Source organism: Rhyacophila brunnea, unplaced genomic scaffold (genome assembly GCF_057557595.1).
Source record: "Rhyacophila brunnea isolate RB1 unplaced genomic scaffold, BYU_Rbru_1.0 scaffold_1, whole genome shotgun sequence".
Lineage (NCBI taxonomy): Eukaryota > Metazoa > Arthropoda > Insecta > Trichoptera > Rhyacophilidae > Rhyacophila > Rhyacophila brunnea.
In genome coordinates, this window is record NW_028232751.1 from 54611267 (window position 1) to 54678379 (window position 67113).

The following is a 67113-nucleotide window of genomic DNA, read 5'->3' on the forward strand; positions in this document are numbered from 1 at the left end:
TGGTAAATATTCTTCTAGTTAGATGGATAGATAGATACTGTCCAACAATAACTTCTTGGCTACGTGTTAAAACTGTAAACTAACAAGCTCCTCGAATTTTTAACCGCCCTCCATTATAAACTAACAAGCTCCTCCCATATAGTCGACGACAGCGCCTTTGGCTTGTGCCTAAATCGTCTTGTTGGACAGTACTTATAGAGTTTCCCCCTTAAGTATACCGAGTTTGACTAAATGCCATTTTTCTATGCAAAGCAATATATATATAGAATCGTTATCACTTAATTAAGAATTTGTGTAGGTAGATATATACGGCTATAAGTACATATTTATATAGTACCTACATAAGATAATTATAGTAATATATCATATTTATCAATAACTTGGTGCCTATATATATAAAATAATATACTTATGTAATATTATATATAATATATTATATAATATACATAAAAAATATGCTTATGTGGTTGGCGAATCATAAAAGTTGTAGAATAACTGCCAGTGTCAAATTAAATTCCACCTGCATAGTTACAACTTAACAGGTAGGTACCTTGATATGTTTATCGTTATCAAATGTAAAAAAAACCTTATGTTTATACCTATGTACGAGTATAATATACCTATTGGTAGGTATGTTATGTTGTTTCATATTCACTTCACGAAATGTATTATTTAGCAGTCTGTAGGTAGGTATATGTATTTTGTATAATATTCTAAGCATTTTACATAATTATTGTAGATAGTCACCAATGAGCCTATGTGTTCTTATGAATGAAATATGATGATAGGTATGCCAATATTATATTGCTTTGTTAACAAGCAAGACTTGTTAGAAGAAGCAAGAGTAAGCAAGAATTATTCTATACCTAGATAATATAATATGTATTATTTTTTTAATGTTTATCGAAAACCAGTTATTACGTATCTATTCTGTTAAGAACTAAAAGTTTTAACTTTTAAACAGATAACTAGATATATTGTAGTTAAATAATATTGAAAAACATTGGTATCTACAAAATAATTGAAGAAATTAAATAAAACGCAGTAGATACTTTTCATAAGTATATACAATTAATAAGTACTTATATGTGGGTAGCTATTCAATAATTTGACTTTCATAAAACAAAATATGTTATTTTCTTACTTACATAATTCGGAAACAGCTCAGTAAGTCAGTACTTAATGTAGTTAATAGAAAAAAACTTTTAAAAGAATATGGTGTCAGTTAAATAAAGCAAATAGTTTTTTTATATGTAATTTTATTAACGATATTATCATCAAGTATGTGTAGTACTCAGTGGCGAAAGGTGGAGGTAGGTTGTCAATATCCGTCATAAATAGTGCACACTAAACTTTGTCAGTCACACGTATTTCTTTTCATTGAACTAAGACTACAATGTGTAGATAATGTTCGATAGTTTTTAAAATTCAATTAAACCCTGCGACAACTAAGCGATAATAGATAATAGTCAAAAAGATACTCGTCTATCTACAAAATATCTAAAATTAAGCAATTACCTAAATCATACATAACTTTGAATATTTTCTATCTATTCTATCTATCTGTATAGTTTGGTTTGCAGGACTTAATGAATTTAAAAAAAATTACCAACAACATATTGTGTAATATGTATTTTCAATACAACGAAAACAAATATGTATGAATGAAAAAGTGTGCACAATTTTGTCGTATCGCCCAAAGTATATATACCAAACCTTATGGTTTGATTTAAGCAGGCTTAATTGATTTTTAAAAACTAACCAACACCATCTGTACATTGTAGTCTTAGTTCAATAAAAATAATACGTATGACTAACAAAGTTTAATGTACACTATTTATGGCAGATCTTAACATCCTACCTTCACCCTTCGCCACTGGTAGTACTTATATATAGTGTAAGTAATAGAAAGTTTCTTCTAAAAGAAAAGTCACATCTAAAGTAAATACCTACCTACTAGAACTAGATGAACCTTATAACTTATACAACGCCTTGACATATCTCGATATAACGGTGAAGAGTATCTATGTACCGGCCTATAACTATTATAAATTTTATCACAATGGTATACAAGAGTAGATAAGTAAATAAAAGTTTAGATATTGTCAGTGGATTGCCCGTACCTTGTAAAATTTTTCCACGATGCCTGGAATGTTTCACTTTAGGTAAAATTTTGTTATCCAGTTAACACAGTATTTGTTTTTACTGTCAAAAACACCACACGTTTAATAATGCATTAACAATAATATCATTAATCATTATTTGACAAGTGTTGATCAACTTTTTTATTTAACGATCGTTGTGTGACTTAGAATAAATTGCATTTTAAGCGCATTGTATTTATGAGGCCGACACGCATGGTGATAATTATTATTATTGTATTACGATTTCCGTTAACGCAACGATCTCGCGATTATCCGCTATCTTCCGTTAGATGTTTTCGCCATGTTGTATGTTGAGAGCACTGCAACGGACAGGAGGAGGGTCTAGCTGGAAATGGTGAGGGTAGAAACGCCCACTTTGTGGCGACAACCAATCGGGTCCCTTCGTGAATTGTAGCCAAAAATCATGATCAATGATTGAAAAAAATATATTTAAGATATATTACGCCGCGAGGAAAACGTCTCATTGTTCGTCATTTGCAGCCATTGTTAATCTGATGGAATATCTTATAAAATCTCTCCGGTCTTCGACAAGATACGTTATTGAGACAGAGTTCCGTATTAGGTGATTGAGATTTTTCGTTTTGAGAATTTTCTTTTCTCGAGAAATCATCGAAGAAAATTTTGAAAAATCGTCACTAGGAAAATGTAAATAAAAAAGATGTCAAAGCGAATTTGAAACGAAAAAAAACTGTCGAAAGATCTGTGGGTCTATTCTATACGTCTTATCGACTGCTAAAGTGATAAATAGGTAATTATTACTTTATCGTATTTATGGATATTATAATTGTTACAATAAATTAGCCGTCTAAACAGTCAAAACTGTCTATCTCGTTCGAAAGTAAACACATCCGAGAGAGGTGATGTTAAAACATAGCACTTATTGTAACAATTACAACTAATTTAATGCAATTGTTACAATAAGTGCTAATAGTTCGATACAAACCTACCCTATATAACTGCCGTAGAGGCCGAAAAGTAGTCTTGTGTATAGAATAGACACGCTGAAATGACTTAAATTCGCCGGAAAATTTTTTTTGGTCATGAAAAAATGTCGGACAAGAATGAGATAGAAAGAAACGAAGCAAAACGGGAAAAACGAGAAATCGCAAGCTCTACTCCGTACTCACTGAAGTTGGTACAGGGCTCGTAATGGACCGGAGCGCCGTTCCGGTTCATAAAATTTCCAAAATTATCGCTCCGTTTTGTGGAAACATTAATTTGACCGTCTGAGGTAGATAAGCCATATTACAAAAAATCTAACAAACTTATTTTTATAACAATGTAGGTAGGTACCTATGTAAATATTTTTGTAAAATTATCGAGCGATCGGTTCGTCAAAATTTCCATTTCGAGTGCTGCATTGGTAGCGTTATAGATTATTAGATAAGTAAGCAATTATTTAGCATGTAGAAAGTTCTTGGTTCATATCCGATCCAGATATACACCTACAGGGTTAGATTTACCTTACAGTTAAAGGGGCTATGGCCTGGGCCGGCAAAAGATATCGCTCTTTACCGGACTTTCGATCGGAATGGGCATTATTTATATTGTCACGAATTAAAAATTATTAACGCAAGAAAATTGGATAAAATCGAATGAGTTTACTTCCTCTAATATAAAGTCAGAACTGTTAAAAATAATAAAATTATATAATATATTAAGTGGTTTTGTAAAAAAAAAACATAAAAAGAATTTTATATTATTACAAACTACATTTTAGAAGTTGTTTTTAGCGTACCCGATATCTAGCCCACGGTCCCTTCAAGTGTAAAGACGGCCCTGTACCTACATTTTACTTCTTTAGGCCCGTTTGGGAAAACAGATCAGAGTGTATTTTTGGCATGTGACTCGCGCAAATGTAACGCATTAATTTGGCGTGGGACGTGGGACGGAAGTTTTGCCCGGGGATGCAATATAATTTATTTTGCGCGGCGACGTTCGAGTGTTCCAAATAATGTTGCAACTTTTATTATGATTATTCATTAAGATTTGAGGCTATATTTATGTACTTAAGTATTATTTATGAGTAAAATTATATATCAATAAATAAATAAATTTTGTGAATGTTGAGTTGGTAAATAATTCAAATAATGGTGTGTTGTAAATTTACAATATTTAGACACTTCATACACAAAAATACACATTTTTATGGTTTAGGATATTATTATTTGTCACATATCCCATGTCAATTTATTTATTAGCGGTTTATAATAATTGAAGACAATAATAATTATTATGTTTCAACATAAAAGCCAATAATATCACGTTTCAGTTAAACCATTAAATAGGCTATATTTTATTTTTGATTTGTAATAAATTATTACTGTTACCTAATGAAAATAGTTGTGCAGTCATCTGTTTAAGCAAAGATGGTCGAAATAACGGTTTGCTAAATTTTTTAAACACAGGTTTTGAGATTTTTTTCTTCCAAAGTATGTACATTCTGCAATAATATTATTTATTCGCATACATAATATTATTGCTGACGGTACCTATATCGATAAAATACCCTTGAGACCGAAATGAATATAATCATAATCTTCTTCTTCTTCTTCCACCCTGTCACATCCCAACATTGGGGCATAGGGCAAGCACAAGTTGGCGCCACTTCCCTCGGTCCATCGCCAACTCCTGCGTCTCCCGCCATGTCAGACCTACAGCACGTAGATCACTTTTGTAGCATCGCTGCAGGGTGAGGGAGGGCCAGCCACGGCGACGGAACCCTTGAGGCTGTGCCAGAAGGGTACGAAGTGCCGCACTCTTTGGCGGCATCCGGAATACGTGTCCCAGCCACCTAAGTCGTCTCTTCGTAATAACTTCAATCATCGAAGGCTCTTGTGTCTGCTCACGAACTTGGGTGTTTGTAACGCGGTCGTACCAATGTACCCCTAAGATTCGGCGGAGACATCGATTCTCAAAGCTCAAAAGCCGAGACTCTTGAAGCTTAGTAAGATGCCATGTCTCACAGCCATACAGGAGCACAGGTAGCACGCACGCGTTAAACAAACGACATTTGGTCCTCACAGAATACAGCCTTGACTCCAAGTTGGTTGAACGCAGAGCCCGCCACACCCATGCGGATTCCAAGCTCACTAGAAATACCAACATCATCGGCAACCGTGGCACCCAAGTATTTGAATCTGGACACCAGCTCGACGGGCAGACCGGAAACCCGCAGAGGAGTGTCGGCGTCGATGCATGCAGCACTGCACATGGATTCGGTCTTAGCCGCATTCAGATGAAGACCCACACGCTTCGAGTTCGCGGCGAGCCTGTTCACGGTTACCTACAACCTTTCGATCGTCGAGTCAAACACGACTGCGTCGTCTGCATACTCCAAGTCGCACAGTATTTCTTCGCATAGATTGATTGTGTCATCATGATGTAGGCGTATCCCACTAGCGGGGCAAACCGTCTTACGCATTATGAAATCCATCGTGATGATAAAAAGAAAAGGCGCAAGTACGCATCCTTGCTTGACTCCTAACGTGATTTCAAAGAAGTCAGAGCACTTATCACGGCGACCAGTTTCCGTGGGACACCATAGCCTAGCAGAATTTGCCACAGAGATCAGTGTCGTCCCTAGAAAAAATGCCGCCCCTGAGCAGCGCCATAATGCCGCCCCATTTTTGTATAAAATATTTTTTATCATCCGTGTTCGTGTCGTTTCTGGTCAATTATGACGTTGAAGGGAAACGGAAGTAAACTAGACATCACGAACCCGACAAAAAAATACAGCCCTGTTAAACGTTTTATGTTAATTAATGCATTTTGTTTCCATCCAGTGAACTGATTTTTTTAAATGAAAGATTTTTTCGTTATTTAGAACTCAATTTATGTAGCTATTTCTATATATCGATCATGAGAAAACAATACCTCGTATGCCACAAAACACGAGATGAAGAAAACTCTTTCTAGTCACTACCAAGGCATACAAATTCCTAATTTTTTGTATACCTATCACTATTAAGATTAATAGTAGAATACAAAAAATACGTGATAAATTTGATGGAATCATAGAGAATATAGATATTTTTTCATCTCATCCACGAAAAGTGTCATGTGGCATACGAGGTATTGCTTTCTCATGAGCGATATACTAAAAGATTCTCCTCGATTTGCCGCCCTTCGAGTAACTGCCGCCCCCTAGCGACTTTCAATCTGCCTACCCCCACGGGACGTCACTGACAGAGATTCACGATGAGGACTGTCAAATACCTTTTCATAGTCCACGAAGCAGCAGGCGACAGGTATATTCATCTCTTGGTACTGTTGCAGGAGGCATCGGAGAGTTGAAATATGCTCTGAGCAGGACTTCCCCGGGACAAATCCACTCTGCTGCGCACGCAAAACGTCCAGCATGGGACTTCTAATCCTGTACAGGAGAATCTGCGCCAACACCTTCCCGGGAACGCTGAGAAGAGTGATTCCTCTGTAATTATTACAGTCTTGTGGGTTACCCTTTTTGTGCAGAGTAACAACGGTACCATCCCTCCAGGCTTTGGGGCACTGCTCCCTATAATCATAATAGCACGCCAATAAAATGTGATTTTTTATTAATTCATCATGGGCACTTCTGAATCGATTATAACCGCTGTATGGCAAAGATGAGTTTTAGTCCAATACAATAATTATTTGTTTTGTTACCCCAAAGAAGTATAACTTCTAATGCGCGTACATACGTATACACACACCGATTTTTTTCTATATTTAACTATATGGTATAACATCGCGGAAGCAAACTATGTACCTACTCTTAAGTAAAAAAATATTATTCACTTTTCAAAACTTTATTCCAACTGGCTAGATGGAAAACGCCAAATTATAACGATTTCTTCACATATATATTATATATATATATGTACATAACGGCATATAGATAAGGGCATAAACGTTCGAAGTATGTATATCTTCGCTTCAGTGCTCGAAATGGACCGGAGCGCACCGGAGCGCCGTTCCGGTTCGTGAAATCTATAAAGTTATGACTCCGTCTCGTGGACAAAATAATTTGACCGTCTGAGCTAGATATGCAATATAATAAAAAATCTATCACACTTATGTTTATAAAATACACATAAAATTTGATAAACATGTTAATATCCTCAGAAAATTTCCGAGCGCTCCGGTTCATAAACTTTTCCATTTCGAGCGCTGCGCTTATTCATTCCTTTGTTAGCGTATAATTATGAAGATATATTAATATTATTATCTTTTCTTTTTCTTTTGACCATGTCCGACCTTAATAGGATCATATATGGGCATACATAGATTAGAGGTTTGTATTAACATTTTTTTGTTTTTACGATATAAATGGATGTTAGCCACTTTCTAAACCTATTAGGTCCATACTCTGTCTCCTGACTATTGAAAAAACAATATGTGTATTTGCCAGACACAGGATTCGATTGATAGAAATATTAATACAGTAAAAAATCGAATATGTTCCCAATGCCCATTCAAACCGTATCCGGAAACTTGTACGTATGCAGTTCGCCGTATCACACTTCACCGTGAAATGCTGTATCGGAAATATATGACCGTATATCAAAGACCGTTGAACCTCGTTGGCTCGTATAGTACTGACTAGGGATTCCAATCCCGGGATCCCGAACTATTTTCGATATCTATGAATCCCGGGATTGGTAAACAAATTCCCGAAACTTTTGGGATTGATTTTTTTATCAATTTTTATGGAAAATAAAATAAAAACTAAAATATAACAGAAAAAATACTTATTAGAAATAAACTGAGTTTAAATGAAGTATGATTTATTACCCATGTGTTGCTAATTCATTTTATTTTTCACATAAATTTCATGACAGTTTCATATTTGGCTGACTAATTAGATTTATGAAGCGGAAAGGCCATAAACCATGATTTACTGTACTATTTTAAATCTCGCGAAGTCATTCATTAAGTCTTTACTCTCAGAAACAGAAATCTCATATAATATATGTAAACACTAAACAAAATATTAATTCTACGAAGTTTTATAAATGAAAATTGTTTAGATTTATAAGTTGTTTAACATAAATTAAAAATTCCTAATTTCACTCAAAAAAAGAAAATTATTATAATATTTTCAATCAGTGTGAACTCAACTTCATGTTTTAATATTTTCAACCAGTGTCGACTCAACTTTATGGAGCCATAAAATATAAAATATAATAACATTAATAGCAAAATAACTCTTGCCAAAAAAATATCAAACATGACTGATTGATTACTGATTGATTAGTGAACTCACTGATTAGTGATTAGTGATTCGAGTGATTACACTGATTACAGTGATGTTATTAATCTCAATGTATTTGCCATACATAAAAGTTAAACTAATTAATTGACTATTCAAATAATTCAACTTAACAGTCCAACAGTAACTTCAACACTCGATTCTATTTTTTAGTTTGTCGCTTCGACCTTTACGTATTAATGCTCGATAATAGTTATACCAATTATTTTACTTAAGTAAACCTTTTTAATAGAATCCTTACAAACTATTTTTTTAGAAAACTTTAAAATACTTTTTTTTTCGCCATGACGTCAGGTCAGGTCATGTCAGGCACGTCAGAAAGTCGAAAAATATTATTTGGGAAATTTTGGCACGCGTACGTAAAAAGGTTCGCCAACCCTGGCCTAACCTAACCTAATCTAACATAACTTTTTAACTTAACCTAACAAATAATCCAGTAAAATATCGGCTATTTTCAAAATTTGTTTGTCGCTGGCTTCTTGTAAACTGACAAGAACCGTGTTTTATTTAGACATGGATTTTATCTCAGCCCATATACGCCCCAATTTCGGCCATATATTTGAAGCGCCTAGTTTCAAAAGCCCCTAAAACGATTCTAGGTAGTTCTGAGAAAAATGAAAAAAAATCATATTTATTAAATTTGTGAACTTTATGTATTTATTTTTCAACTCGTTACATTCTAAAGAGTATTTTGGCATTCCATTTTAGGGGTATTTGAAAAGCAGACCCAACCATTTTAGCGGGATTTGAAATTTACCCTAATTTTTGATCATATGTATTGACGGTTTTTGGTGTTTTTTAAAGTTCAAATTTTTGCCATCATATAGGTAACCAAAATATCCATATAAATACATATCTAACTCAAAAATGTTCAAAAACCGTTTTAGAGGCTTTTGAAACTAGGCGCTTCATTTCACGGCGAACTGCATAAGTACAAATTTCCAGACACGGATCCACACAGCATAAATAAATTCGTTTAAAAAACAGCATCGTTTTAATTGTTTTTTAGCGATCCGTATTGCTGATTATAATAATTATGATGTTGTCAACTCGGCTAGGTCACTACTTTATATTGTAAACAACCCATGCCATTAACTGAATAGATTCAGTCAATGCCAAACCTTGAGTTTCAAGCTTTTTAATACTTGCAAGTATGCGGAAAAATGAGTGCTAACCACAACTATGTATTTTTGAAGGACTTCTTTTAGCGCGTTTGGGATAACAGATCAGATATGTATTCACGTGTGAGGCGCCTTTTGAGGCGAATGCTTTTGGCGTATGACCGGCCACGATGTAACACATAATTTTTATAATTTATATTGCATTTGGGCTGCGTAATACTTTTAAATATTTATCGTTGTATGCAAATGTGTTTCTGTTAACTGTCCTAACGTTATTCAAAAAACTTTATTTATATTGGAGTGTATGTTTATTTTTCATTGTAAAGATTGTGTATCAAAATTTGAGGCTATAATTATGAGTAAAATAATATATCAATAAATAAATAAATTTTGTGAATGTTGAGTTGGTAAATAATTATTATTATGATTATATTTATTTCAGTCACAAGTCAGTGTTAGTCAAGGTCAGTGAGTGACGTGTCAAAATGAACAAAGCACAGTGTAACAAAGCAAAAACAAATAATGAATTCAACGAATAACTCACGGAGTTCAAGAATAAATATTCTTTTTATTGAAATTTGTATAATTAAAAAAAAAAGTTAATAGCTTTATATATTAGAAGAATGGGAGGAAGAAATTCTACGACAACTAATGAACTTGACTAAAGATAACGTTGTTCAGGCTTGTCTCGTATTCGTTACTCAACCAAAAAAATGGATCGACTCGACTAAATTTGTCGTTTATACATGTTTAGTTACTAAATTTCTTGACCAGTTCGAACCAGCTTTCAGTGCTCTGTGGATTCTTGTCATATGGTTCGAATATTGTGTTTTATTTCAATTACTACAATGTTTTTTCATCAAGAAATCAGGCGTCTCATAACAAAAACCGATAAGTCACACGTCATATCGATTAAAACCTAACAAAACATATTGTGCAAATTCACATTATGAACAAAATATTTAAAAACGATTTATAGAAACCAATTATTTAAAATGATATAAATAAATTTGTCATGTATTTATTGAAAAAAAGCCTTCATCAGTTAATAGAAATGGGCATACTGTCCTAGTTTGAAAATAAAAGAAAAAACTAATGTAAAAACCAATCAGTTACACTTGACGCAGAAAAACATCATTTACCACTATTATTGATCACAATAGATTTTTGAGTTTCCTCCGCATGTTCGTCCTCCTTCTTTTGCTGATGTTTTGGGCTCGTTGCAGAGCCAATTCTCAAAAGAGGAAGAAGAACACACAGTGGAGACCCAAAAATTCATTACGATAACAAACAACCGTGAATATCTGTTATTGAATTATCGGTTTTTATAATCAGACGCCAAAATTGACAGTCGATATTTAAAGAATATGTATATCAAAAGGGAAATGGAATGTGAAATAAGAAGGCAGAAAATAATTGCAAAAGTTTATTAGAGTTTTTAATATAACAACAATATAACAGATAAGGCATCATTCTAGGAATTGGTAATTGATTCGATAAATAATAAGAAAATACTTTATTAGGTCTTTGTACTTCATAAACAATGTCTACTAAAACGAGACATTCGATCACAGTAAATAAGTTCCATACTATATATTTATTTATCTACTATCGACAGTCTAGATTTTATCATATATTAAATGGCAAGGTAATTCAAAATTGACTATAAAAACTAGATATTTAATAATTATATTAATATCACACACCTAGTAGTAAATTGTAAGTATTTAAATATAATATCTTAAATTATGACAAGAACAGTATTGCTAATCAAAAAATTCTTAAAATTATAAATTCAAGTGTTTGATAACTTTCTAAACATTAACAATATAATAATAACTAAGTAGTCTTGTAAATTCTTTAAAGTCTTCATTCTCGTCTTTCATGGACTGGCAGGTTCAGGAGGGCGCATTTAGTCTGAGTCTGAGATAACTATTACTTCCACCCGATTACGCTTCACCCAGCCACGGGTTTCATATACCTGAAAAAAAAGAAATAGGAACATTAGACTTTTAGCTTTAAAACTCTAAAGAATGTATACAACAGCACAACACACAATTCATATTGATCCCTAGTTATTGATGACTAATCTCGACAACAGATCGCATTAGGAGTATTAGAGTTTAAATCATAAATATTTAAGAATAAGGATAATGCTATTTTTCCAGAGAAGGGCTCAATTATCACTCGTGTGCCACTATATTTGACAAGATAATCAGAAAAGTTGGCAAAAACATCTCCGCAAGACAATGCTGATCGAAGATTTATGCTTGTAAATTAGCTAGGTATCAAATATTTTTGTTAGACATTACAACCATGCACTTAATGATTATCAAAAAAATTAAAATAATAACTTACTCCCGTGAACTCCGGGCTTCGCCGAACCCGTCTTCTCATTGGCCTCGGCTCACCATTTGGCACTAGCCACGGCCGTCCCCTACTCTGTAACAAAGAAAAGCATGTTGTAAGTGATATTATCAAATAATTAAGAGTCAGTTTTTTAGTATAGACCGACACACACCTGCCTGTAAATAAATGCACAATGTTTAAATGCAGTTTTAATTAAATTGAGCAAAATACTGTCCAGATTATATTTAAGTCGATAGCAATGCTTGCAGTGTTTCTGCGAGTGCACTCATATAGAGGTAAAAGTATACAGACAATTATTGTATGATTTATTTACTGGAATGTGTACATCGGCCTGTGCTAGAGTTATTAAAAAATGTCGCAATATATAATAGAAAAGTATTGCAAACTACACATACGATAATAATATGGCGATGGGGCTTTAAATGTTTAAAAAACAATACTAATTTTGTTCAAAAAATTGTCCCTTTGACGAAAAAGTTTGTCAACCCCTGCTCTAAACGAACATGATGACTACCTTTGATTACCCGGCTATCGTGTGATAGATAATTTTCAACAATACCATTTACATTCGGATTTAACTTTCAAGACGGCACACCAATATTTGTTTTCGAATAAAAATATAAATTATATTAAAAATAACAGAAACAAATAATTTGAATCCGCTTAACACAACGATAAATATTTCAAAGCATTACGCAACCCGAATGCAATATAAATTATAATACAAACAAAATAAATTATGTGTTACATCAGCGTGTCACACGCCAAAAATACACTCTGACCTGTTTTCCCAAACGCGCCTAAAGAAGTATAACTTCTAAAAAAAACTACTTATATATATTTAATTTTAAAAAATTGCTTACCCTCGCCACCAATGGCTGTGGCTCTCCGGGGTGGGGTTGTACTTCCCCTTGCTGTTCCTCTATATTATCCATCAGAACTACCCATGGCTGTGGTTCTTCAGGGGGGGGGGGGGGCAGTACTTCCCTTGTAACCACCTGTGGCGATGCCGGTTGGTGTCGCATCATCAGCTCCACCACCTCTCTGGCCCCTAATCCTTCCCAATAATGGATCATACTCACCACAGGGTTCTGAAAATAAAGAAAAATACATTTTTAGCAGTGAAAAAATTATAGTACCACAATAATACGGTTTAAGTTTGAATGATATTTTACAGAAAAAAAATCACAGGCACCGTCACAAAATATAGATATTAAATTATGCCAAAAATGGAACAGAAAATGTTTAATAAACAACAATCCTAATGTTGTTAAAAAACCTACATAAATATATTAGAAAACATATATAGAAAATTGCTTACTCTATGGACCGATGGCGACTCTGCGAAGGGCTGATATGCGAGGGGCTGGTCGCGGAGGGGCTGGTCGTTGACCATCACATCCGGCTGGTCGCGGACCACGTCTCTGGCCGGCGCTCTTCCCCGTCTTTGGAGTGCGTCATTGGCACTGCTCTGAAAATAAAGAAAAATACAAATTTAGTTATGCGTGGGATTTTTTACTTAACGGGAGACAAATTTCAAATATGAATTTCACTGATTCGGTAACATAATTAAGTATTTACGCTAAGTTACGGAACACTGTTATGCTACAGAAACTGACATTCTAAATAATCTTACTAATTTACTTCTAAATGTCTTTTACAATCTTAGAAAAATACAAAATCGTCAAAAAAATACTTGTGTATTAATTAAGAATCAAAATAAATGTATGCAATTAATTATTACAAAAGTTTTTTTCGCTTACCCGTTCTAATTCAGGAAAATTCCTTGCTCTTGGCATTATTTCATCATCAGCCGGGGTCAATCCACTGCTGGATGAAGGCCTCCCCAAGCTTTCTCCAACTCTCTCGGTCCTGTGTCGTTCGCTGCCACGTATTTCCGCCGAACTTTACCGGTTGGTCAATCCAGCGGCTTTTAGGGCGACCCTGTGGCCATTTCGTACCCCTTGGGTACCACTGGATGACGGCATTTGTCCAGCGGCCGTCCTTTCGGCGAGCAATGTGCCCCGCCCATCTCCATTTCAGCTGTTTGGCAACGTCTATTACATCGCGTACTCTTGTCTGCTTCCGAACCCATTCGTTCCTCTTACGGTCCTTTCGCGTGATGCCCAACATGCACCTCTCCATGCCTCGCTGTGTGACTCTTAGCCTTTGGACATCTCTCGTGTTGAGGGTCCACGTCTCGCAGCCATACGTGAGCACGGGTAGCACACATTGGTTGAACACCCTACGCTTAAGACATAATGGTAGGTCACTCTTGAAGATAATATTCAGACGTCCGAAAGCACTCCATCCCAGCTTTGTTCTTCGAGCAATTTCATCGTGCATGCTTCCGTCTATGGACACATGCTGTCCGAGATAGACGTAGCTGCTGACTTGCTCGAGTTGGGTGTCAGAAATACAGATAATCGCAGGGTCCGAAAAACAGTTCCTCATCACTTTTGTCTTTGAGACATTTATCTTTAGACCGACCGTTTGACTGACATCCGCGAGTTCTTGCATTCTACCTTGGAGGTCTTTCGGGTCTTGTGAGAGTATAACAATATCATCTGCAAAGAGCAATGGCATTATTTAATAATATAAATCAGGTAAAAAGTATAAAGTGCACACAAATCGACCCGCCTCGACAATATCAATTGTCAAACTGACATCTGACAGTTCTTTGTTTTCATTTTTCAAGCAATAGACAATAAATAGAGCATTGTGGTAATAAACAAAAATATTTGCGAGACATCATGATAATAATAAATTATAATTTTAATATTATAATTTACCCACTATCATCACTTGTCAAATTTTCTATTTAAATATGTTTCCTTCTTCCGATAGATTTTTTTACCTCCTACCTAAAAATATTGTAAAGTTTCAGAAAACCATAGACATAGTTTTGGAATATAGGTATACTAGTCTATGATGTCCGCTTATTTTGACATTTCGACAAAACAATAACAATTAACAAAACCTTTGATTTTATTAACTCACTAAGATTTTTGGCGACTGGTCAAATGAAATGAAATCGTCAAATATTGTTTCACCTTTCGTATCATTCGGCCGAACGATTTTAATGAGGAATGTTTTACCAAGTGCATGGCCAAAACGGCAGTCAAACATCTCCAAGAAACTCGGAAAATATATTGTTCGGTAAAACGATGTCAAAATACATCTAGGAACATGGGATTACTTTCCACTTGTAAGTACTGCATAAACAGTGTGTATTCTATATTTTTATATATATATTTTCAGGCCTCCCCCAGCTCCCTCCACTCTTCCGGTTCCTTGCTTTTCTCTGCCACGTACTTCCACCAAACCTGACAAGTTCGTCAATCCAGCGGGTTTTGGGGCGTGGCCGCTTAGTGTCCCTCGAGTACCACTGAATGACTGTATTCATCCAGCAGTTGTCCGTTCGCCGTGCGATATGTCCGGCCCACCGCCATTTCATCAATTTGCTGACCTCTATCATATCTCTCACTCTTGCTTGCTTCCTTATCCATTGGTTTTTTCTGTGGTCCTTACGCATTATGCCAGACATGCACCGTTCCATGCCACGTTGAGCAACTCCATGTTTTGCAAGCATATGTTAGCACTGGTAGCACACGTTGGTTGAATATGTTACGCTTCAGGCATATTGGAAGGTTGCTCTTGAAGATATTACTTAAGCGCCTGAATGCACTCCATGCTAGCTTGGCTCTTCGAGCAATCTCGTCATCTATGCCTCCATCTACAGACATTTGCTGTCCGAGGTAGACATAGCTGTTGATCCTCTCGATTTGATTGCCGTTGATGAAGATCCCTTTTGGAGCAGCGAAGTGGTTTATCATTACTTTTGTCATTGAGACATTAATCTTTAAACCTACTTTCAAGCTTTTATTTGCGAGCTCTTGCATCATGCCCTGGAGTTCTTCTTGAGTTTCCGCAAAGACAACAATGTCGTCTGAAAAGCGCAGGTGACTGAGGTACTCTTCGTTGATGAGGATTCCTCTCTTCTCCCAGTCGATGCGTCTAAATATATCTTCTAGAGTGGATGTAAATAGTTTGGGTGAGATTGTGTCACCTTTGGCGGACATCCTTGCTAATTGGAAATCTACATGACGTCTAAATCTACAATTCTATATGGTTTGGTCTGAGATTATTTCCTTGCTTAGCTTACATTACGTTGCGTCCATGTCGCTTCACGTGACAAAATTTTAAATTTGAGTAGAATGTGGAAAAAAGATTCAGTATATTGGACAAAATATCAGTAGATTTCTGTTTCTCAATTTAGACGAGAAATATTTTGCCGCGGGCCGCAAGTTACCAGTTTTTCATGGTCGGCCTGTTTTTTTTTTTATGTGAAAAATTTCGTATTTTGCCACCGGTCGCATGTTACCAATTTTGTCAATCACCTTTTAAAATCATCACACTTCATAAAAAAGGTGACCCTCTTAGCTGCGACAATTACCGAGGCATTACGTTACTCTGTGTTACGGGAAAAATTTTGGCAAACATCCTCTTGATGAGAATAAGGGACCCAATAATGCCCGTCCTTAGGTAAAACATAGGCCGGGTTTCTACCAGGTCGAGCGTGTACACAATCCACAACCTTCGATGTCTTCTCCTGCAGAGCCATGAATTGAACAGTCCGATGGATTGCTGCTTTGTGGATTATGAGAAGGCGTTCGACAGTCCGCTCCGCCCCTCCCTCTGGAAGATACTAGGAACATACGGGATCCCTCCCAAGATCATTGCCATAATCAAATGCCTGCACGAGAATAGCGAATGCTGTGTCAGAATTAGACAAGCTATGCGACCTGAAATACGCCGATGACGCTGTCCTATTGGACAACTCAATCGAGGCCATTCAAGAGACAATTGACAGGTTGCATAACAACTCATCTCGCATTGGTTTTAAAATCAACATGAGGAAAACCAACCATTTGTGTAATAGCACCTGTCCTTATCCAGATTTCCATCTAATTAGCGATGGACAAAACATCGAGAGCGTCGACAGCTTCACGTACCTGAGGGTTCACATTATGGGAGATGGCATTTTGCAGAAAGAGCTCGCTATCCGAATGTGAATGGCCGGAGCAAGATTCAACTCGATGTGAAATGTCTGGGACTCACGATTGTACTCAGTCAAAACCAAATGCCGCTTATTTGACGCTTGCATTCTGACGGTGCTGCTTTACGGTAGCGAATCATGGCACCTTACGAAGGCTCAGAGCAACCATATACTGAGCTTCGAAAACAGATGTTTGCGACGGATACTGAGTGTGCGGTGGTTTGACTTTAGGAGCAGCGAGGAGATAAGAGAACCCACCAAGCAGCCTCACATCACACTGAGAGTGAAGAGGACACGTTGGACATAGCTCGGCCACGTGCTGCGAATGCCAGAAGAGAACCTCAACCTGGCTTGCCTGTTCTTCAAGCCGACCGGATTCCGGCGTCCTGGAAGGCCGTTAAATACTATCTATAGAGTGTATACGGCGGAGCTACAGGATGCTGGTTTGACCTGGAACGAAGCAAGAAGACTGGCAAGGGCCAGGGATTCTTGGAGGCACCGCGTGGTGTCCATATGCTCCAGTTAAGGGGCGGATATGGACAAAGAAGAAGAAGAAGAAGAGAATTTTATGGAAGGAAGCAATATCAGTAGATTTCATAAAATACCGGTAGATTCAGTATATTGTCAAAAATATCAAAAAATATCAGTAGATCTACTGAAATTTCAGTAGACATGGTAACACTGCACACAGTTTTCATTTCACTTATCATAACCTCAAATTATTCTTTGTTGTTTTTCCATCCACTGCATTTTGATGAATGACAGTTCCACTTTCCACATATTTAGCATAAGATTTAGTTTTCTTGTACCTACAAAATCCTTTATTTGATGTTTCAATATCAAATAGTACAAAATTTCATTACTTACAGGTGAATGAGCCAATTTCATTTAATTCATTCAAATTTAATTCAAAATCATTAATCCAGTTTCAAGCAACCTTTGACAAATTTCTCCTTCATTTTAAATGACAACAATGAAGATAAATATATCCATTGTAGACATGATCCGCCTATTTGTGACATACGTCGAACATCTTTTTCGAACGGAGATTTTTACATATAGGTATGTTAAATTTTTCTTAAGGGCGGACGTGCTCAGCGTGGGTCAAAATGGAGCTTTTTTTATTTTCAAAGCATGATCCTGGACATTCCTTAAACGTTGTAGATAACCTATTTATATAATTTTGAAGCCTTATTTCCTTTATATTTATTTTAAACATTTATTCTTTTAAACCTCTCGCTCTAATGTTTTAGAATATAGTCATATTTCAGTACATAAATGTGCAGTGCAGGTGTTAAGATTTTTTACATTTATTAATTTTTAAACGCATTTATAAAACCATCAGTATAATTTATATCGACATTATTATAGTGAAATATTTACGATAAAAAATTATATTGAAAATCTCTGTGATCCCAAATTTGACAAGAATTAGGCATTTTATTATTAAAAAAATGGTCAAGATTAACACATTCGAAGATAATTATAAAGATACTAATTATAAGCTATGTCTTTGACCATTCAAGTGAGATAAACATCCTACGAATAATGATTGCTTTATAATAATTATTGACCTAAGGATAAGGTAGTGTTTTTTTGAAATACGCCATTTCTTTTGGCATTCCCCAGTGGTTAAGCTACTACATACGACCGTAGCCTTAAATTGATAAACTATAATTGAAGTAGGGCGTGAGAAATGATGTTAACGCGCGTGTTTATTAGGTACAACAACCAAACATTTTTTTTCGATTTATAATAGATATAAATATAAGTATCTTATCTATATGGTTCTATAAAAATGTAACATTTTTTCTATTATTACAGCTGCGGCACTTAAAAAAAATGGAAAATGCTAAGGGATTGCTACAGCAGATACTCAAAAAAAATTAAAAATGTTAAAAGTGGTTCAGCTGCTTCAAAAGTTAAACAATATGTTTATTTTCAACAGTTGACCTTTTTGAAACTGTTATATGAGGAAAGACCACATTCGTGTGATAGTTTGGATGACATAATATCTGAATAAATTAATGACACTGCTAAGGAAAGATCAACGAGCAAAAACCACATAAATCGAAAAAAACCAAAAACTGCAGGCAGGGAGGCAGCCAGCGCTTTAATAGACAAATTATCGGAACAGATATTAGCTGCGAGCAAAAATACAAATGACTGTGAAGCGGATCCTGACAAACTATTTTTTTTATCAATATGTTTGGAATTTAAAAAAATTACGGAAGAATTCCAATTCAATGCCAAAGCAGACATACTAAATGTCCTTAAAAAATAAAAAATCCTATCTGTATGTCCCCTATTTCCGTACGAAAGACAATTTTATGGATTTTACACGGGTCCCCTAGCTGGTCCTTCAACGTTATCACAACAAACGCTCAAAATGACCACACAACCTGAAGTAAATCCTCTTCTAAAATTCTACAATGTATAATGCTGTATCTCCCGATTCAATTTCTACGCATTCTGAGGATTCTTCTGTATTCACATATATTTTTTAATAGGTTAGGTTAGGTTAAGTAACAATGATAATATAAAGTATATAAGTTAAACCAGGACTGGGCATGTAGATACTTAGACCATAGATGGACCATTAGACCATGGACCATAGAGTTAAAGGACTTTTCAGCATGCGGTCTTCAAATCAAATAATTTGTTTGATTAAAAAAGGGTCACTCGGGTGACCACACAAAAGTATGAGACCATATTTGTTAATTATTTTTCTATTGGAGGTCTAACTTTTTTATATTCATTTTAGTGTGATACACCATCGTTATGTACATATAATTAGTTGGATTGCAATAACTTGCAATGTTATTTATTTCCGTAAATACAGAAATTACATCTCCAATTATTTCGATAAACTATTCTATAATTCTATGGTAATGACGGCGTTACCTACACAACTTAAAATTACTTATTACTTAAAATTTATTTTTAACTGTTAGATTTCTTTTGAATTTATATTGCATACGTTAAATCAATTAAGTTCGTCTAGTGTGCAATTAAAAATATTGATCAGATATTCCTGCATATTAATTTTTCTGTTAAAACACTTTGTTCAAGTACCATTAAATTATCTGCAAATTTAAATAACATAAAAAGTATTTTTCTGTAGTGTTTGTATATTGAAGGTAGGTACCTACTTAAGAATGATGTACCTACATATCTTAAGAATTATGAAAAAGGTTATGAAAATAAAACAAGATTAACTGTTAGTATAATAACTGTTGGTTACCCTATTTTAAAACAATACATCTTAAAAAAAGGTCTAAAATATACATTTTTAAAACCCTAGAGTTAAGCAAGTATGTCTATTGCATTATTTTTAACACAAATACCATGCTAACAAGGCAAACAATATATTTTTTAATTGTCTTCTGTTTCACCATGACGTTTTTGCCCGGGCGTGAGTTGAGAACGACAGTTGAAAGTTTTGATTCATATTAAACAATTTCATATTCAACATTTTGTTTTGCTTACCTTAAAGTGGATGCAATCCTTTTCTCAAGTGTAATACTTTTCCCCATGTTGGTGTTTTTCTTACGTATTTTACTTTTCAAAATGTTAACCAATTCATCAAAGGACGAAGTTGACATTCTAAAATAATTGAAAAATTTATCTTCATCCTGCTGTAGTTGCATAAATAGATCCAAAATCTGCGAGTTTTTCTACGTCTTCTTTTACGTACTAAAAGCACAAGCAACAACACAGCTTCTCCTTCAACATTCATTTTGGTTATGAGTTGAGATTCGTTCGTAATCTCCAGCTCCCGCTGACACATTTGCTGCCAGCAGCAGCAACACGAAGTTGCCCGTATATTCCCGGCCTTAATGCATGCGTATGCTTCATTTGTATCATTGGGTTTGTTTATTCTTTCAGACATGACATTTCCGAGATTACATTGCGAAAATAAAACGCTCGTACTAGGGAAGAAATGCCATTTTTTGGTCAAAACCTACCTGAGGAGGACTATCCGGAGTTAACGATTAAAAGCCATATAAATTCCCATGCATCCCAGGAAATGTGAGAACATTTTGAATGACTATTGAATTGACTATCTAACGGTAGCGCATTGGATGATTACAAGTGGCGCACTATAAATACCCATTTATTTAGAATTAGCGGCTTACATGTCGGCCTATAGTGTCATAGACCCAGGTTTGAATCATGGGTCTGGCAAGAACACATTGTTTTTCATTTCTTGTAAAAACAAAAATCTATTAATACAAACCTTCCACTCTGTAGAGTCCCATATGATTTTATAAGGATTGGACATGGTCAAAAGATAGATTTGATGGTTGTTATAGATATTAACTATAACAACCTCCTGAAAAACAGTACCCCAAATGAATTGTTAGGAGATAAAGGAAACGTAAGACATAAAATATTTTCTAAATCTATATCCAGAGGTAATCTACACCCCAATATGTGTCATTCTTTTCAAGTAAAAGCGGTGTATTAATTGTTTGCCCGAATGTCTGACAAATATTTTAGCCGGTTCGCACATACCAACGCACCTCGACTGTAATATGTCGAATTTGTCATGTGATTTTGTTGGCATTCACAAAACACAATATGTATGTTCATAATATCTAACTAGTGCTAGTCAGTCTAGTACAGTAATACACATGATCGCCCCACGAGTGTCAGTGTCAGAACACGAGAGAGCATAAATTGCCAATTAATGGACGTAATAATGACATTACATTTCAAATATAGCAATAACCTTCAAATAATTGAAACCTTGCATTCATATATTTCTAACCGATAATGAATGCACCCAATGTTAACGCGGAATCGTATGGTTACCAATGCCCGCATTGGGCGAAAATTTAATTAAAAAGATCAATTTTTAAATTTTAATTACATAAATTAAAATTACTCTTTTATGATTATTCTTTTAAATGTATTTTTTTCTGATTTACAGCCCCGATCCAGATATGATATGAATGAACCGTCGACTTCAGCTCGAGTCCTGAATCGGTAAATATTTTTTTATCCAATTTGTCAGTTGTCTTAATGTATACGCCGCCGGTGGACTGAAAAGTCCATCCACCGATCCATGGCCCTAATATGAATTATAAGAAATTCAGCTTCAATATTTTGCACCGCATTAAGTCATCTAGGAATTTTTTCTGTATTCTACAGAAATATCTTAATACTTCATATTCTTCGATTTGCAGCCTAACAGATAGGCTTCGAATCTCACCCGAGATGATGATCTACCCACACCTACGACGCAGAGACAGACCTTTTAAGCAAGTACTAGATCGATTTTGAGAAATTCAAAATATCCCGCGACGTCTAGTCCGTCTTCGAATAGACCCACTGCTTACTTCAGAACGAAATCGGCATACATGATCTTTAACAATTCCAGTGATTTATGATTAATTTCCTACTACTAATTTTCATATTTCAGTATTAAGTTACTAACGTAATATTTAATTTTCAAACATGCTCGCAATGCAATGTACCTACTGTTATTTTTAATATTACCGAAAGTGTTCTATTCACTATGTTTTTTGCCAGAAGATTATGTCGTCTTTGAATGGTATTTCTAATTTCTTGGGAATTTGTCCCATTTATTATATAGTTAATGTAGGTCTCTTAAGAAAATGACTGATACATAAATTCACATAATAATTATGTTTGCTTCCATTTTCGAGATGTATTATTAAATTTAATGTACTATTTATTAAAGATATATATTTATTCGATCACAGTGCAGTTATTTTTACCACGTTTTTATTAGCTCATAATCTTGTTTGTCCAAGATTTGTATACAAATAGTGTGGATAGTATTTATCAGTCGTCCAATAAAATGGAGTTCGTTTGGGTTGATGTAAAGGCGGCAGCTTGTAACTCTTGCATCGATTGAGAATTGATGCATCAGTTGTGCATAGTCGAGTCAGGTCCAATTGGAGTGATAACTGATGAGGCTGCATGAGCTGCTTGGATACAATGAAAGGGTGCACAGATCGCTTCTGAACTAAACTAAAAAACTTAAAAAATGTAAACACATAATAACTAACTCACTCTGAAATAAAGTTAATTATACATCATGAAATACGGTGGTGTGGAGTTTGTTGATTCTGGGTGGGCGTCAGATTATCCCGCTGGCACGTACGTCGTTTACTAAGCGACTTTCTAAGGGACTTTGGCCTTCAGGGGCTGGCCCTTGTTGCGCTGCGCTTTCTAAATGACCGAACCGGCCGCATACCATTGGCTGGGGCCCTGCGTTTCGATTTGGTAATAATAGATACATATTATGCACCTCCAATCATATTATTTAGGTAGGTACAAATAAGCGTAACGTCCACAGGGTGGATTGTAGTCTCTAATGTAGGATTAATTTATCTAGCTATCAGAATCGGGTATATATTTAAATGTTTGAGTTAGTCAACTTTGGTTAAAGAATGCATTTGTAATGGACTACAAGGAATCGTCACGTCAATAATTAAAGATGGTTTAAAAGGGCTCTAAGTACAATCATCGGATGCATCACGCGGTTAAATTTAATACAATTATTGTTTAAGTGTTTAACATCATCTTCTTTCAGATTAATGTCAAAAGTACTATTCCCTATTATCTGATAATAGGGAATAAAGTTTTGAGAATGACATACCACACATTCCTGCTTGCTTCCGGAGTAGTCTGTTGGGAGAAAATGATTTCTGCATACCGCCGTTGAAGGTAGTTTATTTAGCAGTTTAATTTTTCTATTCACGATTAAATGAATCGATTGCCGTCTGGTCTGCCTTTGGTGGGATTTGACAAGGCACCTAAACCTGTCACCCAACAGCTGCAAGACATCTTAAAATTGAAAAGAATGATAATAGGATTATCATAGGTTTGAAGTAAACTTTTCTATTTTGGTATGACATAACGAACAAAAAGAAAATGATTACATTATATATTGGCCATTATGCATTAAACGACAGTTACGTATGACAACTTACTGAAAGTTTTCGATTTAGTGTCATACATTTTATTTCAGTAAATTACAAAAATAACCTTCAATTGCATGAACCAAGTAATGCTTGATTGATTTCTTAATATTAAAATAACTAACGTATCATTATCATTATGCCGATGATATAGACACAGTGGCAAGATCAGAACAAGACCTTAAAAGAGGCATTTATCGCACTGGAAAGAGCTGCCATAGAAATGGAACTGCAGGTCAATCAAGAAGAAACTAAATACATGCCTGCAAGTGAGCCTCCTTCAAGCTCACCACTCACAATTGACACGTATCAGTTCGAAAGGGTCGACGAGTTCGTATATCTGGGATCACGCATTACCCCTCAAAACGACATCAGACAAGAAGTTAGCAGAAGAATTACTCTGGCAAACAAATCTTATTACTGTTTACAGAGACACTTCAGATCAAGACTCCTCTCAAAGAAAACTAAGATAAAGTTATACAAAACCCTCATCAGACCCATATTACACCTATGGGTCGGAATGCTGGGCTTTATTCCATTAGAATTTGAAACCTATGTATTTTAAGCCACTGCGGATTAAGTCACATACGCTTAAAGATCCTATCGATCTATGCAATTCTAAATAAATTCATGAGCCATATTCCACATTTTATAAAAACTTGGTTCCAGCTTTTTCTGGTGATTTTCCAGTGGAAAGTGACATGGAAGGCAACGATTAAATTCAATGACAGTACCTATCATGAATTACGTAATTCTCAAACACTTCAGGTATAAAATATTTCTCATTGGCTCATTTGGTATTTATGTTAATGTCAGAAGGATGTAAGAGTGCCATTTTATTTTATTCAATAATTTTATCCCATTATATATAACCTTTTGTTTTTGTTAATTATAGTAAACTGTTGTTTACTCCATATAGTATATTTTATATCTAACAAAAAAGTCAATACAATTATATTGTCAAATTCATATCTTCTGGAACCTAAAAATAAATTGGTTTCTCGATTATCTCAAAACTGTGTTTTTGTAGTTACACCCTTCTGACACTAAAGCCCGAGTGGTAAGTCCCAGACGCAGTGTTGAGTTGAATATTGCTCTAGCAATTCCCTCCCATTCAGATGGCAAGCTCTCTTTGCAAATTGCCATCTCCCATGATGTGTAACCTCAGTATTTGAAGCTGTCGACAGTCTCAATGTTTTACCCATCCAAATCTGAATTAGGACAGATGCTGTTCCACAAAATGTTGGTTTTCTTCATGTTGATTTTCAAACTTACGCGATACGAATTATTGTCAAGCCAGATCCAGTAAATATTAACTAATAATAATTATTATTAATTATTTATTTATATATCACAGTAATAATTTTTTTTTTATAGTTAAATGATTTCATGATTTAATGCTGAGGTTTATACTATACTACAAATACAGTTGAGTCAATTTATCCTCTTATTTATTTTTATTGCGATGCCAGCACTTTATTTATGGCCAACGGTCCAACTGCCCTAAAGCCTGGCGTCCTAAAAATGATTTAAACGAACACAGTCTGAGTGTTTTTCATCCCTTTTCAGGAGAAGTGTAAGTGCATCCCATAAGCAGACAGCAAGCAAGCCATCCAGTCTGCCTCAAAATTTTGTGTAATTTGTTTAGGTACCTTCTGCATTAAGTTGATACGTCACTTAACACGTTGATCGCCACGGGGGTCACCGGTGACCGGCAAAAAAGACCTACCTTAGAGTTGTTCTACAGCGCCGGCGAGTACGCGCGCAGTGAATTTTTCGATACGCGGTGACCGGCATGGCCCTTCTGTATATTACTGCCACTTGGCCTGAGAATATTCCTTTAAAGTAACGAAAGATAGGCTCACTAATGTAAAGAATGTACATAATGAAAAAAAAAGTTTTCCTTTTAAATTGTAAATGTGTTCTTATTGATATAAAAATAAAAATTAAATAGATTATAAAAATGTAAGTTATAAAAATTATGTAAATAATAAAAAAATAGAAATACAAAAATGATTATAATGTATGTATACGTTGATACCAGATGAAGGTCTCCCACAGGAGACCATCTCAAAGGGCGGACCGAACCATCATCTTTCCCAAAACACCACAGCCTACGTCCACTCTTCGCGGTTCTCGCAACCCTCGGCCGAGCGGAGCCTCAAAAAAATCCGAAATTCGAATTCGTCTACGCTCCCGCCAAAACACAGACACGGTCTACCAAAAACGGCCGCTCTAAACAGCGCCGTCGGTAAAACAGGGACGTTCGCGATCGACGTGACGAACAGGACGGCGCGAATCTGTCAGTTGGATGGGCGCGAAAAGCTCTCTCTTGCCTCGGATCCCGAACAACAAGCATCTCCAGATTCTCCAGCCGAGCCGCAAGCCCTGACTCTCTTACCCCTGACGCCGAACAGCAAGCTTTGCCTCGGACGCGAAGCTAAAAGCATCTCCAACCCAGCCAGCATCTGCAATTCTCCAGCCAACAAGATCGCGTCGGCGCCAAGCAAGCATCAAGCCTCCCAAGCCACAAGATCTCAAGCTAACAGCCAGCGATGCCCCGTCTGCAACCCGCCAAACCGACATTACAATCGCCATGACCAACCCACCGCCAACGACTACCCTGTATCTACGATAAAATAAACACGCCTCGACAAAATACACCGTGCGTTTCTGTCCCCCACCCCCGCTTCTTGGCCATGACATTATCACGGTCTGCCATCTCCGCCTAAGAGCGCAAGAAGGCCGGTGATAACGTATATTTCCAGTTTATGTGTATCCAGGTATTATACTACCCAATTTGAAAACTTTTATTCCGTATTTGTGCCTTTTCTGTTTATTATACTATCTAACATAATTCGACCTCGAAATGGCACCATGCTCTCGTCAACACATATGGACAGGTGACCGGCAAAATATAATAAATTAACTTGTTGGCGCCGCGACGGACACATGTGGCCAGCACATCATAAAAACCAATATTTACATAAAAAAATCATCAAAATGAAAAAAAACATTATATTCTTACATAACCTATCAAATAATACCTTAGAAACAAATAATCGTTTTTTAACTATTTTATGTAAAACTAGTTGGTGATCAATGTGTTAAACAAATGCATTGAAGATTTGATATACACATCCTCAATTATTTAGAAAAAATTGTTGCCTCTGAACAACGCATGACCCATCTCTGTCATTAGTCTTTAGTATATACCTTTGCAAATAAAAATATATTTTCAGCACATCAGATACTTATCCTAATACTTTGAATTTAAATGAACACTTTGCTGTTACAATAGGTAATGTTAACATACATAATTTAAACGCTTTTATGGTAGATTATAGTGACGTGCTCAGGTAGCGACTCTCATTATTGACCACTCAAATTCTCATCCTTCATCCATTGTTGTCATGAAATTTCCTCTCCAAAGTTTAATTCTCGCTAGATATTTTCATTATACTTACGTTTGAAATCTACTTCAGAATACAGCATTGTTTAAAAGTATGTTATGTTCTTTTCTTTACACGCATCAAAAAGTTTATGCGAATTCTCGCGGAGTTCCTTACACTACTCGTAGAGCTCTAAGGTTCTGCAGATCTGGTTTGGAATCACTGCACGATATGGAGATGAATTATTTTTAACGTTTGGCGATATATTGGTGCTCACGATGGGCAAGTGACTATGCGTCAGGCTTATAATGTCGTGGGTCTCAGGTGCAAATCGCGGGTCTGGCAAAAATTCACGTTGTTTTTCAAAACGTGTTTGCACCCAGAGTATGGACCTAATAGGTTGAGCAAATGACTAATATCCATTTCTCGTGTAAACAAAAATCTGTTAAGAAACGTCTCCGTGAGGTGGCCTAGATCTACATAGGAGCACATGTAGAACAAATATAAAAATATATTATATATTGATGAAAACATGCCACATTGCCAGTGTTGACACCTTTTTCTGTGCTAATTATAGTACAAAGGTGTAAAAATATAGTATTTCTGAAAAACTATAGTACGGGAACATTTTTCACCTTTAAGATTCATCATTCAGAATTAAAGTTATAACATTCCACTATAATTTTATTATAGTACGGTTGACAATACTATACTGCAGATACAGTGATTGGAGTTCGCATTCCCTCTCATCTCGTTTTTCCTAAATAAATATGACAGGGTAATATTAAAATTCATAAACTTTGGTTTGAAAAGATTATTTATTATGTATGGATTGAACATAAAATAAAAATTACCGTATCAAGGCAAATATGACGATCATTAATTATTCAAGCATAAGACAATGTGAGCAATACTGTTGCATTGTGACACTAATGGTGATTCTGACCACTGGTTACCTAATAATGCGATTCTATATGTATCATTATTTTATGACAAATACACATCACCAAAATCCATTTGTGACTTTGATATGATACTATCAAAAGAAAACATCGCCTATATATGGATTGATACGAAATACATGGTTCTGTAGGCTTGGAATAAACAATAATAATTTAGTCAGGTAATTAATAACCTCTAAAAATGTAAGAACTTAAAACAACCAATCGTGTGAGGGAAAAAACTATAAGTAAATAATAATAAGAAGTAATAAGTAAGTACAGTAAAAATAATAAATACATACATATTATTGTCATTTCTAGAAAACAGCAGTTTTCTATATACACGTTTTATTTGTGGTTAAATGAAAAAAACAATATTATGCGCAACATAAATTTTCACAGAAAGGCATAACACAATGTGCCTTCACAAAAATATTACAGATTCATGAAATGAGAGTGTGGCGAGCATAGACCTGACATTGTCAGTCAACTTTTTTTTTAATAGTAAAATGAAAATTGTGCCACAAAGGTAAAAAAAAAACATAAAATAAAGAATTGCAATTTGATCTTCCTTCAAAGCATGATCAATATTTCAATTATTACAAATAATGTCTTAAAATATCTAAATAACATAGTTAGATACAATAATAATAATCATCACAATTAATTTCAGGAGCATTTCCCTGTAAATCTATTGAATCAATGCAGTAACTCTTTGTGTGACAAAATAATAATACTTTGCAGTACCTAATCTTACATACCTTATTATTTTTACTTTTACATAAATAAATAAGTGTAACCATATGTAATTTTAACAAATCAAAAGTATATCGATTATTATTTTTAACCATATATAGAAATAACTTAAAAATAAGTTCAAGTTAAAAATAAAACAGTTCACTAAATATGATATTTTTCAAATCTCTTAATAATTTATTATACTGACCTACAAGTGACCTAGGTCAATTTCTGTAATGTATATGTTACACCGAATGTGTGAAATTGCGTATTACACGAAATGGGCAATATTTTGCCTAATTCATGAATAAGACAACAGGCTTGCATTATTCATGAATTAGGCAATTTATCTGCCGAGTGCGTGAATTTGGCAGGGTATGGAATTCTTAAACTATCAGCATGACAGTAGAAAAAGTAAATTTAATACGGATGGTTTTATTAGTTATAATTGGACATAATATTATTATTATTAGGTTAGGTTAGGTTTTTTAATTCTGAATTCAACTGAATGTTCATTTTAAGGTTAGCTAACAAGTGTCAGCAAACTATAAATCATACTAACACAAACAAACAATCGACCATTGCCTGAGACCCAAGTACGAATCAAATCGCGAAAATTCCTTTTAATAAAATTCTTCCGTTATCATATAGTTCTTGATTTTTTTTGGGCATAGTAAATGGATATGAACGTCATTGTAGTTTATTGATTGGTATATTTTTATATAATCAATGGCGTTTGACACATTTGGTTAGTTTGATTAGTTGCAAAAAACACCACGGGAGCGCGACCATCTATTTTGACCAATGCATGAGCATTTGACACATTTGGCTTAGTTGCAAAAAACATCACCGTAGCGCTACTATCTAATTTGCCCAATGCATGAACTAAGCAGAAAAATTACTGCCGAATTCACACTCTCAGCAGATATTTTACCTAATTCAAGAACAAAGCAACGGGCCTGCATTTTTCATGAAATAGGCAAAATTTTGCCGATTCACACATTCGGAGTAAAATATATACAATTAATAATTTGCCCAAAACAAAACAATACCATTTTTAGAGATATAGCATGACCGCTAGTTTTAATGTGTCACAAATAAAATACAATAAATAAAACTCACGGGAATCTTCAATCTTCCCATTTTTATATGACAGTAATAAACCTACATGACTCATTTATTTCATGTTAGCTGTGACATATATACATTCAATGAGTCAGTGGTTGGTTATAATGCTATTGAAGCTACCACTTAAGTTGACAAAACAAATATTTTTGTCAGTCATGTTCATTTTTCTGCAACCTAGTGCTTGCAGAAAAATCCTAATTTACTGCAATTCGTAGTTATTATTAGTGTCATTATGAAATTTTTGTTATTTTCATACAACAGTAATTGGGGAAAATAATACATTTAAAATTTGTTCATCCAAATGCGTAAAATCAGTGAGGAGAAATTTGAATTTGGTGTTTTCTTGACAAGTCTTAATCTGCTTATTAACAGAAAGTACTCATTCAATTAATCAAAAAAATTTAGATAGTGCCAATGAAAGTAGAGCATAAAATAGTATTTTAAAATAATTTTCCTGTAAGCATAGTTTTCTCAAAAAACCAATTAATTTCGATTGAGTGCTTCAGTGACCATTTTAAAATACATACTTTGCTCATTGAGACATCATCCTCACTGTCTTTTTCCAGAGAATGTTCTGTATTCTGAATTAATCAAATCAGTATAAAACTTTGGTAGTCGGCAGTAGGCTATATGATCCTCTTCAAAATTGTAGATAATGTTTAGAGGCTCAGTGAGCTGATTATCCTCAATATTTTCAGCGGGATTGTTATTGACGCGTTTATAAAAAATAATGTATGGCGAGTTGAATGCCTCCATCGTTTTTAGAGTTTCAACAGATATTTGGATAACAGATCCATCATTATACGTATACCAAAGGTCACTATCTTCGCCAATGGTGAAATAATGGCCCGAATCTGGAGTCTTTCCACTATGTATGATGGTCGCGTACAATTTGTAATAAACGGTTTGACCATTTTCGTTAAGAATAACCGTTCTGTTGACAAATACTTTGTGATTTAATTTCGACCGAATTTGTGTTTCCGGGTTATATGTAAAATATTTTAGCACAAGAATCAGATTTTTTGGGGCCCTTATTAAATTCATAGAGCGCTCAGCATCTTGGAGACAATTACACGTATGACACGAGTACTGATTTTGGCTAGACAAAACTTCAACTTTAAAGTAGTAATCAATAAGTTCTTGCAAAGAACTGCAAGCGGCACCTCCAGGTAAATGTTGGCACATTTCATCATCCGGGAAGCTTAAGTGAATATCACGGAAAGTATCGTTTTTGACACTTTGAGTTTTGCAGATAGTGCACATAATAGATGATGCCATCACACCGCCAAAGATATACTCCACTATAGTATTGAAATATAGGTCAGGGGTGGTTGGCTGCCACCGTTTCACAGATTGGTTATCGTCACCCGCTTCCTCCAGTCGTTTGTTGCAAGCTGCAATCAATTTTAAGCATAATAAATACCGTGTGAAAAATAAATAAATTATTGGCATTTCTGGAAGATATAATGAAACTTTAAATCGTTAATTTGAAATTGACATGACTGAAATTAAAAAAAAATTATTTGTTTGGTTCTGTGCCAAAGCAAACATGTTCGCGGATATGGCCAGGCATACAGTGCCGGCCATACAAAAAATGCAAACTTATTCGCCTGTCTTTGAAGACAGAATGCCAATCTCAGGCATTTGTTTTGAATAATTTAAAATTCGGAAGAATACTGGTTCAATAATGAAACATTTAGCATAATATGATCTGCACTGTGTTAAGACGATACATCAGTGAAACGGCAAATAATTTTCAACTATAGGCGCGACGAAAGTTTGGACTCGCTGGCATTCGGAGAGCGAACGTCGAGGTGTCAATACGTCAATTTGTTTTGTGATGGCGACGGGGGTATTAATTCTTAAATGGTGTTAAGATGACTAAAAACGTTACCCATTTTCTTGAAAAAGAAAAATGAATATATTATTATTGTTACTAATAGAAGAATAAACAGAACATTAAATGGACGCATGTTGGATTTATATGACAAAATATATTTCGTTCGGCATGCCTCATTTGCACCCGCGAACCACAATCCGCGCATCGTCTAGCCTCAATCTTTTTAGACCATGCCTCAACTGAGGTATTGCCTTAAAGGTTGGTGTGGCCACTTTCTTTCGGATTGCGAGATGTTTTTGAGAAATGCTATCTCCCATTGCTTGTGCTAATGCTCATGCTCGATTACGAGATAATTATTATCCTAGGCAGCTGTGGTGAGTTAATTTTCGGATTTTAAGAAAGTAAGGTGATTAGCCCAGCGTTCTTGAGAGCCTTGAAGGTCGGCTCGAGCAGATTTTTCTGACAGGGATTTTCTTCCTTAAGTTTCTATTCTATGGTCAGTAAATCTAATCATGTTATTCCTTTCAAATATATATTATATTATTCCAATACCAGTGGCGAAGGGTGGAGGTAGGCTGTCAACTTTAGTTAATATTAGCCTACAATGTGTGGATAGTATTTGTTAATTTTTAAAATTCAATTAAACCTTGCCTATCCAAGCGATAGAAGGTAATAGTCAAAAAATATTTGTTTATCTATAAAATTATATAGCTGTATTTACCGACTGATGACTCTTGCAAAGAATAAGAACACCCAGCTTCTGAAGGTGTTACGATGTCAGCCTGCGATGTCTTATTTGACTCTCCTTGGTATTTGTCAGGGTGCAAGGCTAAGGTGGCAGTCTCTCGATCGTGGAGTTGGTGGAGAAGATAACTGGAAAAAATTATATAATCTTTTTTATTGTCTCAGAAACATAGGTTGATGTTCTAAAGTTAATCTATATTATATTCCAGTTTATGTTTAGTTATGAAGATGGTAAGGCCATCCGCTCCGCTCGAATACTCAAAAAAGATGAGACTGAAACTCCAGTATCTAGCTAATGTATTTCAATGGCAACTCACAGACGGCAAGACTGGAATCTCTCAGTTTCAAAACGTCCGAAACCGAAGAGACGCGACATGCTAGTCTCCCGGTCTCTCAGTTTCCAGTCACCCATAAAACAGTGGTAATATGGCCAATATCAGTAGATTCGATCAAAAATCATATTTGCTTGCCAACATTGGTAGAACTGAACTAAACAAGCAATAACAAGTCAATACGTCAAAAGTTAAATGGGCGAACCGATTTTTAATTTAAAATATGTGGCAGATGCTGAGAAATACTCCTGCCTGTATAATTACAGGCTGCCAGAATATTCCCGTAAAGATATTACGGAAAAAGCTTAGAATGAAGTAGGAAAGACAATGGGTTTGACAGCTTGAGGTTATGAGATTTTTAGGTTTCAGTAGTGCTGTGTGCGAAGCATCAGTCACTGGCCAGTTTATTAGTTCCATCAGCAACCAGTTTGTCGGATTTTAGTTTTTGCGTGAGCGGATGGCCTTAGGTTATAAGAAAAGATGTCCACAACATTGGGAGACATCTTATTAGTTTGTAATATATATATACAATTCATTTTAAAACAAAAAATATTTCCTAATTAGGCTGATATTTAATTATCAAATATCTTTTAGGAAGAATATTTCATAAAATGTGACAGCATGACAATACTTTTTATGAAAGATTAGTGGTAAAGAGTGTTTGCAGTGTTGCCTGTAAAATTAAGCAGATTGAAAACAAAAATTACGAAAATCTACAATTTTGCTTGATGTAAAATAGATTAGTGGCCTTCGAAGCGTTCTATTCTTATAAGAATCTTCTAAAAAATCACATAAATGTGACGTTTAATCCAATACAATATTAAATTTCAGTATGGCAACACTGGGCCATTGTTGTAACAGGTCGTTCCAAAATGGAATATGGCAAAAAAATTAACCAACAACAATTGTTGATCGTAGAACATGAAAAATATGAAATAGATTTTTTTAATAAATTACAAAAATGGAAATAAAAGAGTGGAAACGGTTCCATAACAGAACAGAACATGATAAAACAGAACATGACAACAGAACATGACAAAACAGAACAACGAAATATATAACTATGACCTTTCAGGAAAAATATAAATTTAATATTGAAATTGTCCTATCTCTATTATGTTGATAGATTTTTAATAGCACAGATTTTCAATACGCCATAATAAATCAAATTATATACCTAATTTCTGCATTCCTAATCACTAGAAAGCCTCAAATAAACGGGACTTGCCGGAACTCGGTGTTGCCGGCAAGCTTAGGTTATCTCATCTTAATCAATATAATATGAATACGTGTATTAATTAAGGCGATAAGTACCAAAAACATAAAAACTGACATTTTTATAGAAAAATGTTCTACATACCAATGCCAATAACTTCAACTATAGTCTAAGTGCCTCAAGCAAGTCAAAAAAATACAGCAAAATAATTAAACCTGTCGACGTTGTCAGTCCGTTGGCGTGTTTTATTTATAATGGTGTAAGTACCACTGCAGTGGTCAATGGCATTCAATATAAAATAGCTGACGATGGTGTGTTGACACTTGCGAGTTCTTAATACCTAAAATTATTGAAGCTGCCGTGATTGCTTCACACTGTAAAACTACATTTTTCAAAAGGTCTGCTTCATGAAATTTTACTGCAATGACTTGGTATTTTGTAACTACAGGCAATACTACTTTTTGGTACTTAGAGCCTTATTTAATACACGTATTCATATGTTCAAAATGATTGGGTGACTAGGTACAATGAAATAATGACCTAACCTAAATAGATTCTACAAAAATTAATGTTTCATTTTTCCCCTGGCTGTTTTGTGCGGTTACCGTGGAAACATACATAGCAAGCTAACATAGATTTGTTACTTATACTTGTAACTTTATAAAATATTTTTGAGCAGTGTAATATATCTCTCATGATACAGAAACGCTATAAAAATATTTGATAAAATATCTTTGATAGTCTAATACCAGCCTTATAGAGAGAATGATTTCTGGGATAGATATCATCTTTAAAAATCCTTTGCAGGTCGATTGTTTGGACGCTGCATCAGTTAAAATACAACCTCACGGTGGACTGAATTCTAAAGAATTTTTTGAGACTTTTTTTAAGGCTATATGGATACTATCTGTGGCTTTATCCAACTAGCTTTCTCTTAGGTATGCTTACATACTGTAGTTTAAACACTAAAAGATATCTATATTTGGCCATGTTTTTTTTCAGACTTGTACATGGTGTAAATGAGAACCCTGCTATTTGTTATTCTTAGTAATATTGTCCTGTATGTCTCTGACAACTATTTTAGAAATCGGGAGCATCAATCAGTTGTTTGTTCTCCCAAGGTGCAGAATTAACCTGCCACTGGCTTATTCAGTGTACTTCCATGTATCTACTTTATAGTTTTTGTACCTATTTACTCTTTATACCTACTTACTGTTTTTCTAATACTGCATATATTTCTGTTTTTAAGCATCATGTTGTGAATGTCTTGAATTTGTAATTTGTAAATTTGAATTAAGAATATTATAACTATAACTCAGATAACTTTCAATAGAATATGAAAACTTTTATGAAAAAAAATCAATTTGATTTACATTATAATAATAATATATTGGGCAATGATTATCGATTTGTGGTAATTGACCAAAAAAAGGGTCTAAAAAATAATGAAATAAATGTACCTGAGAAACTCAGAGCTGTCCTGTTGACGGCCCCAGATGAACCAAGGGGGCATGGCAAGTGTGTAGAATTGCTTTACATTTATCTGTTCATATGGCGAATATTGCAGGCAAACAAATAATTCACCCAATATCTCAAACAAATCTTCATCGTCCTTCATAATCACCAAATTGCTAAACCTGGATATCAAAATTAATAAGAATCATAAACACAAACGGTGCGGAAACCAATAGCAATACAAGAACTTATTTGTAAACCAAATCATATATCTCATCATCATCATCATCATCATCTTTTCCTTTCATCCTTTCGCGATATGCCCAGCATGCACCTCTCCATACCACGTCGTGCTACTCTAAGTTTCTGGATCTCTCTTTTACTTAGGGTCCATGTTTCACACGCATATGTGATCACGGGAAGCACACACTGGTGGTTGAACACTTTGCGCTTTAGGCACAGTGGAAGGTCACTTTTGAAGACATTATTCAGGCGGGCAAAGTACTCCAGCCAAGCTTTACTCCGCGAACAATTTCATCAAATATACATCCATCTATAGACACTTGTTGTCCCAGATAGATGTAGCTTTTCACCTGTTCGAGCTGAGTGCCATTGATGAGGATCTCTTTTTGGCCAGCAAAGCACTTGAACATGACTTTCGTCTTTGTTACATTTATTTTCAAACCTACTTTGTTGCTTACTTCAGCGAGTTCCTGCATTCTGCTTTGGAGGTCTTCTGAGTCTTGTGAGAAAATTACTATGTCATCGGCAAAGCGCAGATGACTCAGGTATTCCCCATTTATGGGTCCCTTTGTCATTCCAGTCAAGTTTCCTGAATAAGTCTTCAAGTATCTATTAACTATTCCATCATATATCTATTAACTATTAATGACAGCAAAGTAATGTCAATTAATACGCTTTTACTTTATTAAATTCAAAACACTATTTTTAATTTAATCCATTATATTTAAATGAAATAAGTAACACTTTAAAGTTTAATATATAACAAACAATGACAATATAAATACTGTTGTCATTACCAAAAATATTGCACAGTTCTTTAAATAAAAGAATATTATTCATCAATTTATAAGCAAATAAGAGTATTAAAGAATTTTGACTAAATTTAGCAGTCAAAAAGAGTGGAAATAGGTTAAATTGAATAGGTGATACACAACCTCCATTCCGTTGTTTTTAAATGTCACATTGCACTCATTGCAGACCACAAGATATTGCCAGCTGGCATATTGCTCTTACAGTTTGCAACGCAATCTATAAACTATGGCAAGCATGCGTGTATGACAGTTCATTTCTGTTGTTGTATATCTCATACCTCGTTTACTGTATGCATCCACGTTAACACAATCACTGCTGACCTTTTAATTACCACATTTAAATAACACGTTAATTACATCTAATGGCCAACTGCTCCAAACGCGCCAGTCGCGGTGTTAGCACTAAATATGTTTTAAATGGCACATACAAATTTTATCCATGCAACTTAATAGACATACAAAAGACTTGATAAATTATATATTATTGATAAATATATATTGGTAAACTGATAGCGACCAGTCATGCTTTTCGGCTATATATTATATAGTTGCCACTGGCCTATCAAAACGCATTAAATTGGTAGGTAGCAACAGAGATACCTAGCATATTGCTGTGAAAACACATGATGATGGCTGGCGAGTGTAATGAATATTTTTCATACAAGCATTTGAAAAATATTTTTTTAACAAAAGGTACATGAAAGATCACTATTTTTCTAATTTATTAAAATCGGTGTGTGTACCTACTTATGTATGCGCGTTAGAAGTTATACTTCTTTGGCGTAACAAAAATATGAAAACAAAAAAAATTATCCCGCCTGCCAATAATTTACGTAAGTAGAAAATACAATAAAATAATTGAAGAAAGATATTAAATACAATTAATAAAGTTTTGATTAAATGCATAATCAAATTAAAATGATATTTATTTCTACACAGTTAAATTGTTTTTACATAATTAAACAAAATAATACGATAATATCACAAAATCTTAACTTCAATAAAACCTACTTACCTACCTATCAATATTTTCATATAGTTATTAGTAGGTAATAAAGATTAATTTTAAAATGAGACCTCATTATAATATATAGATACACCTACCTAATGTTAAAAACAAGTACCTAGGTATGCAGAGTTTACAAGAAATTGTGTAGGTCTTTTGATGTTAATTTACTCAACTTGGCCACTAATAGTTTTACACTATTTTAGTATTGGTGTGACATTTTTGGTAGAAAAAACACATCTGTTGTCACATGTAACAAATTTCACTCGAAACAAAGTACAGGTAGAATAGCAAATGTCAAATCGGCGCATGCTGCTTTTTCATTAGTTTCGCTAGTCCTAGCATGGTCTCGCATATGCGCGCAGAAGAAATTAGCAACAATGGGCCCAGTCTTGATTTATGATCATATCCCGTCTTAATATTATTCCAGAGTGGTAAATGTTTAATAGTTGTGTGTACTGTTAACACTAAATTTAACACCGGCACGTGCACCCATGAATAGTGACCACAAAATTTTTAAGTATACAATTTCATAACGGTAAACATGTCTGCTAAAATAGAACCGCAGGGTCCACCAGCAGAAAATGGTTCGCCATCGCTGTTCTAAGCTGTACTTCGAACAAATCGGAAGCTATGCTGAGCACCATAAAATCACATAACAGCAGTGGCGAGGGGTGGAGGTAGGCTGTTAAGATTTGACATAAATAGTTCACACTATACTTTGTCAGTCACACGTATTTGTTTTCATTGAACTAAGAATATAATTTGCATATGGTGCTGGTTAGTTTTTAAAATTCAATTAAACCTGTCTAACCAAACGATAATAATTTAGATATGCCAAGGGCGAGTCGACAAAAATAGTGCATAGTTTACTATGCACTGTTTATGCCAATCTTAAGAGCCTGTCTCTATCCCTCGCCACTACACTACAGTAACTATAACAATATTTATTTATTTACTATACAATACATTGATTGACACACAGTTACAAGGTTTAAAAACACGCGCAATAATTTAAAATAGTGGCAAACTTTTTATCGCATTAATTTAATGAAATCATTGGGGTAACTAGTGATGTGCAAAGTGGGACTCGTCAGACTTTAATAATGCAAATCCGCAAGTCAATGGCGGGTATCAGAAATCTACATTACATTAACAATGGCTATTATGAATTTATTATTCTGATGTTCTGGCAAGTTATAAAAATGATATTATTATATTTATGAACATACATACTGCCTTGTCAATATTGTTTGTGTGCCGATACTTGTAACTTTAGTTAAGTGCACCTCTGATTCTAATTTGAAACACCTCACAAATATACATATTAGAAAAAGACATGGCAACTGACTTTTGTGGTTTGAATCAAGATACCAATAATAGGTACTTAGCTTAATAACTAGCCAGCGTCAGAAATGTCTCAAAATTTCAGTCTTGCAACACTTGTTTTTGAAGTATTGATGCATCAGGTGTCTTCAATAAAGAATGTCAAATTCTCAAATCTTGTGATTCACTCATTATTAAACTACTATTAGCAAGTCCATGTATGTTAAGACTTAGATTTGGAGATTCCTGACACTGCCAAGTAATCAAAGTATTATTGGTACCTTGACTCAAACCACAAGTCAGACGTCAATGTAAAGCGCTTCAGCAGTATGACTACTAGTTAATTTCATTGTAATTAGGTAGGAGAAAGGTGGCTTAATTATTACTAAAGCACATTGGCTGGAATTCGATCTATGCAGGTTCAAGTTTTGTCCAGCATCGTATTTTTTGTAATATGTATATTTCTGAGTTGTTTTTAATGAAGAATGTTAACTAATTAACTAATCTTGTGAATTATTTACTGAATAAAAAAAAAAGTTTCTGAAAATATCAGTTATAAATTTAGGTTAAAGAAACCTGGTGAACTAATTCTAAAAATGTATCAAAGCTTCAAACATTTTTGATACATCAATCAATTTAGTGTCAGTAGGTACTCACTCTTTGGTTAAATGTAGTGCCTGTAGCACGCTGTTCATGTAACATGTATTTCCGAGATTTTCCAATCCGACATTCATCTTTTCTGATGAGTTTGAACTTCTCAAATGCCAGAAAGGAAAGAATTGGCAAGTTACACTTGCTTGACTTAATGTGAGAATTAAGTCGGACGACCTGTAAGTTGTAAAATACACACTCCGTTAAACAAACTATTGAAATAGGTTAGGCAAGAAGTTGTAAAACGAAATTTAAAATAATAAAAAGAATAATGATCAGCAGGGGCGGCTCTACCCTAAGGATTCGTAGGGACCATCCCCAAATCATTATCATGTCAAAAATACACGTCCGATATATTTATCATTGTCATAATATACCTAGTTAATTATATGTTTAAATGAACTATTCAATTTATTTTATCCAACTAAACCGGCCCAATTTTATAGAGATATTTATTATTATTATTATACAAATAAATAAAGCAATGATTGTAAATTGTGTAATAACATAATGATGATTATGTGGTATCAAAGTAATTAATTAAATTAAATAACTATGCCCTATTTCATCGTGACACCTATGTACAAATTAAGAAATCTCTGACGTGTATTTTACGCAGACCGGGGTCACTTCGCCGCGGTACCTACAAATCTCGTTCTACAAAGCATGTGAATGCATTAGCGTTAGTATACGCATTCTGGGAAGTGGATAAAATAACCCCTAGGTGAGTAAAAACGCTCGCTGTATGTCGTTATTCAAAACTGGTAATGGTTAGTCTATAATAATTATTATTTCCTCATTAATAAAATCATATTATTATGAGTAGGTAGGTATGTATATTTAATAATTAATGGCTAAACCCCACCACATAGAAAGTAGAAGAGCCGCCACTGATGATCAGTATCCCCTTTTTCAATATATTTACTATTATTTCTTAATCATATAAATGCTTCATTTGCCATATTATTAAAATAGCGTACGGAGACATCCCCTGTCACCTTGGTTAATACCTTGACTTGGTTCGACCTGTGTCCCTTTCCCAGATAAAATAATACATCTTTCTGAACACTAAGAGTAAGAAACTTAAGAATATGTCACAAAAACTGAATTTATTTTCCATCATTTTGTTGTTATCCACTATAACACACAAAAATAACTGATCTAAATTCACATTTCAGTACAAAAAAATGCTGACAGTGTGAATATCTACGTGCATTATAAAATTTTAAGAACACAATACGGTATAGTATATTATTTGTTACAAACTGATGATGCAGTATTTTTATTTTGGTATCCAATATACAAAATTATTGACTCATAATTAAACAGTAATTTATTATTATTAATGTAATATGGATTGTAAAGTTTAATTGAACGGAAATAGTGGTCAACGGCTGGTCGGCCACAAGTGGACACATTGACGCCAGTAGATGTGTTCATAGCAAAAGTTGTCCCATCTGCTGGCCTCCCTGCGGTGACCTCCGGGCAATGCAGCATAAGCTGTAGCTAACAGCAGGGGGCGAAGGGCGAGTGACCGGCACCATAATGAAATGGGAACCAATCTCGGAGAGACTGATACGTGCCTCCTTCAAGACGCCTGGAAGCTCCTTGACCATCTTTAAGTGCTACGCCTGAACTGAGAATGCCGACGCGCAGACAAAGGATGCCTTCTACGATTCTCTCCACGCGGCAGTCTCCACCATCCCCAAGACACAGCGTGATAGATGAGGAGACAGACCCGGACCGAATCTAGGACTGCCGGACTGACTACCAGACCCAAGACAGGGTAGTCAAACGATTCGTGCGGTTGAACAAGCGCAATTTTATGAACCGGGAAATTGAAGCGGCAGAGGAGGCAGCAACCAGATGACACCAGTAAACTCTACTGAATCACCCGTGAAGTCTGCGGCAGGCGACCACCGACTCGCGGAGCCTTTCGTGGCCCCAGTGGAGCAATAGACTCTGACGTAGAATGCGTCAAGAAGATTTGGAAGAATCATTTCTGCAGAGTGCTGAACCGCCCACCCCCTTTGGATCCCTTCGACATATCTTTTCTCTTCTTTAGCTTTACTTTTGGACATTCCTCGAGCGACCGACACACCGAGATATAATCGGCTGTGAAAAGGCTCAAGAACGGAAAGGCACCGGGGGGAGACAGGATTCATCCTAAATTCCTCAAGTACAGCCTGAGCGCAATCCTGCACCCTATGTTTCATCTGATGACAAAGGTGTGGGAAGAAGAGCCCTGTCCAAGGGACTGGGTGAACGATGAAATCATCACACTACATAAAAAAGGTGACCCTCTTAGCTGCGACAATTACCGAGACATTACGCTACTCAGTGTTCCGGGAAAGATTTTGGCAAACATCCTCTTGATGAGGATAAGGGACCCAATAATGCACGTCCTCAGGAAAAACCAGGCCGGGTTTCTACCTGGTCGAGTGTGTGCAGACCAAATCCACAACCTTCGATGTCTTCTCCAGCAGAGCCATGAGCTGAACAGTCCGATAGCTTGCTGTTTTGTGGATTATGAGAAGGCTTTCGACAGTCCGCACCGCCCTTCCCTCTGGATGATACTGGGAGCATACGAGATCCCTCCCAAGATCATTGCCATAATCAAAAGCCTGCACGAGAATAGCGAATGCTGTGTCAGAATTGGAGACACTGTCAAGGAATGGTTCGGGGTCACGACCGGAGTCAGACAGGGTTGTGTCCTTGCACTATTTCTTTTCATCATCCTCTTTGACTTTATTCTACGGTAGTCAATACCACCCGACCGAGGCATACCTGTTACCCCCAAGGTGAAGCTATGCGACTTGGAATACGCCGATGACGCTGTCCTAGTCGACAACTCAATCGAGGCATTCAAGAGACAATCGACAGGTCGCATAACTACTCATCTCGCGTTTTTTTGAAAATCAACGTTTTTTGTAATAGCACCTGTCCTGATTTCCCTCTGATTAGCGACGGACAAAACATCGAGAGCGTCGACAGCTTCAAGTACCTGGGGGTACACATCAGTGGAGATAGCATTTTGCAGAAAGAGCTCGCTATCCGAATGGGAATGGCTGGAGCAATATTCAACTCGATGCGGAATGTCTGGGACTCACGATTGTACTCGGTCAAAACCAAATGCCGCCTATTTGACGCTTGCATTTTGACGGTGCTGCTTTACGGTAGCGAATCATGGCACCTTACGAAGGCTCAGAGCAACCGTATAATGAGCTTCGAAAACAGATGTTTGCGACAGATACAGGATGTGCGGTGGTATTACTTTAGGAGCAACAATCATTTTTTGTGCAAATCCAGATAAGTCAATTCCCTTTTTTTTAACCAATTAAGTTTTAATGAAACAAAATAGTTAGAATACTTCTAAGAAATATAATTGAAAGCCAATTACATGTACTTTGATTTGTTACTCATAAAAAAACATAACTATAATTATGTGGGGAATTTTTTGAACTTTGTTTTTGCTATAAGTATCTCAAAATGACAATTTGTGACTTATCTGACACATCCCCACCCACGAATTGTAAGTTTAACTTTGACTTAAAATAAAAAATATTTTTCTTTTTAATGTTTTCGGATATTTATTTATCAATAATTAATATAGTTGAAATTGTGTATTATCAAAAAAATGTGTCAAATTACAAGCTTCGTAATTTTCCGCTAGGTGCCTCTGTGGATCTATTCTATACTTATCGAACACTAAAGTGATAAATAGTATCAAACTTAGGGTTGGTTTGTATCAAAATATTAGCATTGATTGTAACAATTACACGAAGTTGGTTTTTATCGTTCCAATAAGTGCGATATTTTAACAGCAGCAAGATAGGTGCTGTTAAAATATAGCACTTATTGCAACAATAAAAACCAACTTCGTGTAATTGTTACAATAAGTGCTAATATTTTGATACAAACCTACCCTAAGTTTGATAATATTTTTCACTTTATCACTTTAGCGGTTGATAAGTATAGAATAGACCCACTGGTAGGTAAAGACATCGCCTTAACAAAATCATGGCACGTGTCTGGAGTAACCAATATATTTCTAAATTATTACCTTATTCATTGAATATTCAGCAAGGTTGGGGGTTTTGACGGCCTTCCTTTGACTCATCAAATCTTTTTCTCAACGTCTGGGGCGCTGCCAATATGAAAACAATATGTTTTGTCCACCAAGGCTTCGTTTAATCACCAAAAATCTTCAAATATTCTTCTCAACATCTGGCGTGCTGTGAATTTGAAAATAATAAATGTTATGTAATTTTATTATTTATATCACAGCTGCATTGAAAATTAAAATAATGTTTATTACTACTACTACTTCACTTAATAAGATCATATGGCCTCCACAGAGTAGAGGTTTTTATTAACGGTTTTTTGTTTTTACGAGAAATGGATGTTAACCATTTGCTCAACCAATTAGGTCCATACTCTGACTGCAAACACAAATTGAAAAACAATATGTGTATTTTCCAGATCCAGGATTCGAGCCTGGTACCCACGACATTATAAACCAACGTTTAAGCCGCTCAGCCATCGTGGGGCCGCTAAATTTCACTTTTATTATTATCATTAAAATGCAGTTTATTTGAACGTTGTAGGAAGATTTTTTTGATAATTCAAAGTTATAATATGTTTAACTTTAACATTCTTTTTATTTATGTATATCGGTTTAAGCTTTAGATCTTCGATATAAATAAAACCGTTTTCTAGTTGTGCTCATTTTCATTTCTAATTATGATTAGGGCCTGATAGATAGGATAATTTTGGTACAACATCTATCTGTACATAACAAATTTTCAGAAAAATTGCACAACATTGACTCTAATAAGACACCCCGCAGGAATCGAACCTGCATCTCTCGTATATCGTGCCCACGCACATAGTCTACTATGCTAAAGGAGTCATACCTAATTACAACAAACTTTAACTATTGACCTTAGATAATACGCAAAAGTCATACAATTATAATAATTAAACAATGGAAAAATTAAGTAATTTTATAAAATTAATTCAGCAAATCAGAATCAGTATAAATTGATGACGTTTCTACATACATCTAGGTAGAGAAATCGAAACTATAGAGTTAACAATGTTGTAAGAAATGTTGTTTTGCAGCAATTTTATCTCACAATACTACCTAGTGCCATCAAAACTTTATTTGAACATTAAAACTAAGTAGGAAGGAAGCCTTAGAGCAAAACTGAATAGACCCACTATTTTCCTCCCAATGCTAATTTCTACATAGATAATAAAATATTAGGTATAATATCAACCATTATAATTGTGCAAAACATTTCCCTCCAAAATCAATGAGTGGGTAAATATTTAAAGTGGTATTCTGTGAAATCCTGTCAAATTTACAACATTTTTATTTGCAATGCTGGTAGTAATAGTAATTATTGTACTAAATAACTGCAATTAAACAAAAATTGATAATATAATCTATTATTAATCTCAATTTTACCCACTTTCAATAGAATAGCAGCAATGGACACCAGATCAAACAGAGAAAGAAAAATTTATAATGTGTTCTATTTTCAAATTCAATCCAAACCCACCAAAATTTATTTAAATGGCTAAATAGTAAAATTTATTACTGGTCACTTTTATTCTTTTTATGGCTAGTCAAGTGCTTTCTTTTGACCTCTTTCGAACAAATTCTATTTTACATAATACTTTGCACCAAATTTAATTATGGTACGAAAATGTTTGTTATAGATATGAAATCTTTAAAAATCTTTTTTCCGATATTCAAAATTATATTATTTTGGGCGTAGGTACTTTATGTATCTTTTTAATGTCGTATATACCTACCTAGGTATCATAATAATATAAAACATATTATGTTATTGCATGTGTATCATTAAAATTGTGTTTATTAAATCTTCTCACTATTTAACTATTTATTATTGTGAATACCTAAACTAGATCCGATATAATTAGGATGGATTTCAAGTTTAACGTGTTTTAATTTTTTTTTAGAAAAATCGATGTTTTGAAAATGAACCTAAAATAAATAAACAACCTATGAATATTCACAAATATTTTCTATCATATTGTCTATGGTTGTCATATTAGTCTATGGTTGTTATTGTCAAGATAGAATCTAACCCAGTGTTGCCAACCGTACTATAATTATAGTATTTGTACTATAATTTTGGTCCGCGTACTATGTACGATATAAAATAGGTATAGTACGCCCAAAATACTATAATTTTGAAAATCGTACTATAATTTAATATAAAAGTACTATAATTTTGCATTTGCCATTTCGCAATCGAGTAGTCTTCGAAAATTTGGAAATCTGCGGCCCGCGGCAAAATATTTTTCCTAAAAAAACAAGCCGATTATGAAAAATCTGGGAATCTGCGGTCCTAAAAAAAACAAGCCGACCATGAAAAATTGGGAACCTGCGGCCCGCGACGAAATATTTTTCCTAAAAAAACAAGCCGACTATGAAAAATTGGGAACCTGCGGCCCGCGACGAAATATTTTTCCTAAAAAAAACAAGCCGACTATGAAAAATATGGAACATGCGGCCCGCGGCGAAATATTTCTCCTAATAAAAACGAGCCGACTATGAAAAATTAGGAAAATTTTCATTTTCAACAGATGACAACGCGTACTATATTTTATCCCCAAATACTATAATTTTGGAGGCTCTGTACTATAATTCCACTTTCAAAATATGGCAACACTGATCTAACCTGAAAACTATAATATTACATACAATTACATATTATTATTCTTTTCGTCGGTAGGTACGGATATTTCGTATCTGTCATTTTGTCGACATATTGCGAAAATCAGAATATTTGTAGGATTATGAAAAATCGAGGGAAATTTTATAATACTCCCAACATAAGTAGGTTGTTTTAGGTTTTGGGATGTATCTATAGCATGGGTGGCCAACCCGTGGCCCGTGGAGCAGTGCGAAAATTAAAATAATATTAAATGCTGCCGCTAGATGTGCTAATTTCGCAAATTGAGATTCGATATTGGATCAAGATTTTAAAAAGCACGGTGTGGTTTTTGCTGCATTTGCAACGCCATTCTCCGTAGACGTGAATTTATTGCCGGGAAATTTACAAATGGAACATTATGAAATATGTTGCGATGAACAGTTAAAGGAGAAATTCCATCAGGTTGGTTTGGAAGAGTTTTACAAAACATATTTGGACAAGGAGAAATATTCTGCATTTTACAAAACATGCTATAATAATGACTTCGCTATTTGGAAACACTTACACGTGTGAACAACTTTTTAGTCGGATGAAGCATATCAAATCCCGAGTGAGAACACGAATCACTGATGTACATTTGGAAAACTGTTTGCGTGTAGGAACAACCTCCCTGATATCGATATTGATGCAGTTAGTTCTGCCACACAAAATCAAACTTATCACTAAAATTTATTATTTTTATATTACCTATTTTGTTTAATTTTTATTATTTAAAAAAAGTATCTAATAAATATGCTTGATTCTAATTTTTGTTTTATTTTATTAATATATATTTCTTCTTTGTTTGGTATAATAAAAAAATCGGTTATGCGGCCCGGTAGGAAATCTCATTTTTAGAAACTGGCCCGGCTGCTGAAAAGGTTGGCCACCCATGATCTATAGTCTAAGGCACAGGCTCTCAAACTTATTAAGTACTTTGAGATTTTTTTAAAATCTAGTGCCCCCCATATTTTTTAACTTACCTTTTTAAACTACCATCTGTTGCATATCTTAAAAACAGTTATTGCAAATATAATTTTTATCTCATCCTATTTCTGAGATAATCATATTTAGAAGTATTTTTATCAATATTAAAAGCAGGTTTTGAATTTAAAACTTATCTAATGTGAAGGATGAATCTGGTGCATTCCGACGAGTTTGTTAATATCAGGTTCGAATTCACTTTAAACAGCCGTAAGTCGCGTTCAGTAACTTACAGCCAATTTGTCTTTTTAATTTAATTAGCAACTTTCCTACAGCACTAAATTCACATTCACATAAATACGACGATGGGAATGCTATCGGTAATTGTTGAACAACCGACCATAACCTAGGTTGAGAGATTCGCTTCAGCAGCCTTAAAATTCTTAGTAGCCATTCTTGAATTTAATTTTTAATTCCTCGTCAATTCCATAAGTTCTTCTAACTGGAATGATCCTGCTGTGGTGACATTTGAAAAATTATCCAACACCCGGTCTGGTATGTCCATGTTTAAAATGTCCTGGAATCATTCCTTAAAATCATCGTGGAGATACTTCAAGAGCTGATTCTGTCCTTCTAGATTTCATTAACACCCCCTAATTTTCTTTGAGCCTTCTGCCCCCTGAAAGCCTCCTGCGCCCAAAAGGGGGAGTTATCGCCCACTTTGAGAAAGACTGGTTTAAGGTTTTGGGTGTTTTTTAGTAGGTTGTGTTAGAAATAGGTTTTGGGTTGCTTTTTGGTCTCAAATCACCTCAACCAAAATGAGGGTATGAAGTACTATAAAATTACTAAATCGAGATGCATCTTCGGCATCCATTCATCGTGAGATACTCAAATTAATATTTTAGATATTGACACGGCAGGGGTTGCATTGAATTGCGTACCTATATTTTATAGCTTAGTAATGCACCTACATTGGCCGAGCGGTTTATATGTGATGTCGTGGGGTCCCAGGTTCAAATCCTGGGACTGGCAAATTCACATATTGTTTTTCAATTTGTGTTTGAAGTCAGTGTTTATAAATAAGTTACAATTGGCTTACATCAATTTCTCGTAAAAACAAAATCTGTTAATACAAACCTCCACTCTGTGGAGGTCCATAATTATGATCCTATCGGGATCGGACATGCTCAAAAGAAAAGAAAAAAGTAATCAATACCTCTTATTCTTAAGTACATTTTCACAGTATTCATAGAATATAATAAGCCAGGTAAAAGTGTTAAACCAACTATAATAAAACAAATTAACTTTAAAATATGTAGTTGCACAAAAACAATTGCTAATATATATTATATATTATATGCATCGCAAGTGACCTTATTTACAAGATTCACATAGGAAATAATAATTATATAAGTAGTATAGACTCTCAAGATGATAATTTAGTTACATAACAAATTTCATAGTCCAGCAGTGGGGGGGGTAGAGAAAATATCTCCCACAAAGCCACGTTGCTGACCTGAAGTCATTTGACACATCTAAGTATTATTTCATTCATTCTTTTTCTTTATCCATGTCTGATCCTCCGAGAATTCCTTACGTTCACCAGTCTACTTGCACTTTACCGAGTCTTGCCAGCATCCTGGAGCTCCACCGTCAACACTCCCGTGGATAGTATTTAGTGGCTCTCCAGAACGCTGTAGAAAGTTTATAGCATGTGGCCTAGCGAGATTGAATGTCATGTCTTCACCACAAATGTGATGACTGATGAGTCCAGGATGGCTTCTCTATCAAAATCGTTCGACGTGGATTCAAATTGATGGCATTTTAAATTTTTAAAACAAAATTAAAATTACCTGTATAATAAGATGTCTCAAATTGCAAGCTTCTTATTTTTTCGCAAGGTGCCTCTGGTAGGTGGAGTATTCACTCACCTTCAAAGTTTTGTATAAAATTCATTGTCATTGAATTAAATAAAATGTCTTAATAGGTGGTGCAGGTGAAAATATATTATCATGAAATAAAATAATATATAAGTATTTTACTGCAGTCAAACAAACAAAAATATTTTACATAAAAATAGTAATCAAGCAATTGTAATGCAGGAAAATGACATTTAAGTGCATTCGACTCGTTTCACAGTCTTGACAAAATTGTGTATCTTTTAACCATAATTAAAGTGAACTAATACAGTCACAATGTTTTAATATTATATGGTGTCAATGGTGTATAAAATAACCATAGAAGAATAAAAATTAATATTACGTATCTTCATTTTAATTATGTTCGGAAGATATACGTTTTCTTCAAGACCGGTATCGAAAGGTATTTGAAAATATCAGTATCAAATGATCCTTTGACTGATTTTGTCCATTAGAGACATAGCGAGTATCGTATTGGAAGAAAAAGAATCGGCAGCTATTTAAATAAATAGGCATATAGAAATTTAAGACACGCCTAACTTATTAGAAAACACAAAATATGCATACCGCATGCAAATGATGCAGTTAAAATCAAACTGCATTGATATATCTTCTAGATATTTCTTTTACAGACAATTTAATAATGATAAGAAAAAATATGTGATTTTAAAAGCTAGTTACACACATAACTGCATACTCGCAACGAAGCTTGTGTCAACGAATTTTATTTTTGTATTTAAATCATATTCAAAAAATAGAGTACATGAAAATGTTTGAATTTCTATACTATATACTTGCACAGATATAACTGAATGTGTGTAACAAGGCTTACACAAGTCTGAACAACCTGGCACCGTTTAAGTATATTTGTGCTATATAATGTGGATGTTATATTACGGCCGTCATGCATACTTGTGCATACAAAGTATTATGTAGTTACATTTGTAACTGGCTTAACAAAACTTTCACTCGCAGCAGATATATTTACAAGACCATTTTATCATTGTAAGAAATTTACCATTACCAAAACAACCACTTATATTAAATATTTATATTTATTTGAGGGATGGAGGGGTATATTTTCAAAGCCAGTGAGTTATGAAAAATTAACAACAAATGAACAAGTATTTTTTGTAACCTTATATCCAGTAGAAAAATCAACTTCATAATCGGTGTTGGCTACAAAAGTAACTTATTCCAATACAAAAAACATAATAATATGTAACATCAACACTGTAAATAGTTTTTTGGTTTTTGCCAATCAATTTGTTGAAGTGGAATAAGCTCACTTTGAAAACACACGCCTCATTTATGTATGCGTCTATGTCTTCCTGCTACATTTTTGAACATCGTTGTGTAACCATAGTGTGCACATATAAATGGCTCCATCCTAGTGTGTGGTTTTTGATGTTTTCTCAGTGCATCTTGTTAGGTGAATCACATTGGGCAGTCATTGCATTGAAAAATAACAACCCGATAAAGGATGTTTGAATGCCTTTTTCTTTTCTGGCATATGTTTTGCTACAGATATTGCAGATATATTTTTCAACTTCTGAAATGGGGAAAAAGCATTTTAACCTTGATTAATGTAAATCTAGCCTATTTGTTTTTATACTAGTGATGCTCTATAATTTCTAAGATAAAACGTCTTTTTCTATACTATAATTTGAAGAATATATTTGGATGTTTCTATGTACAGTCGCGTCGGTTTTTCTTTATACAAATCCACACACGCAGTCCGTTTTCGACAAAATTTGGACAGTAGACGGTGGCCGACGAGTCGGAGCGCGTGGTCAGGGTCTCGAATTTCAGTATATATCTATATATCGTCGCCTTGGAAGTGAATAGAGCTAATCCACATTTTCAATATTCAGTGATACGGGTGTTTGAAAATTTTAAGTCAAATTAAATTTATGTTTTTACGCGATAACTTCCTTAAATAATAATATTTATTTGTATTTAACTTTTTTAACATATTTCGTTTCAAAATCGGCTCTTGATTATATTTTAGTTTATATGAATAAAATTAGTTGAATTATGATTATATACTTCATTTTTTACAGATTGCATTTTCAACTTCATGTTCGGAATATTTTTATATAATATACTTAGTAAATAATGTATAAATATGATCAGTTATATGTTAATTATTTGAACACTAAAATGTCCTCAAAATAATAAAAATTATGTGGTTTATTAGTCAAAAAAAGTTAGTTCTTTTCACCACTTGAACTAAAAGCAATTATTCTAGTCAGAAGTGAAAACATCTAAGCCACAAAAAGTACTTAAAAAATCAATTTATTACAAAAATGAATTAACAATATTCATTGACAGCTTATTGTTGTATTATGTAGAAAGTTTTGTTGAAAAATATTATTTTAGGAAGTTATCGCGTAAAAACATGAATTTAATTTGACTTAAAATGTTCAAACACCCAATCTCTGATATTGACAATGTGGACTAACTCTATTCACCTCCAAGGCGACGATGTGTTACTCGTACCATTTGAAATACTCGAGTTGTGAAGAGATATATGCCGCTTGAGCTTATTCTCCACTGACAAGAACATGAATAAGAATTAGTAATTACATACTAATTGAACAGACGTGAACAGTCCTATGCTGCATGAATCTTTTCACGAATGTCATTTGTGTGTTAGATTGTTTAGCAAATTTGATGGAAATACATGTTCCTGTAAAAAAAACAGTTATTTTTCTTCATCATAATATTCTTTAGTATTTTAAAAATCGTTTGGGCAAATAAAAATGTTTTTGAATTTTGTGTGGATTAGCTCTATTCACTTCCAAGGCGACGGTATATAAAAATGAATGTCTGTCTGTTTGTCCCGTATGCATTCCTATACCATTCATCCGATTGCGATGAATCTTTCGTCAGTTGTTGTGCGCGCACGCCCGCGAAGGTTTCTGAATTAGTACAACGATCTTCTTCTTCTTCATTCTATCTTTTTTTATGTATATATTATGCGCCCCCGGCTATGTTCAACATTTGTATTGCGCTCTTCGTGGCAACAAAGTTGCCGACTCCTGGTCTAATGCATAAGAACTAACAGGTTTGTACGCAGTGACGTCCCTAGATAAAATGCCACCCCTAGGCAGCGCCAAAATGCCGCCCCATTTTTTATGAAGTATTTTTATCATCCTTTCATGAGTCCAATATCTAGGAAATATATTGTATGGATACATTACTAACAAAATATCAGACTGTAATTACTCGCAAATCTGCACGTGTTGTTTTTGGTCACCAAGGAAGTAGAAGGGCAACGGAAGTAAACTAGATTTTGCGAACCTGACAAAACCAGTGAGCTGAATTTTTTATGATATTTTCGTTATTACTAAGTTTAGGTAGCTATTTCTATATGTTCCAAATGATTCTCCTCGATTTGCCGCCCCTCGAGTAACTGCCGCCCCCAAGCAACGCTCAATCTGCCTACCCCCACGGGACGTCACCGTTTGGACGAATGGTTAACAACGATTACATGAATGTTTTTCATCCTGAATTCTTCAAAATAATAGTAATGTACTATAAATATATTACGGATGAAAATTATATAATATGATTTAATGGCATAATTTTATATATTTTATAAATAAACAATATTTTTTAAAACTAACACACTATCTACACATTGTAGACTTTGTTCAATGAAAATAAATACGTTTGACTGACAAAGTATAGTGTGCACCATTGCACAGTGACGTCCCGTGGGGGTAGGCAGATTGAGCGTCGCTTGGGGACGGCAGTTAGTCGAAGGGCGGAAAATCGATAAGAATCATTAGGTTTATATAGAAATAGGTACTTGAACTAAACTTAGTAGTAACGGAAATATCTTTCCATTAAAAAATCAGCTTACTGGTTGGAAACAAAATGTATTAATTAACAAAAAAGGTTTTACAGGACTGAATTTTTTTGTCGGGTTCGCAATGTCTAGTTTACTTCCGTTGTCCTTAGACGTCACGTTCTTGATGACCAGCAATGACACGTGCAGATTTGCGAATTATATTTGAGTTATAGGTAGGTACCTACATACTTACCTAATTAATTTATCCTAATATTTTTGCCAGTCACTCGCGAGTTTTCAAAGTTATCAGGTGTATTTTTGAATGTATCTGAAACCGTGAACTCGCAATATTGTGTATTGAAGTGAAGATGACATTTAAATTAGATTTAGTGGTATATATTTTGTTAGTAATGTATCCGTACAACATATTTCTTAGATATTGGAGTCATAAAAGGATGATAAAAAATACTGAATAAAAATGGGGTGGCATTTTGGCTCTGCCTAGGGGCGGCATTTTGTCTAAGGGCGTCACTGTGCACCATTTATATTGGGTCATAACAGCCTACCTTCACCCTTAGCTACTGGCGTCAAGAGAGTAACTGATTGGTTTTAATGTTAGTTATTTTTACATCAATATGCCCATTTCTAGTAGGTGATATTTCACCCTTTTTTACAATTAGTAAATACCTACATGAAAAAATTATTTAAATAGTTTTAAACATTTTTTCATATCCTCCGCGAGGATATCCTCCCTTTTCCGTAATATCTTTACGGGAATATTCTGGCAGCCTGTAATTATATAGGCAGGAGTATTTCTCAACATCTGCCACATATTTTAAATTAAACATCGGTTCACCCATCTTTAACATTTATTTGACGTCTTGACTTATTATTGCTTGTTGAGTTCAGTACCGTGCTACCAATTTTGTTAAGAAATATAATTTTTCATCAAATCTACTGATATTGGTACATACCACTGTTTTATGGGTGACTGGAAACTTAATCGCGTCTCTTCAGTTTCGGTCGCGAACGTTTTGAAACTGAGAGATTCCAGTCTTGCCGTCAGCGAGCAGCCATTTAACTACATTCGGATTAGATAGATACTGGCTGGAATTTTAGTTTCAGTCGCGCCTTTTTTGAGTATTCTCGTGAGCGGACGCCCTTAAGCTGGCAATGCAGACTGTTCAGGTCCATGGCTAACTGCACAACCATCCTACAGATATCTCTATCCCGAGCGCTCTCTCTCTCCAGTCAGTCACACTCAGCCTCCCTGTGTCCCTCTTGACGTTCTCTGCCCATCTTCTTCGGTAGCGGTCCAGTGGTCGAGTGCCTACCAGGGTTTTTTAAATTTTGTGTAGATCTCTAAAATCATTGCATCTAACAACGTGACCGGAATCGAAATCTTTACGCTCTCAAGACATTGACTAAATTGTTTACAAAACTCCAACTTTGGTTTTCTTTAACCAGTCCAAGTAGGTATTCATCTGAGAACTTTGTTTTCGAATACTGGGATAACATTCTCTTGCTTCTCCGTTATGCGCTGCCTAGACGACAGCGACTTGCCTGCGCGGTATAGTTTGTGCAAACTACTTTTACAGCGCTTTTCGGTTTACGTGAGTTACAGTTTTCCCATCCATGCACACGAGCTTCCCCATTCTACATTAACCCCCAGCCCTCCACAAATTAATCGCTTGAAATCGGTACATAAATAATTCAGAATGTTGTATTTTTAATATTATATAGCCTAGCTACCCTATATACATACCTATTTGAGATTTTATTGTTACAAGAGAGCGGAATGCAATTGACGCCTTCGAAATGTGGTGTTGGTGCTGAATGCTTCGCATTTCTTGGACAGAGCACAGAACAAACCAATCAATCATCCAAAGACTGCAGATAATGGAACGGCTCTCGACAATATGTCTGAGACACATTCTGCATTTTTTGTACATATTGTTCGGCGCAGGCCAGATAACCTGGAGAGACTAGTGGCCTTGGCTAGCCTCCAGAGAAGGTCAAGAGTCAACAAGAGTTTTAATGGTCCCTAGATAAACCAAAGAAACAGCTTACGCGTTGCACCTCGGGATGGTGCCATCTCAGTATTGTGAAGTCACTCCAGACTGGAAAGACAATCGGGTTAGTAGACAATGGAATCGCTTGGATCATGTATCGCCTTTTCTATGATTGAAATGTTTATTCTGGTCACTAGTTACCCCTACCTAGTATGTCGTATATGGGATAATTCTCTAACCTGCTGACTGCTTCTGCGAGTACTGACTTCAATCAATTCCTGATGATGTGAACCCCCTGAAGAAATAAATGACTGGGATGTCTTTGTTGGACATGCAGATGAGTATTCATAGCCAAATTACTAAATACTTTGGGCAAATAAAAACGGCATCTTGGTGTATCATTCTTGGCACCAAACACTGGTCACAGAATTATGTGATCGTCGATATCTGCTGTACTGAGTAGGGTGAGATCATGGATTCTTCATTACACATCACATCTTCACAAGTTTGTAGAAAGTGGTGGAAGGTGAATTGGTTTAGGGGAATACAAAAAATGGTTTATTTACAAAAATAAATACAATTTTATTTACTCTTCAATATAAATAAAAATAATCCTTGCTGGGATTATAAAATCATCATGTGGACCAAATCCGGCTTGCGTATTGCGCTTAGTCTATGGTTTGCATATTTCTCACCACTATCTAACCTGATGTAATAACATATATAATATTAAGAAGTCTTATACGTATGTATTTAAAGTGAATTTATCACAGTTTTATATAAAATTTGTTTTTATTTTAAATACATCTAAATTACCTAAATAAAAAAAAAAATAAACACTTTGTACATACGCTGTCATCATAGATGAAGGTGTTGTCTTTGCACATTGCATCAGTGGCGACTAAATGTCTTTATTTAAATGTTAATTAAAGTATATTAGTCTATGGTTTTATTTTATAATGATATGTTAATTCTACAAAATCAAAAATCACATGAATGTCAAAAATGTTATCAGTGAATTGCCAGCGGCAATTTTCTTTGACGCAAATAACAGAACGTTCAGATTAATTGTCTACGAAATCTATGATTTCAATATACCTAAGGTTAATTTTAAAACATTAATGAAATTTTATAAAAAGCATACTATAAATTATTAATTACAAACATCATAATGTTATTCAATTCAGCTCTGTAATGATATCGATATTCACAGAACAAACTCTTAGTGCTAGAACGTAGTGGTCGGGCGGGTGGCGGCGCGGCAGCGGCGTGCGCAACTCAAGCGTATAACCGCGTGTGAAATGTTCGTAGACAGTGTCTTTTTTTTGAGCATATCACACACGGTTATACGTTTGAGTTATCCACACCGCTGCTGTCCCGCTGCCCGCCCGACTACTGTGGCCAAGCGCTTAACTATCATTCAACTTATTAAAATCAGTGTTATCTCGTGGTGATGTACAAGTTATGCGTTGCTAACAGAAATCAAATCAAAGTGTTTTCAAATTATGTACCTACATATATTCAATGAAGAATGTTACAGTCTCAAATTAGGCTAATTATTAAACATTATTTTGGCTCACCCAACACAATATTAAGTCTAAATTATGCAACAAGCATACATCCACCGGGGTTAGACAAGACCAATCCTTAACGTTATTCGCATGTGACAAGGAAAAAAACAACACAATATATGAGTAATGAGAATCAAAGTGGGAAGCCATCCACAAAAATTTACAGGAGAGGAGATTTTTCATTTCATAATGAAACATGATAATATAAGTACGTGAAAAAAAAATGTGAATAACGTTTAGACATTATAGGTACAGAATCACATTAGGTATAAGTTAAATCCAAGATATCTTTGTAAATATCAAATAACTTCTCCTTCGTAAAACGTATATTCATCGCGAAGAAAGTAATGTACCTACCAAGGAGGAGAGTACCCAAGGACCGCATCACAATTATGCCGTGCCCCAATGCAACCAGGACACACAAAATGAAGCTTTTGGTCATAGGGAAAGCCAGGAATCCTAAGCCATTCAAGAATATCTGCCTCACTGAACAACTGGTTGTGTCAAGTGATTTACATACTGTTTAATATTTAGTTCATAAACTTACCTAGTTTATAAATAGTATGTATAATTTAGTAAATAATTTAATTATAAATAAAACCGTAATTTTCTAGTACAAATTTCCAAAAAGACTTTTTTACGAAATACCTGTTTTAATTTTTACCATATTTTGTATGTATACACTATAATCCGCCGCTTTCACTTATTGGACACTAGTCTGGTTTTTGCGGTGGCGGATTACTGAGAGAGTACTGTAATTAAAATTCAAGTTTCTGCATTAATTTACTGTAAATTGATTTTTTAAAGGTTATGAATTTAAAAAAAAAAATGCAGGGATTTTATTACTTACATCTTCTTCAGTCGGATACTCCCTTAGCTGAAGCATATGAACACTACGCGGTGCCTCCAAGAATCCTTCTCGCTCGCTAGTCTTCCTGTGTCGTTCCAGGTCATACCGGCATCCCGTAGATCATCCATATACAAATATGCATCTTTTTAGATATTGTTATAACTTTATGACTGATTTGAACTATCTAGCAGTGTTATTCAACCTTTTAACACACACGTCCCAGTGAACATAGGAGAAATATTTTATGGACCGGTATCAGTTAGAAATAAAAACCAATATACCTAAATAGAATTTTATTTATTAAATCTTATGTTACAAAATTACAATTTTTGGCTAGCGCGACATCTGCTGCTGCTTATTTATAAGCAAATTAATTGATATACATGGTTGCAAATTCAGTAGGTATATTGCAAAAATATCAGTAGATCTACAGAATTTTCAGGAGACATGACTACGTTGATTCAGCGGCCAGCATTTCATCTAGTGGAAATTCTCCGGATCATGTAGTGGTATAGTTAGTTAAAAGCATGGTGAAAGCTTTCCGGCAATAAATTCTTTTGACCGGTGTCATTGAAGAACACTGGTCTAGAGGTGTCCTTTTAAATTTTCTGATGAATCGATTGCGCCAAAGAAAATAGCCGTTGGTGACAGGTCACAGTAACTCAGTGGTTTCCAAAATTTATGTTATTACGCCTCCCCTTTAAAAAAATCAAATCTTGGCGCCTCCCCCCCCTGTATTTCATTAAATAATACAGACACCTTTTTAAATAGTCAACAATGTACTAATACAAAAATTTAAAAAAAAAAATTATAAAAAATTTTGGTACTGTTCGGTTATACGGAATACAGCGGAAAACGCATTTTGAAAATAGCCGATAAACTGGATTATTTGTTAGTTTGGGTTAGGTTAGGTTGGGTTAGGTTAGGCTAACCTAACAAATAATCCAGTTTATCGGCTATTTTCAAAATGCGTTTTCCGCTGTATTCCGTATAACCGAACAGTACCACAATTTTTTACTATACCTACTTATATTCATTTTTAAATTAATATGTTTTTCATGCGATGAATGTGCTTGTTTATTAGAACAATCAATTTCAATAGTAGTCAATCCAAATTCATCATCATTCATTGACAAATGGATTCTATCATGGGACCGACATCCTGAAGCGGGCCCCCAAGCCAGGATCTTTGGCGGACCCACCTACTTATCACTGAGGTTAAGGGCAATGTGGTGCACTAATGTAGTGTTTCCTACATTATACACGGGAGCTATCATTTAAGTATATTAATCATCTCGTCATAATTTTTTTATGAATGCCTTCAGTTTGTCTTTTTAAATCAGCGAATGCATTAGTGGTCCTTGCATTGATTTATTCACTCATTTTTTTTTCTAAATTTCAACCAAATAGACAAATTAAACATCAAAATTATCGTTTTTAAACAAATTTGCCTGAAATTTCAATATTATGAGTTTTTCACGAGATAGCCAGCGCGCTTCACAATATTATTGAAGTGAGGTATTATAAAATTAGTCTCCATATTTTCAGACAGGTTTGCAAACAATCTTTTATAGGATTGTTTTTTATGTAGTTTATAACTAGCGGCCGTTTTATAAACGATGCATTTGCAAACTGCAAACCTGTGGCTACATTAATTGTGTTAAGCTTTTCGCCCCTCCCTTTGCAATACTTGCAATACGCCCCAGTTTGGAAATCGCTGCAGTAACTCATAGTAATGTTATAGTATACAGAAGATATTGATACCTATGATAGAAATGCTAAAGCCAGTCGTCATAGATATACCAATGCTTTAAAGACAGTTTTGGTTTATGACTCAATGACGATCAGGTCTTAAAACCGAAATAATAATAAAGCTTCCGGAATTCCCTCAGATACCTATTACCAACATTAAAATGACAAATTTAAATACATATTATAATACAGATATAACTATTGAAAATAATGTATTTTTAAGTTTTAATCCTGTAGTCTTACAAAAACGTGTTAGTGTAGTAGACCTTCGAATACGGAAGCTAAAATATAACCATTTAGTTAATGTTTATGGTAGCAATACAGAAAACTTATTTAATAAATAAGAATGTCATGCTCCTTTCGCATAAGTACCATCATAAATCGTCTGGTGTTCGTATTTAGAACAAAGCTCATCACAGTATAAAAAGTGTTGAATGATATGTTAAACGCCCTCACTCAGTGGACAGCTTATACTGGCGGATCCAGGCAACTCGAGTGCGGAAGAATATGGGATAAAATTAAACACGTGTTAAGAATACGCTTGTATTTCGCTCACTAGGTAGGACACTCACACAATCAAAACCCTGCATCAAAATGTAGTGTATTGGGTTATAGCCTATCGGAATTATATTTATTAATATGTTCTGTGGTGCCAATATATACTGATATTTCTAAACAATAATTTGTCAACATATTGTAATCTTTAGTTGAATACACTTTTATCCCTCCATTGTTGCATATAACTAACTGAATATTGCGAGGGTTTGTAAGCCTATAGTTAAATAAATAATTCATATTCAAGCTAGGAAGCTGAAATTTGTTACTATTTATGCGCCGGCTACACGGCAGCGACTTGCCTGCGCGGTCTTGCCTGTGCAAAAAAGACGGAACACTCTCGCGTGGCCACACGGCACAAGTAAAACTGCGCAAACCTCATTACGTTACAACAGAAGTCGTCGTCGTGAAAACACTGTTTTTCGGAATCGCAGCAATGTCGTGTCAAGTGACGATTTGTTTTTGTCACAAGCGCTTTTCTATTGTTTATTGGTTAATAAAAGAGAAATAATCCTCCAGATCCAAGTGGACCAAACAATGGTTATTTAGAAGAAACATACACTCGCATATAAATCAGCATTTTTTGCTTAAATATAATATATACTAGTGGCAGTGACGTCCCGTGGGGGGTAGGCCATGGCCCCCACATCCTGAAGCGGGGCCCCCAGGCCAAGATCGTTGGCGGGCCCTCCTACCCATAGCGTTTCCCAAATGTTGTTCCGCGAGGTAAAAATTAGTATTCAGCGTATTGTTGAGTATCTACCTACATCTACTCGAAGTACCTACCTATTTAATATCGAAAAACTATAATCAAAAATTTGTGGGTATTCCACAACCATATAAGTATTTTACACTTTTAATAATTTTGAAGTAAACTTGCGCCGCAGGCGACTTTTTTTACTATTTTTTATGCAAAATTTTGATGCGTGTATATAGTATAGTACGCGGACCAAAATTACAGTAGGTACGTGGTCCCAAAAATTATAGTATTTTGTCCAAAAATAAAATAGTAGTTAGCTACCTACTCATTATTTTCGGTTGAAAATGTATAGGTTTTTAATCATATCATATCATATCAGGTTAAAGTACCACAACGATGGTGTATATATGTCGTCAGTGCCAGCGCCTGATCTTTCAGATTCTTTCACCTTTTTCATTTCTTTGCGGTATGAGCTTCGCAAAGAGTTAATTTTTTTATCACCATATCTCTATGAGCATCTGGTTCAACCTGTAACGATATGATAATATTAGTAATATGTAATTGCAGTTACCTACATACACTACGTCATGGCCCCCACAAGTGGGGGGCTGATAGGGCTTTAGCCTGGGGGCCCGGGCTTAGGGGGGCCCGGTGTGGCGACTAGCTAAATGAGATGGACAGAAAACAAAGAGACTTTATATAATAGTCCGGGTTCAGCAAACCGGCGAGCGAGGGGATCCTGCTCATCTTGGCTTGCTTTGACGAACTGATGCACAAATACCGGTAACAATAACTGAATGTGATTATTGGCGCTGGGCTACGGGTCTGTACCCCGCTATGAAGGCTTCAGAAGAGTTCTAAATCATTCGGCCGTCGATAACTATCTTAAAAAAGACTATTAGTGGCGGCAGAAGTTCGTCAGGAATCCTCCGGATGGGTGATAATAACGGTGATGCAGTGTCTATAGGTGGCAGGTTGAAATGGCGAAAATGGCGAAATCGATTCAACGAAGGTCGCAGGATCGTATTAAAATCGAATCGGCGAGGGTGGCGGAGCAAGGTGGCGGAATACAGTGGCGGAGAAAAGTGGCGGAATTGTATCGGAATTATTTACTAGTATCGGAGCGCGAGTATACTGTTCGCGACGAGTGCCAGTCGTGAAAAAAAAGGCCAAAATACTATCCTTTAGAATTAGTCCAGTCAATCTGTACTTTATGGTTGCAAAAGGTCGGGTAGAAGATTTTTTTTTTAATTTGTATATATTGTAATGAGTAACAAGAAAACGAATTTTGCCAATTCGGATGACTTCGGCACAACTTTTGGCGGGCAAAAAACCGCAAAATTTTGGGTGTTTTTTTGGTTTTTCGCTTATATCTTAAAAACGGTTGGTCGTACAAAAATATTGTTTTACACAGAATTAAAGCTTATTAAATTTTCTAAAAATATTTATATAACACGTTTTTTTTATCTTTAACCGTTTATGAGATGTTTGCAGTTGAAAACACGCGTTTTAGTAAAAATCAAAATTTAATGAGAATAAATACTAATCTAAACTTAAGATCTTACAAATAAAGTATATTCATAGTTTTAGTAATGATTGCAAAACAAATGTTAATATGTACAGAATAATAATATTCACCAAACATCTTAATTTTTTAATCGTTTCTGCCGCTTTGGTGAGGTGGAGTAGGCAAAGGTTTTACGTCGTCAAAGTCTTGCAATGCAGCTCCCACGTCGGAATCGTTATCCTACAAAACTATATATATTCCATTAATTTGAAAAGAATGGAGAGATATTATATATATATATATATATATATATATTAATTTCATATCATCCATTACCTGTTCATTACTGGGAAGTTCTGCTTGAGTATAAAAGTCATCTTCTTCAGCGTCCTCTTCCTCCAATCCAGAAAAATATCTGCTACATTTTCACAATTTACTCCACTGCAGTTCTTGCAAATTGACGAACAGTTCATCCCTGATTTTCGACAGGTACATGCTTTACTGCACCCCTTCTTGCATGCACAAGAAAATACTTTCAGTATTTTTTCAGGCGCTGGATCTTTAATGATCTCCACGGGTATTAGGCCATTGCTGGTTCGCTGCCACCCCAAATCTTCTGGTTTTTTAACATTGCCAAGCCAAGTTTGTATTTGGTAGTAGGATCTCAGCGAATGGTGTCGCGCTGCGTCTCTAGTTGGTGGTAGTCTTGATAGATTAAATTTAATCTGTTTGGCCGATTTCATGAATAGCCGATAACGCAGTGTCCAGTGTTTCCTCAGGTCTACAGGCATCACTGTACAACCTCATAAGTACCTGTTCTCCTGCTACAGCTATTTCATCAGTGCTGGCATCTGGATTGTTGAATACTGTAACCACTTCCTTCAACTGAATATTCTTCTCCAAAATACCACACAAGTTAATCTTTCCATGGCCAAATAGAGAGGACGTTGTATCACACCCACTGAACGCGTGTGTGAAAAGAATGGTACGTGCGTCATATTTAAACGATTTTGTCGAGAACAACACATCTGGTTTACTTCCCTTCCCAGGTTTTCGAAAGAATAAGTTGTCCAAGAATTGACCTCTTGCCGACATCAGTACAAGAAAGTCAATATCTTCACCTATTATTACTACGCTTTTAAATTCGTTTGCTTTTGAAATGGCAGTAGTTACAATTAAAACATCAGCATCCTCTTCTGCCTGGTTCACTTGTATGCCAACCCGTGAGAAATGTGTTTTAAGTAGTGTTATCAAGCGATTTTTATTACTTCCGTTGCTCAAAAAAAGTTCCTGGCCCACCTGATTGACAGTGTTTCCTTGAAACATAATTTCAGGGCATGGTTTTAAATTTATACGGCGTAATCTTTCTACAAACTTTGTCCCACTGGATGCAGCATTGGATGGATATCCGTCAAATACAACTTCAATTTGTAACTTATAATGTTTTGTCAAATAATCCGAATACATCTTCGCAATGTCATCAAAGCATGAATTTCGGGGCCAAACTACTTTATGTAGGAGATGTCCTCCGTCAACTACAATAAACTGATTGTTAATGTTGGTGCTGTGAGTCTCAATGCTGGTGAAAGTAGAAATTAGAATGTGGCCCTTTCTACCACTCCCACTAATCCTCCCCCCCACCCCCACGTACCATCTGGAACATTGCGCCTATTGACAATAAAGACTAGTTTGTAAACCCAAACTAATTAACTAATTAATAAACCCCAAATATTTTTTTTAATAGGTAACTAATCTTTTATTATTATATAAGTAGGTACCCTAATAATCTCAATTCTTAATAATTTTAATATTACTGACCATATTTTGAATCAGAAAGATATTCTTAAACCAATAAAAGGTAATTATAGGATAATTTCAAATAAAAATAACAAAATATTTAATATCAATAGCATAGTAACTGAAAAAACCCAGCGAAATTAAAGGAATTTATCTAACTAGTCATTCCATTACCTGTGGACCAAATTCCATGAATGTAATAAACCCACCATTACCTACCCAACCTATTTATTAAATGTAAAAATAAAATAATAATATTGAAATATAAGGTAATGAACTTTGTTTTTCGTCTCCTGAACATTTCACATATTGTCGCTTTAGAATATATATTTAGAATATGAGAGATAGAAAAAAACGTATTAAATAAACATTTTAGAAAATCTAATAAGCTTTAATTTTATATATAACAATATTTTTGCTACGACCAACCGTTTTTGAGATATAACCGAAAAACCAAAAAACACCCAAAATTTTACGGATTTTTGCCCGCCAAAAGTTGTGCCGAAGTCATCCGAATTGGCAAAACTCGTTTTCTTGTCACTCATTACCATATATACAAATTAAAAAAAAAAATCTTCTACCCGACCTTTTGCAACCATAACGTATTTTTCGATCTAATTTGACTGGACTAAATATGAGATAACAGTTTTTTTTTCAAAAAGATTTCATTTCATCAATAAAAAATACACCAAAAATACCAAAATTTCGATATTTTCGTTATCATAATTTGGTGCGAAGTACTATAATTTCGTAATAGAGGGAATTCCTCGTTTCCTACTTTTTGTGACAGACAAAAAACCTATACATTTTCAACCGAAAATAATGAGTAGGTAGCTTACTACTATTTTATTTTTGGACAAAATACTATAATTTTTGGGACCACGTACCTACTATACTATAATATACACGCATCAAAAATTTGCTCTAATAGTAAAAAAGTCACCTGCGGCGCAAGTTTACATTGAGATTCTTAAAAGTTTAAAATACTTATATGGTTGTGGAATACCTAAAAAATTTTGATTATAGTTTGTCGATATTAAATACTTCGAGTAGATGTAGGTAGGTTCTCAACAAAACAATAAATACTAACTATTACTTCGCGGAACAACATTTGGGGAACGCTATAGGAAGTTCAAGCAAGTTGAATTTTACGCAGGCCGCACTTCTTGGTTTGCGCGGTGTACAGTTTTGCCGTCCACACGCACGGTTTTGCCTGCGCAAACCGGTTTGATAAAAATAATAAAAATGTCAATAAATTAGGTATAGGAATTTGGCAAAGGCGCCGAAAATATTTTTAAACATTCGATTGTTAAAATATCGTATAATTAAAATTATAAATAAAAGTAATTGTATATAAACAAAAAAATATTGATTTATTTACAAACGTCGTCTACGGAACCTTAGCTTCGGTTCTTCATAATTTGGGTATCTCAGTGTTTGGTTGATCACTATGTTTTGTTTTGTTTTATAATATTATCAATCAAGTACATTTTTATGAACTATAAGAGCTTGTCAATAAAATACTATAAAAATACATTGTTTTAAAATTAAAAATCATAAAATTTATTTATTTTCTACAATGGATAGACTTAGTAGAGAAACTATTAAAATAAATAATCGATATATTAATTTTCGAATATACAGCGGTGGATAATAATATTATTGCTTTATTAATAAATCAAAATAATTAATAAAAACTGAAAATCGTAAGATTTACATAAAAAATCTAAATTAAAAGAAATAGGTATATATTTCATTGATTTTTCTCGGCAAATTTTTAAAAGTATCTTTCTTAAGCCAATAAACCGCCACCATGAATAACTAAATACCACCGCGTTAGAAATATTCAACAATTATTGGAATAAGAACAGTGACGTCCCATGGAGGTAGGCAGATAGAGCGTTGCTTGGGGGCAACAAGGGCGGCAAATCGAGGAGAATCATTTCGAATATATAGAAATAGCAACTTAAACGTTGTAATAACGAAAATATCTTTCCATTAATAAATTCAGCTCACTGGCTGGAAACAAAATGTATTAATCGATGACTGTATTTTTTGTCGAGTTCGCGATGTCTAGTTTACTTCCGCTGCTCTTCGACGTCCATGGTTACAAGAAATGACACCGTGCACGGATGGCACAAAATACTGTAGAAAAAATGGGGCGAGATTTTGGCGCTGCCCAGGGTTGGCATTTTGTCTAGGGACGTCGCTGACTAGTGGCGAAGGGTGGAGGTACGCTGTTAAGATCCGTCATAAATGGTGCACACCAAACTTTGCCAGTCATACGTATTTGTTTTCATTGACATATAATAAGATTACAATTTACTGATGGTGTTGGTTAGTTTTTAGAATACAATTAAACCCTGCGAAACCAAGCCATAATAGATAATAGTCCAAAAATACTAGTCTATCTATAAAATATCTAAAATTTTGCAATTAAATCATACCTACATAAATATGTGGGTGATAAAAAAGGTGATACCATTTCACCTAAACTATTCACCGCTACTCTTGAGGACTTATTTAGGAAACTTGATTGGGAGGAAAAAGCTGTTCCAATTAACGGAGAGCACCTCAGTCACCTGCGCTTTGCAGATGATATTGTTATACTCTCACAAGACCCGAAAGACCTCCAAGGTAGAATGCAAGAACTCGCGGATGTCAGTCAAACGGTCGGTCTAAAGATAAATGTCTCAAAGACAAAAGTGATGAGGAACTGTTTTTCGGACCCTGCGATTATCTGTATTTCTGGCACCCAACTCGAGCAAGTCAACAGCTACATCTATCTCGGACAGCAGGTGTCCATAGACGGAAGCATGCACGATGAAATTGCTCGAAGAACAAAGCTGGGATGGAGTGCTTTCGGACGTCTGAATAGTATCTTCAAGAGTGACCCACCATTATGTCTTAAGCGTAGGGTGTTCAACCAATGTGTGCTACCCGTGCTCACGTATGGCTGCGAGACGTGGACCCTCAACACGAGAGATGTCCAAAAGTTAAGAGTCACACAGCGAGGCATGGAGAGATGCATGTTGGGCATCACGCGAAAAGACCGTAAGAGAAACGAATGGGTTAGGAAGCAGACAAGAGTACGCGATGTAATAGACGTTGCCAAACAGCTGAAATGGAGATGGGCGGGGCACATTTCTCGCCGAAAGGACGGCCGCTGGACAAATGCCGTCATCCAATGGTACCCAAGGGGTACGAAACGGCCACAGGGTCGCCCTAAAAGCCGCTGGATTGACGAA

At 35.0% G+C, this 67113-nt stretch overlaps 3 protein-coding genes across 11 annotated transcripts; 1 reads left to right on the forward strand and 2 right to left on the reverse strand.

Moving 5' to 3' along the window:
• Window positions 1-10954: 10954 nt before the first annotated feature.
• On the reverse strand, window positions 10955-14573 carry LOC147079968 (uncharacterized). Its single transcript, XM_085952820.1, has 5 exons — window positions 13673-14573; window positions 13231-13380; window positions 12773-13000; window positions 11898-11981; window positions 10955-11520 (listed from the first exon to the last, which is right to left on the reverse strand). The coding sequence occupies exons 1-5, from the start codon at window positions 13706-13708 to the stop codon at window positions 11452-11454; spliced, it is 567 nt and encodes a 188-aa protein (XP_085808946.1). The 5' UTR covers window positions 13709-14573; the 3' UTR covers window positions 10955-11451.
• Window positions 14574-14827: 254 nt separating this feature from the next.
• LOC147079969 (uncharacterized) lies at window positions 14828-26608 on the forward strand. 8 transcript variants are annotated; one of them, XR_015070662.1, is made up of 6 exons: window positions 14828-15117; window positions 18793-19375; window positions 20857-21000; window positions 21905-21960; window positions 23537-23670; window positions 25969-26608. XR_015070662.1 is itself a non-coding variant. In XM_085947291.1 (6 exons), the coding sequence occupies exon 6, from the start codon at window positions 25950-25952 to the stop codon at window positions 26565-26567; it is 618 nt and encodes a 205-aa protein (XP_085803417.1). In that variant the 5' UTR covers window positions 14849-15117; window positions 18793-19375; window positions 20857-21000; window positions 21905-21960; window positions 23537-23670; window positions 25494-25949; the 3' UTR covers window positions 26568-26608. The 8 variants fall into 8 exon arrangements, 5 of the variants coding, with proteins under 5 accessions (XP_085803417.1, XP_085803409.1, XP_085803426.1 ...); XM_085947291.1 differs by having other exon boundaries at window positions 14849-15117; window positions 25494-26608; XR_015070661.1 differs by having other exon boundaries at window positions 14849-15117; window positions 18793-21000.
• Window positions 26609-28046: 1438 nt separating this feature from the next.
• On the reverse strand, window positions 28047-45224 carry LOC147079970 (ubiquitin carboxyl-terminal hydrolase 46-like). 2 transcript variants are annotated; one of them, XM_085947335.1, is made up of 5 exons: window positions 43812-45224; window positions 39755-39925; window positions 35716-35892; window positions 32685-32836; window positions 28047-31517 (listed from the first exon to the last, which is right to left on the reverse strand). In XM_085947335.1, the coding sequence occupies exons 1-3, from the start codon at window positions 43866-43868 to the stop codon at window positions 35887-35889; spliced, it is 234 nt and encodes a 77-aa protein (XP_085803461.1). In that variant the 5' UTR covers window positions 43869-45224; the 3' UTR covers window positions 28047-31517; window positions 32685-32836; window positions 35716-35886. The 2 variants fall into 2 exon arrangements, with proteins under 2 accessions (XP_085803461.1, XP_085803455.1); XM_085947329.1 differs by lacking the exons at window positions 39755-39925; window positions 43812-45224 and having other exon boundaries at window positions 35716-37181.
• Window positions 45225-67113: the final 21889 nt, after the last annotated feature.

Coding starts and splice junctions, on each gene's coding strand:
- LOC147079968 (XM_085952820.1), bottom strand. CDS start 13,708: ATGCCAAGAGCAAGGAATTTTCCTGAATTAGAACGG. Junction 13,381..13,672: donor ATTTTCCTGAATTAGAACGG/GTAAGCGAAAAA, acceptor CTTTATTTTCAG/AGCAGTGCCAATGACGCACT. Junction 11,521..11,897: donor GAAGCCCGGAGTTCACGGGA/GTAAGTTATTAT, acceptor CTTTTTTTTCAG/GTATATGAAACCCGTGGCTG.
- LOC147079969 (XM_085947283.1), top strand. CDS start 25,950: ATGTATACGTTGATACCAGATGAAGGTCTCCCACAGGAGACCATCTCA.
- LOC147079970 (XM_085947329.1), bottom strand. CDS start 35,873: ATGAAGGACGATGAAGATTTGTTTGAGATATTGGGTGAATTATTTGTT. Junction 32,837..35,715: donor GACAGCTCTGAGTTTCTCAG/GTACATTTATTT, acceptor AATTTTTTCCAG/TTATCTTCTCCACCAACTCC. Junction 31,518..32,684: donor TTTGCAAGAGTCATCAGTCG/GTAAATACAGCT, acceptor AATTGATTGCAG/CTTGCAACAAACGACTGGAG.